This window comes from Prionailurus viverrinus, chromosome A1 (genome assembly GCF_022837055.1).
Source record: "Prionailurus viverrinus isolate Anna chromosome A1, UM_Priviv_1.0, whole genome shotgun sequence".
Lineage (NCBI taxonomy): Eukaryota > Metazoa > Chordata > Mammalia > Carnivora > Felidae > Prionailurus > Prionailurus viverrinus.
In genome coordinates, this window is record NC_062561.1 from 224360655 (window position 1) to 224432743 (window position 72089).

The window sequence follows — 72089 nt, forward strand, 5'->3', positions numbered from 1 at the left end:
CACCGCAGGCTTCTTTGGGCAAGCCTTGGGGCTGTGGATTCATTAAAATATTCTGTCATTCTGCTTTCTCTTCTATTCCCAGTGTCGGCCATTCCTTGGTGATGATTCAGTTTTTGTGGAGACATTCTCCCTCCACCAGCTCCACCCATGCCTCTGGACTTCATTCCTCTCAAAATACTGGCCATCGAAAGGCCATTCAGATCATAAACCGTGGCCTATTTGAGGAGGGAAATCTAGGAACTTTGATTTCTCCCCGGGTTTAACAAGGACTTGATAATTTGACAAGTATGCTTTAATGGTACAGCTTAAATTGTGGCCAGTTTCCTTTTACATCAATAATTGATTATTTTCTTCTCTGTTTGTCAATGTTCTTATAGGTTTCTTTAGATAATTTTGAGGAAGAATAATAAGGAAAAAATACAGTGCCGTCTTGAAAGTGGATATCTGTAAAATGATATAGAGCCTCTTCTTGAACTCTTATGTTTTCGGATGACCTTTTTTAACTTAAATTTTATGGTCATTTGGAGTACTCCCTCTGGTGATAGTTGCTTCCGCAACTACTCTTACTTCCTTTCTGTTTTCACCTTCTTTTATATTTCTAATGTCTATACTTAGTTTGCATTATTTTAAGTTTTGTGTCATGATTGTACTTTATCTTCATTTTATGGTCTTTTTTCTTCCCTTCATGTTGGGAGTTCATTAGAATCATTTATTTGTCTTTTTTTTTTAACGTTTATTTATTTTTGAGACAGAGAGAGACAGAGCATGAGCGGGGGGTGGGGGGTCAGAGAGAGAGAGGGAGACACAGAATCTGAAGCAGGCTCCAGGCTCCGAGCTGTCAGCACAGAGCCTGACGTGGGGCTCGAACCCACGAACGGCGAGATCATGACCTGAGCTGAAGTCAGACGCTTAACCGACTGAGCCACCCAAGCGCCCCTATTTGTCTTTCAAGAAACAATTCTGTTTGGGTGAAATAATAGTATCACTAGTTTCCCATCAGTTGTAATATGAGACAGTGAATATACAAATGGATAATCGCTAGACCAGGTTTGACAGTAGAACCCTGACCCTCCAACCCCTGTAGATGCCAACCTGGAAAACCAAACCACAGACGACAGCACTTGCCCCAGAACAGTCAGGACCTGGTCAATGACTGCCAGACTCCCAGGTTTTTTCTCCTGCTTCTAACTCAGGGCCAACCAGAGAGGGTCAGATATGTTCCAAACTGATCATACAAGATATCCCCCTTCTAGTTTGCCCCCTTCAGCATCCTGTTTCAACACCTCCCATTCAGAGCACTCCGGACGCCTTCCCTTTTATTCCCTTCCCATTTATTTCATTGGAAAGCTCTTAAACTCCCCTGCCTGCCTTTGAGTCTCTGCCCAAAGTAGATGGTGGTAGCTGGCCATTGCAAACTCTGAAGAAATAGCCTCTGTTGTGTTGTCATTTAGGCGACATTTATTTTTCCAATAGAATACAAAATGGAAAACAGAACAAAATACAACCCGTACATTTCATATACTTTCTTGACATTGAAGAATTACCATGAAAACATGACACAGAAGTCCTGTTTTTAACTCTTTATTGTCTACTGACGTGGATTTCAACTCTCTTTGGTGAAATACTCTCTTATCTTCTTGCAAGCTGTCATTGCATATCCTTTTCAAAGTTTAGTCCTCTAGATAAATGAGGCTCACCAGTGGGTACAAGACTCATCGAGGCAGTTATGAACTATGAGAATACTCTTGAAAGTATTATTCATGATATTCTAAGAACAAAATGAAGAATTGAGATATTAAATGTTTTTTAAATGCAATTTAATATTCCTTTTTGCATCCCGATATTATTAATTCATGTTATTATTTATATGGCTACAGTTACTTGAAACATATTAATAGAACATAAATTTTTCGGATTCTGCCACTTATTTACACAGAACCTTGCCAAGAACAAACTTCCCATCAAATTTGAAGACAAAATACTATTTATTTTGTTCTTGCAAAATAAACCTAAAATTCAACTTTATAAATGATATTTCATCTGCATAACACTTAAGATATCAGCATGCAATAAACAATATTTTTTTCATGTACATCCATGAGTTTTATGGATGTAACCTTTTAACCTTTCCACAATTTTTCTAGCAGAGACTCAAGAAATATAAAATACCTTAGTGGCAAAACATGTTACTCTAGATTACAATAGTTAGGCAACTAAAATCAATGCTAATTTTGTATGCTAAAGTTGTTGATATTCAGTCACTTTTCAATGATCTTTCCTAATGGAAGTCAAGGTGACATCGAAAACCAAAGTACCCTATAATTAACCACTTACAATGGACTTTTGGAATGTATATTAGTGTGTAATATATATAACTCACTTTTATTGCAGCTTTATTTAGGCAAAAATTAAAGCTACTATTTAATATGACTTATAATATAAGACTATAAGACTATACTTATAAAACTATTTAATATGACTTATAAGACTGTATGACTTATAAGACTACACTTATAAGACCTCCAAAGGGAGGTGCTGTATCACTCATAGAATATACAAATGATTATCAAAATATTAGGTACATATGCTCAGGTTTTTCTTTTTGCTTTAAAGTTTATTTATTTTGAGGGAGAGAGAAAGATAGAGAGAGAGAGTGCAAGCAGGGCAGAGAAACAATCCCAAACAGGCACTGCACTGTCAACAGAGACCTGGACATGGGGCTGGAACTCACAAACCATGAGATCATGACCTGAGCCGAAATCAGTAGTCGGTCATTCCACCTACTGAGCCACCCAGATGTCCCCATTCTCAAGTTTTTCTAAGAGAAGAAGCAAATCCAACCTGGAATAAGACAAAAATAGGATATGACTACTCTATTAATAAAATGAAATGAAATGAAATGAAATGAAATGAAAAATATATGATGAGCTCGGCAGAAATTACATTAGAAAAAATAGGGAGATTGGTGGGTATTATGAAAACTGAAGTCCAATATTTACGTAAAGACCCAGATTTTATTACAGAGAAGAGTCCCCTTGCCTGAAATTTTCCTGTGCAAAAGTTAGGAATTGCTAAACTAATCACATCATTATATCATTTTCCTGGATTCCTGGCAGAAATATCAATTGGCAGCTCAAGAAATCAATATGAACAATAGTGAAAATTTTCGATAATACTGTTTACTAAAATACTGTTTACTAAAATACTGTTTACTAAATTTTCTACTAAAATTAGATAATACTGTTTACTAATCTGTGGTTAGTCAACCACAGATTGTACCTAAACATCACAGGAAAAAAAAATCATAGAGGTTTTAGAATGTTAATTGTTTGTAGAATCCTAATTTGCAGAAAATTTTGAAAAACTCCAACTGTTATGTAGACCCTCAGTTTACATTATAATTCCATGTATATTTAAATGGCTGTGCCATGTAAACAAAGTACATGTTACTTTGAAGTCCTTTGATAATTTTGTAAGAGGATTTACTTGTTTTCCATTAAAATACCTCAAAATGTAAGACTACTTCATCACTTAGTGCAGTTAGAGCATTTCGTGCTCCCACAATTATTCCCAGTGGAGAGGAGAGCATGAGAACCGCTGAAATGTATTGAGTGTTCGGTAGACACAAGGGATTAAACTGTGTCTCTGTCATGTTTCCATTTTTTTACTTACATGAATTCTGTGTGGTTAGAAATGTGAAGTGACTATGGGAATGAAAAACTGCATAGTAGAGAATAAAGTAATTTGGCCAAAGCCAAGCAAGTACTGAATTGCAAATGCGGAAATTAACCTCAAACTATGTTGTTAAACAATCAGTAAGTAAGCTGCAGCCTCCAGAAACGTACTTACCTTCTTCTTGAACTAATATTCAGATTTCTATATGGCTAGTCCACCATAGCTTTACTCTCTCTACTTAGAGTTTAAGGTATTTGCATGATCACATCATGATTTTCCCTGCATCTTCATTATTTGATTATTTACCTAAAGTGTTTCCAGCTCTTTCCACTAAAGCTGAATGGTGAAGCTAAAACAAGTGTGTGCTTTGAGTCAGGAGAACTAAACCATAGAATTCTCTGGGTCTCTCACTCTGGAGAGTGATATAGTCTTGCTGGCTATAACTTATGGAAAAGGGGAATAGTTTAAATTTATTACTGTTGAGGCCCATGAACATGCCATGGTTTCTAGAAATGGCATACCGTGATGATTGCCATTGACTTATATGTCTTTTGATCATTAAAAAAAAAAAAAAAAAAAAATGGCCCAGAAGGGTGTATGCATAGGAGGAGTCCAACTATGATCTATCAAAGTTTTGATCTTTAACAGGAATCCATTTTGATCTTTAAAAGTTTTAGGGGCGCCTGGGTGGCTCAGTCGGTTAAGCGTCGGACTTCAGCTCAGGTCACGATCTCGCGGTCCGTGGGTTCGAGCCCTGCGTCGGGCTCTGGGCTGATGGCTCAGAGCCTGGATCCTGCTTCCGATTCTGTGTCTCCCTCTCTCTCTGCCCCTCCCCTGTTCATGCTCTGTCTCTCTCTGTCTCAAAAATAAATAAAAAACGTTAAAAAAAATTAAAAAAAAGTTTTAGTCCTTAACAGGAATCGATTATTATCACTATTTTAAACTCTCTTAGATAGGCTGGAGCATATAGAAAAAAATCTTTTCAGTTTGTATATGAAAATAATATTCCTGTATTTTGTCTAGACATTTTAGTAAAGTTGAATCTATTTGTCCAGAAGATAACATGAATGTTACAGTACAAACAAGACCCATCTAAGCATGAAAGAAAATCTAAATAAAAGTTAACATTTTCAATTTCCACCACAAACTGTGGTTTATTTTGTCTTTCATGCTTTTTTGTTACTTACATAATTTCACATTGATTCAAAAAAAAAATTGTCATGAAATTTCAACCCAGAGTTCTAGAACTTCAGTTAACTTTGAGAAAAAAAATGTGATTCATTTTTTTCTAATTTAAGGCATATGTACTAGTAAAAATATAAGAATGACAACCAAGAAGCACCTAGTTGGCTCAGTCAGTTAAGCATCTGACTTCAGCTTAGGTCATGATCTTGTGGTTCATTGGTTTGAGCCCCGCATTGGGCTCTGTGCCTACAGCTCAGGGCCTGGAGACTGCTTCAGATTCTGTGTCTACCTCTCTGTCTGCCCCTCCCCCACTCGTACTCAGTCTCTCAAAAAAAAATATTTTTTTTAAGTGGCAATCAGAAGGATCTCGAAAGATATATATGTTTGATCTTAAACTAGGATACAATTAGTATTACAGATGTATTCCAAACTATTTGTGAATTACAATTAACTAACAGGTCACAGAATCTCAGTTATCCAAACTTCTGAACTCTTACAAAGGAGTATTTTTTCAGGGAAAACATTCTGATTGATTACATTATCCACCTAAAAGATTTAAGTAGAAATCACTTCGTTATTAGGATTTGGAAGTTTTGCCAGTTCACTTGTCAAAATATGCAACACCCACTACTAGCTGCATGATCGTGGCCAATTTACTAAAATCTGCCATCACATCATCTTTAAAAATAAATATAACCTCTTTTAGAATCATTTGCTTTCCTTCCAAACGGGGCACGCAATCCTATTAGCTAAAAGGGGGAGGGAACTTATTAACCACATCTAGATGGGACATATTGAGCCAGTATTCAGGAACTTGAATTCACTGTTGAAGAGGTAATGTTGAAATGTAAATGCCTAAAGCACAATTTGCCATTAAAATTAACACATAAAAATTTAAACCACATTTTCTCTGTTAGCTTATTTTGGCACCTACTTGCCATTTAATAAACATTTTCTATGAGAAAGCATGTTTTCCGGCATCTTCTTCTTTTTGCAGCATCCTATATTTCAATGCCTGTGACTTTTATGTAGAAATTAAGAGGGGCTCCTGGGTGGCGCAGTCGGTTAAGCGTCCGACTTCAGCCAGGTCACGATCTCGCGGTCCACGAGTTCGAGCCCCGCGTCGGGCTCTGTCTGGGCTGATGGCTCAGAGCCTGGAGCCTGTTTCCGATTCTGTGTCTCCCTCTCTCTCTGCCCCTCCCCCGTTCATGCTCTGTCTCTCTCTGTCCCAAAAATAAATAAACGTTGAAAAAAAAATTAAAAAAAAATAAATTAAGAACAGCTCCTTTTATTATTTCCTCTTCAAGTAATACTTTTAATTTGTTAACAAAGCGTATCATCATACATGTGTATATAGAATCGTATACATATATTTTCGTACAAACACACACTTAGGGGTTGCCTATATCTTGCGTGCCAAAAGAGCAACAAAAATCTTATTACTTAAGTTCTAAATATAGTAGACATGTGGTTTGTTTTGAGTACTTTTGTAAAGACATCATTTACAAAGATGAAAAGCCATCCAAAAGCTCTCTTCTGGTTTTTAGAATCATCACTTGCTCTAAATATTGAAAGCTCCGTTTATGAAGTAAGATTCAAGGGATTCAAACTCCCTGCATGTCACAGCACGCTGAACACGGTGAAAGACTGGCTCACCTAGTCTGTCAGAAGAAATGTCTTAGAAGGATACACGAAAATGCTTCCAGATCTCCTTCTTGAACCAAAGCATTTTTAACATGAATGTACTGTTATGTATGTGTATGTATAGACCAAGTTGAAATGCTATTAGAGACTGCAACATTGTGATACCTAAGTATTTAAAAATATGGACAAACGTTATCTTCAATGACTATCAAACATTTAGAATTCCATTATTATATTTTATAGCTTTGGGATAGATGTTTTGAAATTACACTAGCGTGTTGAAATTTGAAAAGGATCAAAATATCCTGTTTCACTGAAACAAGATGCATGACATTTTCAGAAGTGCAAGGTATGAAAAAGAAATGGCATCCGTGGAAATGACAGGTAGGACAGCCAATCAGCCCACGAGAGATATGCCATTGTTGAAGGCAACTCCAAATGCACTGAACAGCTTGAGTAGGCTTTTATAGTATCTCATGCTCAGGTTTGACATTAGAATCTTGAATGGGGTTAGAAGACATCTTAAGAAAACTAAACATGTTTTTAATCTTCATGCTATTAAAAGCTAAAATATTGTGGTGTTGTCTGGAACACTGTCATGTGATTTCAAGTGTTCTGTAATATTTAATAAAATAGTACATATGTGAATAAACAATTTTATGTTCTTAAATACCTAACACAAAATTGAGGAAGTTAAATAATGAAAACATTGAGAAATTTCCCTTAGGATATATATTCCCATACTTTGAAGCAACATTAGCTTTTGGAAATACTGTAGCTATATAGGGATACTATGGTGTAGTAAACTTACAAATTCTGAAATCTGTTGTTTTATGAGCCTGTCGTTAGTTGTCCTTAAAATTTAATAACAGGGGCACCTGAGTGGCTCAGTTGGTTAAGCATCTGACTTCACCTCAGGTCATGATCTCGCGGTTCATGAGTTCAAGCCCCATGTAGGGCTCTGTGGTGACAGCTCAGAGCCTGGAGCCTGCTTTGAATTCTCTGTCTCCCTCTCTGTCTCTGCTCCTCCCATACTTGTGTTCTCGTTCTCTCTCTCTCTCTCTCTCTCTCTCAGAAATAAATAAGTAAACATTTTTAAAAACTTTAACAAAAAGTTAAAATTACTTGAAGTGGAAATAATAAAATTAACTGTTTTTTAATTTCTAATTGAAAGTCACATTTATGTAAATCTAAGAGATTAGGGAAAGAGGGAGTTGCCTGAAGACATACCTTCTCATAGAAAATATTTATTAGGGTCGCCTGAGTGGCTCAGTCGGTTGAGCGTCCCACTTCGGCTCAGGTCATGATCTCACGGTCCGTGGGTTCGAGCCCCGCGTCGGGCTCTGTGCTGACAGGTCAGAGCCTGGAGCCTGTTTCGGATTCTCTGTCTCCCTCTTTCTCTGACCCTCCCCTGTTCATGCTCTCTCTCTCTCTCTCTCTGTCTCAAAAATAAATAAAATGTTAAAAAAAAATTTTTTAAAAAAAAGAAAATATTTATTAAATGGCAGCCATGTATATATGTACTACACATATAGATTATATATATTGATATTATATACAATCTATATATGTAGATTAAAAACATAACAATAAAATGTATATATACATAATTTATATATCTGTATATTATACAGATAGATATTAAAAACAAGTACATTTCTTATTACTTATAAAACAATAAATAATAAAATGCTATTGATCTAGTCCTATGAAACCAATACTTTTCCTTGAGAAATAAAGAATCCTGAATCCTATTGGTAAACGGTTAGAAATATTTATATGAATCAGAATTCAGTGTAGGAAGGAGAAAACTCTGGGTTTTAAGATCGAATACACAAGAAATGAGGTACATCAACACCCTTGAAGGATTAGAGGGGACAACTCAAGCCCACGACAGGACATTTTGTCTCAAGGCCCTGCTTCCATGGTGATGATTCCGAGGTCTAGAAAATTGCAGTCATTGAAGCCAGTGGCAACTCTCTCCTAGCTGTCTGCCACTCACAAACTGTTGCCCATTCGGACAAGGTTCTTGTCCTACAAACTCTCCTGTCTCTTGTTCCTCTATGTCCCGGCCATCATTGCAAATTTCATATCAATCCATCTCATCGACAAAACCATATCTTGTCTAGAATCTGAGTAACAGGATCCTGCTTCCAGCTTCTGAGATTCTGAAGTTAACAGAGAAGGTATGAAAAATGTTGCCAAAATCTGGTAGACAACATCTAGTAAAATTCATCTCTTCACTCCTAAACATTAATTCACACCACTTTTACGTATATTTAAATGTGAAAACAGCAGAAGGAAAAACCACATGCTCCCGTCTAATGCCGTGAAGACTCCTTCATGTTCCTGAAACATGCTAGCTCTTTGTCAAAAAAAAGGAGATCCAAAACCCATCAGTTTTGTTCCTTTTCTTTTTTTTTTTTTGAGAGAATGTATACACATGTGTGTATGGGTGGTGGGGGGCAGAGGGTCAGAGGAAGAAAGAGAATCTTAAGCAGGCTCCATACTCAGCTCGGAGCCAGACCCTGGGATCATAACCCTGAGCTAAAATCAAGAGTCAGAACCCCAAACAACTGAGCCACCCAGGTGCCCCGGTAGGTTCTGTTTCTTTCTCTTGGTAATATCCATTCTCAATCTAATTTGATCACATTTCTATTTCCATATCCAGAATCCTGCACATTAAATCATAAAGATGAACATCATCAATGAAATGTTTAGAAAATTGAGTCATATGAGATAGAGTAAAATTTCTATAATACAAATATAAGTGTACAGACAGAATATATTATTTAATATGAAATGTTTATGTAATAAATGTAGCCTATGCTATTCAGTTATCTTTAACTTAGCCATGTTTACAAGACTAGACTTATTCCTTCACCTTTCCATATCATATTGGTATAGCAACATGCTTTCATGTTCATAATCAGTATCAATCAGTCAGTGAAAAAGACAAACCCCTTTCAGATTCGTTCGAAAGAAGATTCCCAAATCACCCATGGGAGCCCATGATATCATTTCTTTTGTTTAAGCTCTCTAATATGTGTTTCCAATAAAGCATAAGATACAGTAAGTTAAAGGGACACCAGAGTGGCTCAGTCGGTTAAGGGTCTGACTTTGGCTCAGGTCATGATCTCACAGTTGGTGGGTTTGAGCCCCGCATCGGGCTCTGTGCTGACCGCTCAGAGCCTGGAGCCTGCTTCAGATTCTGTGTCTCCCTCTCTCTCTGCCCCTCCCCTGCTCATGCTCTGTCTCTCTCTGTCTCTCAATAATAAATAAACATTAAAAACATTTAAAAAGATACGGTAGTTTAAATATTATAATTCTACACATTCAACGTATGCTCTGAAATTACTTCTTTTCCTATATTAACAATGACATCTCTTTCCTACAAGATATTCCATTTTTGTTTCCACTATTTATCTTCAAATTAATCTTTGAAAACATAAAGAGGTGTGTTGAAAGAGGAAGCAAAGCCAAATTTTCCAGCTCAAAAATCAGGATAAATGAAGTATGATATCACATTAGTTCTGTACATAGATATTGATGAAAGAAATGAGAGAAGAGATATATGAAGAAAAAATATGAGAAGTTGAATTGATTTGAAGTAGAAGGCAATGAATTGGCTACACGTTATTTTGTTTATAATGACATATTTGCATATAGATGCATATATTTGTAATGCACATGAAGTATACACACATACACCAATTAACATATGCAGCTTTTCATAATCCTATAAAAGAATTTGGATGTTCACATATCATATTTTTATAAACATGGTAAGTTACATTATTTATGTCATGTTACTTTGTATTACATTATTTCAAATAATTCATTGTGCTTGTATTTACTGCTACAGTAAATTTAAGATGCATTATTTAAACAGTTAACTTAAACATATAATATGGGTAGATGCCTGTTTATTGGCATTTAGCATACTAATCAACACTTAAAATACAAATTATAATCTATAATGTTTGAATACCCACTCCACAAATTGTCAGTATTAATCATTAGAGTAATAAATTTCAGGTCATATATGAGTGGTGTTTGTGATTATATATGTAAGTTTGAAAGAAAATTTAGTTGTTTCTTTTGAGCATGATTACCATAGAATAAGAAATACAAGCATTAGGTACTAACAAAAAATTGAAGACTAAAATATGATTAAACCTTTTAATTTATATTATCTCAAATTGAGCAAAAAGAAATTAGACTAACATGAAACATTCACATCTTTCAAAAATATTAGCCGTGTGTACCCAAAGTCATAATGTGCATTTATGATGTAATACATTTGATGAGATAATTTACAGAATGTTAAGAGGAAGAAATAAGCAAGGACATTAGCAAGAACAGCTTTTTCAATGATATAATTATTCTCTCAAAATTCTCGAGAACAGATTTCAAAACTACATATGCTGAGCATGTACTAGGAATGTGCTTGTGTGTGAGTTAGAAGGATGTAAAGAAAATAAAACCATGGACATTCCAGTGAAAAAAAATTTGCAGTACTCATATTTTTGAATTTGCTATACTTTAAAAGATTTTCTGGTAATAAGCAATGATGCTTGTACTTTAATTTTTAAAAATTCCTTTAAAATCTAAAAGTACTAATATCCCATTATAATAATTTGGAAGCCGTGATGCCAGACAGCTGTTGGAATTTCCTAATAACTTATGTGGAGTTAATTGGCTCTGAGATATGACAAAGACTGGATATAGTTTTTCAAAACCCATAATTATTTTCTATATGTTGGGAATGCTAAAATTATAAATTGGGTTGTATGGCACAAATATGTGATATATAGATTTTATCAATTAGCTAGGTTGTTCTTAGCCATAATTTGATTTGGTGATTTTCACACTGAAATTGTGAACTTTTGCATTTTATTCCAGAAGTAGCTATGATTTATTAGTGAAAAGTGGAAAATTAGAAAGACGTTTGGGACATAATTGGGGCAATTATATATACCTTGCTATTGGGTCTCTCAGTGAGGTACGTAACTGAAATTCCTTTTTTTAGCGGAAGATGAAGTAAATCCTCAAATAGATAAAAATCAAGAGCCAATATATTTTTAATTAAATACAAATAATCAATATCACTGACTTGGTTTTTCATTTAAATGTATTTGAATATGAAAATATGCAATTTTTTAATGTTTAACATCAGCACTCTTTGACACCCAATGTCTTTGATTCGCTATCAATGTCTTTGATTCGACACCCGATGTCTATGCGGCGCCATATTGGACTTTATTCTTGGTTCCACGCAATGTCAAACCTATATTCCTGTCCATATTGGGGTTTAAGCCACACGCGTTGTCATATTCAGGAAAGATAACTGGCCTTTTGTCTTTTTTGTTGGAAATGAGTTAATTCTTTGGATAACCAGCAACCATTACACACACATCATCTTGAATGGACACTCCACAGAATGAAAAGTTTTCACCAACTCAAGCCACCAGTCAACCTTAAAACACCGGTATAGTAATAGTGACAGAATGAAAAGAGACATGTCAGGAGAGAGAAAATAACAGAGAGAAAAATTAACAGCTAGAGTCACAAAGTGCCTGAGGCTTGAAATAAAGGAGAGAATGAGACAGACCAGATACTGCTAATAAGGGAGTGAAAGGACTCATTTCCTTCCAGCCACCCTGCTTAGCTTCCAGTAGATTGTTGCCATGTGACAGAATCACACCTTAGCAACAGTCTCCTATTTGGCATCTGTCCATCATGTGATCGTTTCAAAGATGTAAATTTCCCCATTGTTTCCTAATAAGGGAAATAGCTAAGGAAAAAGAGTAAACAGGTTTTCCTTACCATTCTCATTGAATATCATTCCCTACGCATTCTAACTAATCTCCTTCTATAAAATAATCCACTAGACATCATAAAGGAAAAACTATTATAACATCCCTAAGATCCTGTAATCCAAAAAAATTAAAAAATCAGCCAAAGAAACCCAAGGAGTGTTCAGTAAGCGAATATATCTGAAAACCTCTATCAGTAGAATAGTATGAATTTCAAAAACAAATTCTGTAATAAATAGAAAATTTGAACAAAATGATAATCCTGTAATATAATTTAAAATTTCTGAAGAATCTCCCTGCGAACAGTTCTCTGGTAATAGGATTAAGTTAAAGTTATTTTAATTTAAAAAATTGTAATCAATAGAAGATTTTAAACAGAGAAGAGTTAAAGAACTTTATAATTTATGCTCCATTATTGTTTTAACATCATGTGAAACTTGAAAAAGGGACTAAGAAGTATTCTTGCAGAAATCCTAATTAAAATAATAGAAAGTCAAGTGTTTTTTAAAAACATAATATAAAAAGGCATTTAATAGGTATAATAATGGGGATTATTTCAGTGGAAATGAACAAACCCAAGTCAACTGGCTAAAGCAAAACTGGATAATAATTGAGAAATTGAGCTCTAAACTTAGTTCCATTTCTGAAAGCAAAGTGTTCAAAAATGCCTTTAAAATCTGCCTTTTGCCAGCTTTTTGTTCTGTTTGCTTTATGTTGGTTTTCTATTCAGGCTTTTTTTTTCCCCCCCATGTGGTGACAATGATGGCTGACATCAGTCTGAGAATTATTTTCTGTTAAGTGAATCACTCCAGTGAACATAGTACATCTCAACAAATTCTATAGGATAGGGAATAACTGGCCTGACCTAGTAATATGATGTAATCTCAGCCAATCACTGTAGCCAGCAGAATGCAGAACTTTTTAAGGCTAGTCATGGATAACAACATCCTTATTTCTAGAAACAGGACTTGAGGTTTGGAGTATATTTAAATTTCATGGATTTAAAGTAAGTCAAGAATTATTTCCCAAGGCAAATTTAGAATTCTGTTACCAGAAGGTAGATGAGATAAATAGTTGGTACTTTTCATGGTATTCTTCTAAGGGGTTCTCTTGAGAAACATGTAATTTAGTTTTGCAGACAACTGGAATCATTGTGACAACTTTCATGACTCAGGGCACATCTAAATTCTTAATGGTCAATCTTCAGCAGTTCCAATGGTAATATCAGATCCTAATACTTCTATTAAAGATCTTTCTCCTTGAAATACCCATTTCCATAATATTTATTCCTGACTGAACAAATGATGACCTGACTAATGTAATAGGAAAAAATAAGAGATACCATGTGTTTATATATATATATATATATATATATTTTTTTTATACACAATATTATTATGTACATTTATATCTATATACATTGTTATCCACCCAGACTATCCAACTGAAAAACTTTTAGAAGTTGTGACTACTACAAATAAACGACACACATACCTTTCAAAATCAACCAGCTGAAATCCTAATACCAAAACAAAGCTACCAGAATATAAATGTCCATGAATACACCTTATGCAAAGTTGATCATGTTACTTCTGGACTTAAAGCCTATGAATGACTCATCATTCTTGTCATTAACACTGAAATCCTTAATTTGACCTACGATGGATGGAATAATGTATTTTCTATCTTTTTCCCCAAAGTCAGCTAGTTCTTTGTCCAGTATTTTCACTCCCTCCCAGATAGCAACTCTCTGGGTCTAGAAGGATGTCGATCCTGTTCATGACTCTATCCAGCCAAGGTCTGGAACATCACAAGAATTCAGTAAATGTTTGTCAAATTATTGATGAAACAAGCATGGATCCTTACACAATGAAAAACTAAAATCTTGTACAGAAACATGTGTTTCTTTTGTATACAAAATTAAATATTGTAAAAAAATGCAATACTACTGAATTATTTTACACATTGAATTCAAATATAATCAGAATTTTAATAGATGTTTTGATCTGGCAACAAGATGGATTAATATTCAAGGTCTTCCTGACTAATAGACAAATTTAAGAGGTGTCCGCTAGAAGAGGGGAAAACTAAAAATATATATATTATATGCATGAATATATATTCATAAAACTGGAAAAATGTGATAACTTATCCTGCCTGTTATTCAAATGTATGAGGGACTTATGCTACTTAAACCAATGAGGTTCTGCTGTAAGAATCATCAAGAGTACAAGAAATGAGAAACAAATTCAAGAAATACACTTTTGTACAAATGATTGAATTTTAATCCGAGGTTATTTGGTTGCAAAGAAAATAATCTACAATGTCAACGTAAGTGAAAAAGTGGAGTTTGTTGGAATGACAAAATTATACGTCTCAGCAAACACTGCCTACCCTCCTCTCAATAAATATACTGGAAATCTACCAGGGGCCATAGCAGCTACCTTCCCTGATTTACTTTTTCTCCTTGAGATCTATCTCCACTTATTTTAGGCATTTATTTTATTATTTAATTTCTCTCCCTGTAGGTCAAAGTTTTCATGTGGAAGGTGGTTTCTCAAGCTCTGGGTTTTTTACCTGGTTTTCTCTATGGTAGCCAACACTAAATATGTTGGCTACAGTCTCTAAGATCCAGTTCCAATGTTTTAACAGTGAGAACTGATTGACATATGCCCAGTACTGGGCCCCATGTGCACTTCCCTCTTATCAATCAAAGACAACTACATCTGTGAGAATTAAGTAATCAAGAGAGAGTGCCAATTTACAAAAAGTGATTGGAATTCTTAGTGGACTAAAATCTACAATAAAGAGCAAAAATTATTAATGACTGGCACTGAAAGAATTACTTAAATCCACTTAGAAAGAAAGTATGAGCTTCTGGTCTAATACTTCAAGGGTGAATAAATGTCAGTTGGATTAAAGAAGTAAAGCTAAAAGAAGGCTAGAAAAAATATGATTATTTCAATCTTTCTTAGAATTAACAAGATCTTTCTAAACACTAAAATAAGACAACAAGGAGATATGGCTACCTAAAAATTGTGTTCTCTATTTCACAAAACAACATAACTGATAATGAAAGCACAGTGATGCTTTCATAAACTTTTAGGGAAAAAAAAGATGCACAAATTATGTGGCACACACAAAGACAGTGTTCATACTATTAGACTGCACTGCCAAATCAATAAGGCGAAGTTTGAGGCAGATGAGGGGAAAACATGAATAGCACATTAAAAAAGCACAAAAGAACATGGATGACATGTATTTTTTTAATCTTATTTATTTTGAAAGAGAGGGAGCGTGAGGGAGGGAGGGGCAGAGAGAGAGGAAGAGAGAGAATCCCAAGCAGGTTCTACACTATATGTGTAGAACCTGGCATGGAACTTTATCGCACCAACTGTGAGATCGTGATCTGAGACGAAGCCAAGAGTCAGATGCTTAACTGGCTGAGCCAGCCCTGGCACCCCAATAGATGACATATATTATAAACAATGTCTCTTCTTACTGTTAATCTGAAACAACTAGGTTTATCAGATACTGAGATGTTATTATCAATATTATCAAGCATAAACAAAAAACTCCAATAAAAATATAATAATAATTTATGGTTTTGAACAATTATAACAACTAAGAAATGTGCTGTTGTTGAAACTTGTAATTGATATACTTTAAGAGACATAGGAATTTATTTAGAAATCCATAGAAACTACACAATGTTAATAGTATAATTTCATTCTAAAAATATGATAAATGCAAGTGAAGTGAACAAAGTTATGAGTACAAGGAAAAATAATTATCGCAACATTATTTACAATATTAAAACAGGGAAAAATGCCAAAATAGGGGATTAGTGAAGCTGTCACACATCCATACGATGGAATGAGATTATATATATATATAACATCTAATCAGTTTAAAAAGCCAAGAGTACCTAAATAAGTATAAAGGTTCTAACATGAAATAATATTTTAAGTATTATAATATTATAAATTATATAGAGTAAGACTTAAATTTGGGAAGATACATTGAAATGTCAACAGTTTGACCTATTGAGCATCAGTGACTTTTATTTTCTGTTATTTTCTTTATTTCTTTGTTTTTCAATAAATACCTTCAATACAGTTTTATTAAAAAGCATCACAAAAATTTAAGAGTATAAAGATCCTATGGCATTCGATAGTCATATGTTTGAATTTCATTTTTCCAACTCATCATAAAGAGAACCTTGACAGAGTCACTTGATGCTTTAATGCTTTTATTTTACTGTAAAATTATAATATTTATGCCTACTCCTATCTTTTGGGTGAATTATTCTGTGGATTCGATGAAATAATATGCTGATGACAATGCTTATAATACAGCAAGTGTTTAACACTTGATATCACTAGTGTAATATATACATTACTTAAAAATAAACTTCAAAAGATGGTGCAGACAAATTTGTGTATCAAAAAACATCCCACATTATGTAATTGGTGCAAAATAATGCTGACCATTGATATGTTTTAAAAACAATGAAGGTGAGATTTGAGTGAAGACTTGAAGGAGGTGAGGGATAAATTTTGGAAATATCTTGGGTAACAGAAGCCAAGGTAGAGAACAGAATATTATTAACCTGTGATAGGAGTTCAGAGTTAACAAGTCTGAGAGAAAGAAACTTAGATCGAGAGGTCATGAAGCTACCGATTCCTTTTGACAATTGTAGGTAAAAACCGCTTTTACTCTGAATGAAATGGGAAAACAGGGTTGAATAGAAGAGTAACCTAGTCAATGTGTAAATTAAAAGTATTCACATGATTTTTGATGAGGACCCTTGAAGTGTGGCCTTGATGGGAACGGGGAGACCAGGTAAGCAGCTATTGCCATAATTCAAGTTAGGTTTGATAGTGGTTTGGACCACTGTGGGATAATGGCCATGAAAAGAAGTGAGGAGGGATTGGATCAAACAGAGTAGTATTTGTGAAGCTGAGTTTACAGGAAGAGAGAATGATCAACAGTGTCAAAGATACACACATCTGAGAACATCTTTGCCTTTCTCAGTAGAGAACACTGATGGCTTCACCAAATATAGTTTCAGTGGAGTAGAGGAAGAGAATGCACACTAGGAATGCATTGTAGAGAGATGGGGAAAAGCAGAGTTGCAAAGATATAAAGTACTCTTAGAATAATTTTAGCTGTAATCGTAAAATTATAAGCTGGAAGAAAGCGGTGGGCCAAAAGAGATCATTTTTTTTTAGGATTGAATAAATAACAGCATGATAAAAATGATGCAGTAGGGACAAGAAATTGATGGCACTGGAGATAGAGTACAGAATTGCTAGAGTGATGGTTTTGAGCAGTAAGAGACAGGTCCCCTACTTAGAATTGTGTTATGCATAGTGCATAGACGTACTGAATCTGGGGACAAATGGGAGTGGTAGTCTAGCTCAAGCTTACCAGCATTTGAATCCTAGCAAAGGGCTGAGTCCTTCAGAAGTAAAGCTTTTTTTTTTTTTTTTTTTTTTTTTTGCCAAGAATATTTTATAGAGATCAAGACCCTGGCAAGAGGGCTTTGGCAACAATACGCAAGTGGAGGAATTGCCCTTTGACCTACTAGCAGGAGTGAAGGCAGAGTATGCAGTATAGTTTTATACATGTTAACAGGCACATTGATGTAAGGACAGATGATTGGACTTCATTTCTTGGAGAATTCACAGGCAAGGTTGTCAGCTAAATGTGAGTATGAAGGGAGAGATGGGTATTTGAAGACCCTGGGAAAGGTACAGAAGACTCATTTAAGAGAGGGGGAGAGAAAGGAAAAGAAGAATAAAGTTCCTTAATGTTGAGAGAATATGGACAGAAAGTGTAAAATGATCAGGCATCATGGTCATGGGTTTTTCTCCAGTTATGTCAATGCTCAGATTCAGGACTGGATTAGTAAAGAGTTACTTAACTAGGGTTAGGGAAGAAGCAAGTTGTATGACAAAATAAAGAAAGATGACGTAGTTGAGGGTATATACAAGGGAGTCATTAAAACAACTGACCGTGGGATTTCAGCTTGGTTCTGATGTAAGAGGAAAATAGAAGGTTGATGAGGGAAGGTGAAAATATTGTAGGATCAATAAATATACATCCCCGTGGCATGATGGCTTATCAGAGTGGGTTCGCCGGAGGCAGTGAGTACAAGCAAGAAGTCAGGAAGTCGAACTGACAGAGTGTGATGCATGAAATTGAGATCACGGAGGAGGTGTTATTACAGGTAATGACGAGGTCTGGGTCACGACTGGAACTGAGTGGCTTGGGAGTATGCAAGACAAGTTTACAGGACTTTGAGGAACTGAGAAGCCAAAGTCTGGATAGGATTTCTGTCCATTCTGAGAATTGAGCTCATCAAAAATTCTGATGGGCAGACTGATATTGACGTGGGAGCTAAGGCCATCAAAAATTGGGGGAGACCGGGGTCTCAGTAGATGATACATTGATGAGAGATCCAGAAGGATCATATAACATGGGATCAAATTGTCTCTGTAATGTGGAGAATAGACTAGAAAAAGCAATGGGGGACAAGTAACATACAAGCCCCACCTTACTCGCAGGGTTGTAAGAGAATTACCAAAGAACAAAAATTCTCTACCACTTGGGAACCCCATGGGGGCAGTTCAGCAGTGTCCTCAAGAGAGACCCAAGCATCCATTAGAGCAAATTTGTAAAGAACGCTTTCAGTGGGAAGGTGGAAGAGAGAGGGAGTTTTACTTCGTAAAGGCATAGCTCACTTGAGCAACCTCTAGGGAATTGAGAAAAGATGAAGTGTACATGAGAGTTCTAATATCTCCTTCAATTAAGTGTTTTATTTCTGAAATAACCCTTTTAGTTTTAATGTTTTAAAAAATGTATTGTCTTTTAAATGTCAATACACACAAAACTGAATAGAATAAGTGAGCTTTCTCAGAAAACCTGAGCAGAGTAACAATGCCTGTGATCTATGATAATGTGGACTAGTCACAATGTACAATTCAACCTTGGTATCCTGCAAGGCCCCTTGAATCTTTCTCATCACCCTTTTATCGTCTTTTCCTTTTCATTTGGTGGGAAAAAAATCATTATTGTCCGCTTCCTGCTGCCGTTCTGTTGCCACTGGTACTGATACACACTGTGTTGTAAAGAGGTTGGAAAACGGTAGTGCTGGGCTGGCTTTTGCAAAGAAATAGGCATTGGGGAATGATAATGTCTTCTTTGGATTGATTTCTAACACTAGAAAGTTCTTGGTCTAGTATTTCCGTACAAGTTTTAATGCTTCTTGATTAGCATATTTTACATTTACTTCTTTGATTTTATCACCTTGACATGTATCTTTTTACCAGTTTTAGTGTATTTTGCTATGAGCCCCATGTAACACAGCCATTCAACAACATCTTTGGTATACAGGGATAGTAAATTCAATGGTCTCTGGATTCTGTCACTCATCTACCTCTGACACAGTCAATCAGTTTAAAGAACCGTTATCTCATGAAATCGTAATGTGACAAAGGTTTGTAATTATATTCATGAAGGTTAAAATATTTTACAGGAAAGAAAATTGACCAGTTGTTACTGGGGAACAGAGCAAGAGCTCTTTAGAGAAAATAGGGAGACAATGAAAATATGTAGATGTTTATTATATGGAAATGACTCTAAAAGAGTAGAAGATAGTTAAACATCGAAAGGGGGTGCCAACAGATGCCAGGTTATTGGCATCTTTTTTTTTCTTTGTTTGTATATATTTGTTTCTAAAATTGAAATATATTTCACCTATGGCATTGTATAAATTTAAGGCATATAATGTCAATTTGATTAATTTAGATATTGTAATATGACTGCCTTTGTAGTGATAATTATCACCTCTACCATGTTACATAATTATCCTTTCTTTTTAGTAGTTGGAATAGTTGAATTGTAGCCTCTTCACAAGTTTAATTATTGTAATACACTTGTCTATATTCTATACTCCACTGTGCATTAGATCACTAAGGCTTTTATTGTTCATTGCAAGTTTGTACCTTTAGGGTCTGTTCTGTCCCTCAACTTCCATCCCCTGGTTTACTCTCTGTTTTTATTAATTTGGCTTTTTTAGATTCCACATATCATACAGTACTTGTCTTTCTTTTTCTGAATTATCTCACTTAGAGTGATGTACCCAAGGCCCATCTGTATTGTCAAATGGCAGGATGTTTTTCTGTCTCATGGCGAAATAATATTCCATTAGATGGATAGATAGATAGGTAGATAGATAGATAGATAGATAGATAGATAGATAGATCTTCTTTATGCATTTATCTACTGATGGACACTTAGGTTGTTTCCTTATCTTGGCCATTGTGAACAATGCTACAATAAACATAGGATCATAGGATCTCTCTTTGATATCCTATTTTCATTTCCTTTGGGTATGTATATGGAAGTGGAATTGCTGAATTCTATGGTAGATCTATTTTTAACCTTTTGAGAAAACTCCAAATAGTTTTCCATAGTAATTGAACCAATTGACCCTCCACCAACTATGTACAGTGTTTCCTTTTTTATCCACATCCTCACCGGTACCCAATACCTCTTCTCTTCCTGATCAGAACCATTCTAACAGGTGTGAGGTGCTTTTTCATTTTGGTTTTGACTTGAATTTTTTTAATGATTAGTAATATTGATCATCTTTTCACATACTTATTGGCCATTTGGATGTCTTCTTCGGGAAAATGTCTATTTGGTTCATCTGCCCATGTTTTAATGGAATTATTATTATTTTTTGTTATTGAGTTGTCTGAGAGATTTAGATAGATATTTGGGTATTAATCCCTTATCCCATATATGGTTTATGAAACTTTTCTCCCATTCTGTAGCTTGTGTTTTTATTTGAATTGTTTCCTTTGCTGTGCAGAAGTTTTTGAGTTTAATGTATTTGCATCTTTTCATGTCAACGAGAGCAATGTTCTTTGATCTTATTTGTGTTAAATAATAATTAAAATTAAAATGTGAAAATTAAAATTAAAATAGTAATCTAAAGTTAAAATGGGAATATTAACAGCCAAAGGATAGGACATTAAATAAGGAAGAGTAATACTAGAACATTTAGACATCCCCCTCACTTCATGGCAAACTTCTTAAAAAAAATTTTTTTTAACATTTATTTATTTTTGAGACAGGGAGAGACAAAGCATGAACTGGGGAGGGTCAGAGAGAAGGAGACACAGAATCTGAAACAGGGTCCAGGCTCTGAGCTGTCAGCACAGAGCCAGACGCAGGGCTCGAACTCACGGACCGCGAGATCATGACCTGAGCTGAAGTCAGCCGCTTAACCAACTGAGCCACCCAGGTGCCCCTCATGGCAAACTTCTATTGTTCTCTGTTTTAGTAAATCATACTAACTATAGATAATTACTCAAGCCAGAAATTTTTCCTCCTTGTTTCTCTTCCCTTGTCATTTCCATCAATTCTAGCACCTTATTATATAATCATTGATTTATTTATTTATGCATTCATTAAGTAAGTAAGTAAGCAAGTATGCTAGCCAATGTTCTTGGTATAGTGGTGAAAAAGACCTTACAAGCAACTAAATGCCAGTTTTATCTCCTAGACGTTTCTACAGCCTTTCCACCTCTTTCTATTCTGATGCCACAGCCAAGCCACTGAGCTTTCTCAGTCGAGCAACTGTCATAATCCCTTGGTAGCTTGTTGGCCTACAACTCTTGCCACTTTCCTTTTTATAGCCAGATCCTAAATGTTTAATTTCTAAACCCTTAGTTTAGCTTCCAGAACTTCTAAAATCTAGGTCAGCTATTACATTTCCCTCCTTTGAGAAGAGGAGTCTTCTCAAACTTGTATGGAAAAAGTACAGTTTTTATCATACATAGACCTAATTTTTATGATTGCCATTTTATTTTTTAAGTAGAGGTAGCCATTTTTGCTATTTTTTAATGTCTATTTTTTTTTAATTTTTGAGAAAGAGACAGAGTACAGGTGGGGGAGTGCAGAGAGAGAGGGACACACAGTATCTGAAGCAGGCTCCAGGCTCTGAGCTGTAGGCACAGAGCCCAACACAGGGCTCAAACTCACGGACAGTGAGATCATGACTTGAGCTGAAGTCAGACACTCAACTGCCTGACCCACTCCGGTGCCCCCATTTATGCTATTATTTATAAGTTTATTTATTTATTTTGAGAGAGACAGAGACAGCATGAGTGGGGATGGGGTAGAAGGAGAGGGAGAGAGAGAATCCCAAGCAGGCTCTGTGCTTTCAGCCCAGAACCCAACATGGGGCTCAAACTCATGAAAACGTAAGATCATGACCTGAGCTGAAAAGCAAGAGTTGGATCCTTAACAAACCGAACACCCAGGTGCCCCCTATTTTTGCTATTTTTGACCTTTAAGAATCATAGTAGATTATAAATACTGATATGTTGAATGAAAGTTGGCTCTGGAATCGGAGATAGAAAAGGTTGGTTACCAGTACTACATTGTGCACAGTAGCCAGATTGACTTACGTAGCCACGGAATCAAATAATCTTTAGTTCAAATAATTTCATTTGTATGTATTTTGATGAACAACACCCATGTTTTTTAAGACTTTTGAGTCATAGGACATTGCCAGGCTATCTTTAATTCTGCCATCATCCATTTCATACTCTCCTCTTTTTCTTGCACAAAGACAAAATTACCTTTATTCACCAACTACAATTTCAGAATATTTATTAAGATATTTACTGATCATTTTATGAGAGCTAGGAAAGTAGAACACATTCCTCTGCCCAATTTACTGTTAAGATGTTAGATTTGCTAAAATAACAAGCCTGTTTTGTTATCTGTCTATGAGGACAGGCATGATGAAAGAGCCAAGCAAAGATGTGCCTTTCCCTAAAAGACTAAAAGTCCATATCCCTCATAAGGAAAATAATCCTATTGAGATTAGAGTCACTTATGATGCATTGGTCCTTGTAGTGAAAAGACAACTTGTAACAACCAGATTGCCTGTGCATAGCTAGGACTAGGAAAAGGTAAAATGTGGCTATTACTCATATTCTCCACTGAGAGCTTAATGCAAAAATAATTTCAGTGACTGGAAGAACAATGAAATTTTGAAATGTACTGTAATTATTAATCCTTATTCTGTATTTATTTAAACTAGGTAAAATTTATGTGTTGGCTCTAAACAGTATCTGAAATGTAAACTTATGATAGCTGATACATAATTTATATAGCAACAGAGAACTCAAATTCAAATAGCATAGAAAGTCTGCAAGATTTTATTGATTTTCTGATAAAGAACGTCCCAATCTCATATAACAAAATCATGCACTGAACACTGTATTCTTGTGTTATAAGTCATAGCCTGATAAATCAGTTTACTTTCAGTAATTACCTGGAAATGATCTCCCTAGCCCTGACGTTCATTAGTCAGTGGAAATGAAAATGGCAGAGAAACCAATAGCGTCTAATTTGGAAAGTATTTAAATGCTTATAGATTTCTAAGCATGACTAGAAATTGGGAAACCTGCTTCCCCTTCCAGACGATCAATACAGACACATATTAGAAACCAGAAAGTCGGACTTCTCAAGGGCAATGATTTAATACCCCTGCAAATGTGAATGAACCACTGCTTTCCTATGTCTTTATTAGCAGATGTGGAACCTCAATTACAGATTTAAAATTAGAAGTGCATAATAAGATCATAAATCTACTGATCTGCATAGTTTGTCACCTTAATTAACAATTGATATTTTAAATTACTCTTTCATGCTTTAATTCCTCGAGTACATTGTATTCTACGTTTTATTGTATTGTAGAGAGTAGTGAAGACTGCATTTGAAATTACGTTAATGCAAAGTTCGAATTAAAATATGATTGGAGACATTAAAAATCTTAACATAGTTTCTCAGAAAAATAATTACAACTAGAATACCAATGTATGTTTACTCAGACTGCATAAACAGAACAATATCCATAATTTGGCATGTTGGCCAGAAGGACAAATTGACATTTTATTAAAATAAGTTTAAAGAAAGAGGCTTTCACAACATCTCATTCAACTATAAGAGTTTATAAAACTATTTCTAAAAATCATACTCAATAAATATTATCTATTTATTGCTTTATACATATTTAAGACAGGTATAAACATAAAAATTTAAAACTATAACTTGGAAAATATCATTTGCTTTTTAAAATTTCAGTTTAACAACAGAGGTCTGTGATGATACAATATTCTGGAATAAAATATTTTTGTGTTATTATCCATATTTGCAGCTTTCTACAAAGAAAAGAAAAAGGAACAAAAGACTTACTTTTTGGTAGTGGTGGTATGCAAATGCCATTCTTGATGTTGATGACCCTGTTATAGGATCAGCAGCTGTTACGACTTCCTACTGAATTCTTACTGCAATCGTGTCCCATCTCCAGAATGTACTAATCGCCCGTTCTTTGTTTTATCTTCAGGCTTCCCTGCGCTGATTCTCCCCTTTATACCCCAAAGCATCCTCAACTCATTCCTGTAAAATGCGGTACCACATACACGTTGCCTGGGCTAGCTCACACCATCATAGCATTCACACACTTTGGAAAACGTAGTCACGCTCAGTGCCTCTCCTCCTTCTGGTCTATTCTCTCATCGCCATGTGCACATCCAGGACTGCCCTGTTCTGTACCCCTCCCCTGGCACTGCTCTCAAAAGTTCACCAATATCCAACTAACTGGCAAATTTAGTGTCTTCTCACCCCTTCTTATCTTACTCATACTCTCTGTAGTATTTGACACCTGGCTTTTTGTGTCTCTGAGTTTTACCAACTTTAACTCTGTCTCTCTTTTGTCTTCATTCTCCTTACAGGGTTTACTTGTTTATCCTACAATTCAAGATCATGATTTTCCAAGGTTTTCTTTTCAGCACTCTTCCTCTCTCTGTCTTCTAACTCTCCATTGTCATTCTCAGTCACTCATCCCATTTCATAATCACACCGATGTTGACATTCTTCAGGTATGTCTCCTCTTGCCTGGGAAAGAACAACCTCATTGCTGTCTATCGGAATTTGGTATGTGGATGTGTCACACCTTCCACTGCAAGATATCCTTATTGTCATCATCCTCATACATGCCTGCTCTTTGAATGACTGAGTTTACATTATGTCTTTTTCATCTGTTTTGCTTTTCCATTCTATTTGTATTTATATTTATTTGTGGTTCCGTGCATTTACCTTTACATTTATTTATAATTAGCTCCTTTACATCCTTGACGATCACTCTAAAAACATAAAGCAAGAAGACAGAGAAGGATAGTTTGGTACAAATCCTCAAGGTACAGAGCCTCACTATTTCAAAGGAACGTGATCATCTAGTTCTATTGTGTTGTGCTCACTTGCACTAACATATACTGTACCCAATCACATTCATATCCTTATTTGCACACAACGGCCACACGTTTGCAAATACATTTAACGTGTACTCCTAAGATGGACTCACTATGGCCAACTCATTTATACTCACGTGCAAATGTGGCTCTGTTCCTTTTGCCTTTGGTTTGTCAGTATCTTCTTGGTCTACTCCTGAGTGTTTTTCCTTATAAACTTGAGGTTCTTCTCTTCCAGGGTCATTAGGATGCCTCTATGTAAATTAAGGCAAAACATAACTTGAACTGTATTAAACAGGTCAGAGAAGTTACTGATTTTCATGCATCCAAAATCCTCAGGAAAAGGACATGGTCTATTTCACTCGTTTTTGTTCTGCTCCACTTGTTAGTGTGCCCTTTGAATGGATCTCATTATGTAACTGGATAATAGTGACCGTCTCAGGGCTCTACATTTAGTCAAACTAACCTGAAGAGAGAGAACTTCTATCATAGAAAAACCAATCAAATCTGATGTCTGATGTGATCAAATAGATAACATTCCTCACTATTACTGTTCTAGCTAACTTTCAAAGTTCAAATCTTATATCTTTGGTTATGTCTTCTGGGTCTTGTCAGTTTGACTCTTTCTTTATACTCTCATTATTTTACTAATCCCAGTCGGATATCCAGAAAGTCTAAGTTCATATAGAATCGTGTAACAAAAGCAAAGATAAATAACATTAAATGAATATTGCCAACAACAGAGAAAACAGTGTCCAAGATGTGAATGAACCTTCTTCAATCTTTAAATTCCTGGCTATCTTTAATATGTTTTGTAATGGAAAAATCAAAGTTTGTAATTGAAAAATCTCAAGTAATTAAATTAAACTTTTGTTTTATTTTGCTATACAGTGTTTTCTATAGTATAACATCGTGCCCTGGAAAATAGCCATTTCTTTGTGTTCACTAAAGTGCAAGACCAGATCAGGATGAATTCAATCATGGGCAAATTTTCTGGAAAAAATCCAATACTGTAGAAAATATTTAAACATGTTAAACCAGGGCATTTTTAACTGTGTTATATTTAAAACACTGTACTCACCCCAGTAGTTTTGCTTTGGAGGTTGTGACTCTATGGTAAGATGATCTTAGAAATGCAAAATAGAACATCTTTAGGTTTCAAAATAGAGTTTTGGGTGGAAACCATGAAGTAGTAGTCTTAGAAACAATTGATATGGGGGCGCTTGGGTGGCTCAGTCAGTTAAGCATCGAACTTCAGCTCAGGTCATGATCTAATGGTCCATGAGTTTGAGCCCCATGTTGGACTCTGTGCTGACAGCTCAGAGCCTAGAGCCTGCTTCGGATTCTGCATCTCCCTCTCTCTCTCTGCCCCTACGTCTCTCTCTCTCTCTCTCTCTCTCTCTCTCTCTTAAAAATAAACATTACCAAAAATGAAAACACAATTGATATTGAATCAGAATATGTAGTTCAAATCTTGACTTTTATTTGGACAAATTGTTTCCCTACTTCTCTCTCTCAGTTTCCACATCTGTGCAACATGGGATTATAATAGTATATACTGCATAGGGTTATTTTAATGATTAACTAATGCAACAAAACCCTTACTCTGTTCACACATAGTGAACATTCACAAAAACTATGATGATGATGATGACGGTGATTGTATCTACTCTGGAGAAATACTCTAAAAGCCATAATTAATTGTTTTGCAAATGCTTAATTTTACTGAGAAAAGACTTTTCTTTGAATTGCAAAAGTCAGGATTTAAATCTTGAAAATGAAATTTGGAAGACTGAGCCAAAAAAAAAAAATAACGTAGAAAGGAATAATTATACACTGTGGTTAATAGTTCTTCCTCTTGGCTGAAAAGAAACAAGATTTTATCCAGTAAGCAGGAAGGAGAGGTTTGTGAAGCATGAGGAAAATGTAAGGGTAAGAGAAGAAGCATGAAAATAAGTTTTTACCTTATTCCTTTTCAAAGACAAACCATAAGAGCGATAGCTATAAACAGGTCTGGGGAATCCCAGAGCATACTTGTACTTTCCTCCTGGGGCATAGCCTCAGAAGATTAGAGCTTCCCGGAGGTCCTCGCCATCCAATATACTACTGAACTTTCATGGCAATTTGATTTGGGGATATCTGTAGCTGAAGAAGGTATCTAGGATAGATATGGAGAAGTTTGAAGATATAAGCAAATCTTAGCTTGATCACAAGAAGTAAGGGATTTCCAGATAACCAAGATAATGTACAGAAGGCTGACTGGGCCATAAACTTGGCAATAAGAATATAGCATTCGTGAATCTCACAACAGGATTCTGTAGCGAGACATGTCACTCGTTATGAGTAGATACATGACAAGGACATGGCTGTCAGACACCCCAAACTGAGCCTGCCAGCAAGATTCAGCAGGTACCAGGGAGAGCAGTTGGTGGTCATGCTGATCTCCTAGAGTCCTTTAGGAATACTGAAATTCCCAAGGCATGCATTTCATCCCAGAGAAAATGGGAATGCAGACTCCTAAAATTTTGTTTTACATTGGCTATGATTGACAGCTTAAAGAGATACATTTTACACTCACTCTCAGTGGCAGTAAGAATTTGTGTATTCAGTTAAGTTCTTTAACATAAACAAAAAGAAAGTGAAACACCAAAATTTGGTAAACCTGTTTGGGATTTAATGTGTGATTGTATTAGTTTTATATTACATTGTTTTAAAAAAATCTACCACCATATGCAATACATGTGCACTAACATTTTCTCATATTCACTGCAGATTCTATGAGGTAAGAAATAAAGTTATACATACAGTGCATTAGAATTTTGCATAGGGTTATTTTGATGATTAATTAATCCAAACAAAACTCTTGCACAGTGACACATAGTAAGCATTCACAAAAATGGTGATGATGATGATGATGGTGGTGGTGATTATATTCATTCTTGGGAAATACTCTAAAAGCCAGGGTTAATTGGTTTGTAAATGTTCAATTGCATTGAGAGAAACAAACAAAAACAAAGACTTTCTTTGGAATTGCAAAAGCTTGGATTCAAATCTTGAGAATGAAATTTAAAGGACTAAGTGAGCATAAAGGTATGCATGGAATGAATAATTATGTATTATACTTAATAGCCTACCACAATCCTATCTCTCTTTTCCGTGCCTAATAAGACTTTCAGTCGCCGATGTTTAACGTATCAAACATAGAGCATCTTTGTATTTTAGAAAGAAATCTGATTACAAAGTTAGCAACATGCCTCATTATGTCTTAGTTTTAGTTTTATGTCTTGGTCCACATGCAGTCAAGGTCAGTACTCTGGCAATGAACACAGTGGCTCATTTTAAAGGACTAGGGACCTGGACAATGGAAGAATATTGAGGTTGTTTCATCCTCACTCCTGAGACATTAAGTGAAGGAGAGAATACAATCAAAAGATACTTAACTAAAAGTCTCAAAATATTTAACTACTCAAAAGGACCCGACAATCACTGATGTTGATAATTCTCAGAGCTCAGTTCAATAATCTGTCTTGGAACTAGTTTCTACTAGTTCCTACATGTTTCCCATCAATCACCACTGAATGGCATATGGCTTGTGTCTATTTCAGGGCTATCATGTCAACCTCCTCCATGACCAAACTGTCGACACCAAGAGTAAATGAGAATGTCCATCCTCTCTATAGATGCATGCTCAGAACTCATCCATACATGTATGATCAATGCATAAAGGCAGAAAGCTTAAGACAGGGCATCAGTTCAGTCCCTGTATTAAATAAAGGAAAAGATGAGGCCATGTCATGGTGGAGGAATGGATAACTCTGTCCACTGAGAAAGGTAGTCAGATTTTGTGTTCTTCCTTCCCCAAGTAACAAAAATTAAACCAAAGTTGTAGCTACTGAAAAGCCTGTAGTGCAGAATGACTGCTCAAAAGAGGGGAAATCCCTGGCTTGAGCAAATTTATCCCATGGATCAGCTAGATTCCTTATTATTTTTTTTTTTCAGAAGCATTTGTCAATCACCTTCCAGTAATTGTGGCTGGCCTTGAAAAACATGTACTAATGTCGCAAGGTCCCTGTTATCAAGTGCTTTGTTTATTTGTTTGAGTATCATTGCAGGTGTATGCTCAAATGTACACACTTATTTTTAGGAAATTGAATTTTCTGAAATAAATCAATGGTAAGGAATTAAGTAGAGTCCTCCAAATGTTATGCCCCCCCCACACACACACACATGAACACACATTTATGTGATTATAGACATCATTCTCAAAGTAAAAAAAAAAAATCACCACAGTTTACCTTTTTTTTTGTAAATATCATACATAATAGAGAACATTACTTATATTAATATTTTGGGGAGAAGTACAGTATAATGTTTTTTAATAATCCTGAAAGCAAGCTATGAGTATTTATTTTTTTTCTTCTCCAAAATATCACAAAGAATTTTTTTGTACAAATCAAGATTAAATATTTCCAAAAATATATTATCCTTGAATTAGAAGCTTAGTTGGATGTAAAATAATAGTCATGCCACTCATTCAGATTTCAAATATTCATTCAGCCTCTGAAATGAATTTATAACCTTTTATAAAATAATAATAGAAACCACAATTTATTAAGCACTTACTATGCATAATTATTTCATTTCTTTAAAAAAACTTACAAACAATTATAAGATATGTTAGCATATACAACATTAATAGTTTTCCTTATAACTTCCATCTCAAGATACTTATTTTCCATGTCTAACAATTTTAAAATAATTTGCACAGTTAACCAGGATGGGAATATGAGTATTTATTTTCTTTCTTTCATTCCTTGTTCTATCCCATCAGAAGCCATATATTCCTTTTACAATGGTTCATTTATGTGTTCCCTTCCCGTTTCCCATCTCCACCATCCACTATGATAAGCAAGGTCTACATTGCCTAAAACATCCTAAAAATTCCGTCCCATTCTTTTGTTCCCTCTTGTATTTAAACTGCCTCTAAATGTATGATCTCAAGGCATTTCTTAGATTACACTGGTGACCTACTGGCTTGCTACCCACTCTTAGACTTGCATACCCCTTGATTAATAGGGCAAGCACAGCCTTTGAAAGCAGTGCACTCTCTAACCCCAGTGGTTTTAACCAGTCCACATTCAGTCCATACTCCATTTGAAACAGAGTGGCACAGTAGTTAAAAACATAGCTGTGTATCTACACTGGCTGACTTCAGGTACAACCTTGTTATTGCCTAGCCCTGGGTGACTTGTTTAGTTTCTGTGTGTTTATTTCCTCATCTGTGAAAGGGGATACTATCAGTACTGACCTCTTCGTGTTTGGGGAGTATTTAATGTGTGGAAACCTGTAAAGGTCTGAGAATTGTGCACGGCGCATGGAAAAAGACTCCATAAATACCATCTATCATTTTATATGACTTGAAATCGTCTCCTTTGCAAGTCAAATTTGTTAAATATCAGCGATTTTAAGTGGCTTAAGTTGAAATGTTTCTACCTTCTTTTTAACATGGTGCGTGGCCTTCCTTCTACCCTGCATGTCAAAACTTTAATAAAATAAGAACATGTAGCATTATTTCAATGGCATGACTTTTTGATCTGTTTTGTTTTAAGATCCAACTTTAGAACCAGATGTCATTGTTTCACTTTCTAAATCTGAAATTTCCTTGTACTTGAATGTGGGCTAGTTCTCAGTCTCTTATAACAGTAATATTATTCTAAATGCTTTAAACATTACAAATGTATTTCAGTTTGTGTAACATTAGAACATGTACACATAATTCTGTACAGCTCTTCTAAATGTCAAGACATATCAATTTTGCAAATGTCAACCTGACATTCGTGAAAACTCAGTTCTCTCATGAAGGATCCTCCTCTAATTCATAATAAAATTTACGACGTTTCCCTTTATTGCCTTCTCTACCAGAGAATATTTTAGCAGCTGCATTCTTCATTAGACATTCAATTTTGTATTGCAGGAACACTGTCTGCAAATATATGTATTATAATGGTAAAATAATATGATATTTATGCCATTTTGTATATGATTAAAACATCTCCTTAAATATTGATATGTTCCCAGTCTCTTAAATAATTCCAGAAATGATAGATCTATGATTATTAAGCCTCCAATATACCATTTTTCCTCTTGGAAGAATGATTGAATTTCATGTTTTTCTACTAATTGTATTTCTCCGAGACTTTGTATTTGTGCTCACATAAACTATAATAAGCCTATAACAAAATAGTTCGGTCAAGCTGTAAGAGCACACTCCATTTTTATTGACATATATTTGTCAGAGTCTGCCATGGAGTGTTTATTCTGGGAAGTTATACTTTGGTACTTAAATTTAAGACACTCTTTGTTGGTTGCTTGCTTGTTGACTTTTTGGCCCATGATGTCTTCTGTGATTGGAAATAGTGCCCTAAACAGCAGTCACATAAAGTCCTCACTATTCCCTAAATTGGGCTCCTCTGAGGGTGACTATCTCTATGGTGACTTACAGTATCCTGACATGAATTTTCTGTACATTTCATAACTATATTGTCTATCAGGCCATTGCTTCGATTCCTCCAAAATTTTCTGACAAGTCTGTCCAAACATACAAATACCAGATTCTGGTATCAGAAAGGGGAAACTTTAATTATATTCACATGGATGAAGTCGTGAAGTAAAAGAAAACAATAGAGTTTGAATGGCTGCTTTTCTGTGGTGACTTCTAGTTTGTACATTTTCCATTTGCCTTTTTAGGTCCACCATCTACCACACGTCTCTGCTCTCTGCCATCAGAGCCGGTTCCATATTGATGACATCAGTAAGACCCCTGGCACTTTTGTTTGAATTGGGGTTTGGTCAAATGATAGTTCTAAAAGATCAGAAGGAGGGAGAGAATGAGGCTGACATATCTGTTACCTGAGCTCTCTCTCTCTCATGCAGGTCACAGCATCTAACTGTCCCATCACAGGCAGCCACTGTTCTTAGAACAAATCTCTTTTCTGGACTCCAGTAACCATTTCCCTTCCTTCTGTGGAGTAAGAAGGTGAAAATTCACCTATTGTTAGTTTCAGGGTATTATGCTACCCCTTCCCACACATTTGTAAATCGTTTTTTTATTAAAATTTTCTCATGTTCTCCTAATTTAAGTATGCTATCTGATTTTTCCTGCCAGGACTCTTACTAATGCACCTTTAATGAATGAGCTGGTTACTTCTCATATATAACCTATGGCCAATATTTTAATAGTTCAGTAGAAGTATCATCTATACTAATTATAATATGAGGACTATTGTTGAATTTTTATAATTGGAGATTCATTTGTTCTTGAGATTGTATTTCAAGCCTTAATAAATGCTGAGTCTTATTACTTACTGGACAAACATTGTGAATATTGTGAATTTGCAAGCCTGTGCTATGACATTTTGGACTAGAATAGAAATGCTCATTTGCAAATATCACAATACTGCTGGGTTGCTTGAAAGATCTAAAGACTTCTAAAATCCTTCCGTATTTTGAATGGTATATCAAATTGCAATTTCATACCTCTTTAAACTTACTATTTTGGAGGATCTTTGAGAGCTAAAAGCCTGGAAATAGGCCAAAATCATGTTGCCCTTATTTGAAGAAAAATGTAGTAGAATCATAGACATATTTATGTTTTGCTTGGCAATAATTGTGCATACATATCTTCCAAAAATAATTAAATTTATCTGGCTATTGAGAAGGGACCTAATGGTCTTTGCTGACATTTAATGAGAGAAACTTGTATTACAATTGCAGATTGATAGGTCTCTGGTATTGATGTGGGATCGTCCTGTACAATGGTCAAGAAGGAATTCTGAAGACGTTTTACAGTGCAGAAAGGTGCTTCTATTATAGCATGGGTACAGGATCTGTGGGCAGAAAGAGCTGAATTGTGATTGTGAGCAGTGACTGATTATGTAAGGTTTTCTATCCTATGAAGGTGAAGGTGTGAAGGTGAAGGTACACACACACACACACACACACACACATACCACACACACACACACATATATATATATGGAATAGGAATTATATATGAGGAATGTTTTATATATATATATATATGTTATATGTGTGTGTGTGTATATATATAGTGTGTATATACATATATATAGTGTGTATACACACACATATATGTATGGAATAAGGATTATATATGAGGAATGTTTTATATATATATATGTTATATGTGTGTGTGTGTATATATATAGTGTGTATATACATATACATGTATATAATGTGTATACACACACACATATATGGAATAGGAATTTTATATGAGGAATGTTATATATATATATGTTATATGTGTGTGTATATATATATAGTGTGTATATACATATACATATATATAATGTGTACACACACACACACACACACACACACATATCCTACCTTAAGAGGTAAGGCGGTTGCAGGATGTCAGTTCTTGTTTTGCCTTCAACTTGTCTTTTGCTCTCCATCATTAGGACACAATGGTATACTGTTTCCAGACCTAAAAAAAAATCAGGACTGTGTGCTCTTTATCTTGCATCTGAAGGTCTTGTGCAGTACATGAAGCACAGTAGGGCTCAGTGCGTAATCAGTAACTGAAAATATTAATCTAAGTGATTGTGATGCTCACTGGCATAGCCTAGCAATTTTGATGACGGCATGTGACTTTATAAAAACTTAACCAGTGTAATGTATTAATTATATAAGATATTTAATATTTAAAAATGCATTAGAGAAAGCCATCCCTTTAAATTAAATGTTCCAAGGGTATACCTTTATGAATTAAAGTTCATTGAAAATATTAAAGTGTAACTCTAAACTTGGCCATTCATATCATAGCAGTAGACGAATGACTCGAGTTTTGGAAGGATTACAGCTAATATAATTTGGTGGTGGCGTGTGGTATTGTTGCATTGGAGGATGCCAGATAAAATAAAGGGGGCCCTGTTACTCTTGAATTTCAGATAACAACTTTTTTTAAGGATATGTATGTCCCAAATATTGTTTCAGTTACACTTGTACTAAAAATTAGAAATCAATAATGTAAGGAAATTTGGGAAATTCACAAATTAGTACTTAAATAACCAACGGTCATGGATAAAAGCACAAGAGGAACTAGTAAATATTTCAAAATCAATGAAGAAAAGGCACAACTTAGGAGACAAGCTAGAACAGTTCCTAGGGGAAAATTTACAGAGGTAAATGCCTATAGTAAGTAGAAAAATCTCAAATAAACATCCCAGTATGTCACCTTAAGAAGCCATAAAATGAAGACACGTTGAAATGCATCATCCAGACACTATTCTGAACCTACATAATCTGCGTTTCGAAAAGGTCCCCAGAAGATTCATGTGGATGAATCAGAGACTGAGAAGCACTGACAGATTTTGACAAATCAGTCATTCTTCTATAATGTAGGTGGCCAGGCCAATTTTAAAAGGTAATTTCGAAATATTCACATAATCCATAAATTTTCATCCAAATTGATCCAGATATTATACTTCTAAGTATGCATCATCTAGTCATATTGTTCACATATTAAAGAATATATTCCATAGCAGCATTGTGAAATTTTAAAAAGCCCTAAAAACAAAATAAATACCCTAATCTAAGACAATGGTTGAACAAATCATGGTACAAACAGTAGAGAATTGTGTATTATCTTTTGAAAATATATGTCATTTATATAGAAAAAAAAGATAAGAAGAATTGACAAAGACTTGGAGAAAAGGGAACATTTGTGCACTGTTGGTAGGGATGTAAATTAGCGCAGCTAATGTGAAAAATGTTATAGAGGTTCCTCAAAAAAATAAAAATAGAACTATGATATGATCTAGCAATGTGTTCTGGGTTATATCCAAAGAATCAAAATCAGGATGTCAAAAGGCTATTTCCGTTCCCATGATTATGGAAGCATTATCATAGTCAAGAGAGGGGGTAAACTAAAATGTTCATGGATGAATGAGTGGATAAAGAACATCAGCTACTTATATGCAATGGAATACTATTCAGCCTTAAAAAGAATGAAATTCTACTATTTTTGACAATATAGATGAATTTGGAGGACATTATGTCAAGACACAGATTAACAAATACTACATGATCTCACTTAATCAAAGAATCTAAAGTAGTCAAATTCATAGAGGCAGAAAATATAATAGTAGTTATCAGGGCCTGTAGAGAGTTGAAAACAGGAAAGTGTTGATTAAAGGGTACAAAGTCTCAGTAGAACAAGATGAATAAGTCTTAGACATCCATTTTACAGCGTAGTTCCTCTAGTTAACAGAGCTGTATTGTACACTTAAAATTTTGCTAAGAGGGTAGATCTTATGTTAAGTGTTCTTAACACCACATAATTCATAAAGAAATAATAAAAGAAGTTAGGAGGAAATTTTGGAGGTGGTATATATGTTTATGGTATTGATTTTAGTGATGGTTTTGATGCAGGCAGACTGGGTTCAAGAATCCAGAGTGGGGTTTCGCAGGAACAGCCAAGGAAGGTCCTTGGCTTTGTGCCAGATAGAAATCAATTGTGAGCCAGGAGGAATAGCGCTATTAGTGAATAGGGTTAAGTGATAGAGTATAGCAGACAGAGTGTTTGGGCAACTTGCAAAGGAAAAGACCATGAGTCTCATTGTTGCTTCGGGTTAGGGGTTTATATCGGAAAGGAGTCCAGCGTGCATGTTCCTTCAGGAATCTGGGGTAGGGTCCAATCAAAGACAAGTGTCAGGCGAACAGCCGATGTTATTCCATAAACAATCGAAAGTAGGGAATATTGATGCCAACATCTGACAAGGTTTGTTTGTAGCTAATGTCCTGGAACACGTTTGGGATCCAGCTTTTCATAGATGTTATCAGATGTTGGGGACCTAGGAGAAACTCAAAGAATGATTAACTTTCTTGCTTCCCCCTTGGAGTGGGAACGTAGCTGCTTCCATTTATTCAGCTTCAAAATATAGAATATGAGTATGTGGGACCCAGCAGAAAGACAGCAGAGATGGAACCTTTGTCAAAGTGGGAGTCCCTTCCATTGCCCTGTCTCAGTTTTGTGAGTGTGTACTTATTCTAAACTCCTGGTTGTATACATTAAATATGTCACAGCTTTTTTTATGTCAGTCACAGTTTGTTAAATCAGTTAAAAAAAACAGAAAAACGAAAATGTGGAAACATCTCAAATGCACTTTTTTTAATGGAAAGAGGCAATTTACAATAGAGTATAGATGAGTGGTACTCAACTCTCACTCCCATTAGAATTACCTAAAAAGCTTTTAAAATTCCAATATGCTAGTCACTCCCAAGATCAATTCAACCGGAATTTATGAGAATGGAATCCAGTCATCAACATCTATTCTGATGACTGTAACATACAGACAAGGCTGGGAACCATTGAGACAGATATAGGTGCCTGGATTTGGTTTCACATGTGTTGATTTTCTCTAGAAGAATAGGGATTCCTAAAGTGTATTCAGCAAAAGAAATGCTATCCCCCACTCTTCAACCCACACTCAGATGAAATGCTTTGGGTTTTTTTTGCTTGTTTTTTTTTTTTTTTTTACTCTGGGAATGTACTATATATATAGTATGGATTTGTGACACATGTCTATTTTTCTACTTTTTTTGTAATGAAGTGGGTGTGTAGCTCAGGGCAAAATAAGATTAAGTCCTTTATAGAAGTTCTAAGCACATTAAATAGAAAGTGCATCTTAGTAAATATTTTTATGCATATAATGTAGGAAGTTAAGCAAAATGTTGTTGGCAATTCCATATGACTTACTAGGCAGTTTTTATGCTTTTTTTGAAGTTATTGTATATTTTCCAGCTACCTTGCAGCAGGTGTATAATATTTATATACAAAGAAAACTCACTTCATTTAAAGAGATTTCTTCTTAGAAAACAGCATTGTTAAGAACATATTTTAAAAATTGTTTTCTTGCTCATCCAGGACAAGAACTATCAGGCCTAGCAAGGTCATGTTGAATGGTAAATTCCTGGTAATGTGGATATGAAGCAGTGTAACTGAAGGTCATTTCAGGTCTTTCTAGTGCTATAAGTGGGAACACTTGGCTTTTAGGTTTTATACCACAAAATATAAGCTATTATCTAAAGCCATTAAGTGATGAGTCTAAGTGGTCCTGTTTGTATTAAGGATAAGAATTTGGGGGGGGCGCCTGGGTGTCTCAGTCGGTCAAGTGTCCGACTTTGGCTCAGGTCATGATCTCACACCTGGTGGGTTCAAGCCCCTCATCAGGCTCTGTGCTGACAGCTCAGAGCCTGGAGCCTGCTTTGGATTCTCTATCTCCCTCTCTCTCTCTCTCTCTGCCTCTTCCCCACTCACACTCTGTCTCTCCATCTCTTAAAAATAAATAAACATTAAAAAAAATTTTTTAAAGGATAAGAATTTGGATTTGTATGAATACCCTTGATTTGTCTTTATGCATAAAGCAGCTTGATTGACTTATATGACTCAATTCATACCATCAGTTCAAAACAAATCAGGTTACATGTTGACATAGAGCCAAAGAACTGCATTAAATAAATAATTATAATTTTGAGATTGTGTTTATCCACTATTCTTCACTTAACAAAATTCATTAAAATTTAAGTATGGCTAAAATTCACTTCTCCTGGAGCACCTGGGTAGCTTAGTCAGTTGAGTGTCTGACTTTGGATCAGTTCATGATCTCACAGTTCACAGGTTTGAGCCCCACATAAGGCTCTGTGTTGTCAGCTCAGAGCCTGGAGCCTGTTTCAGAATCTGTGTCTCCCTCTCTCTGCCCGTGCCCTATCCATTCTCTCTCGTTCTCTCTCTCTCTCTGTTTCTCAAATGTGATCTTTTTTTTTAATGTTTATTTATTTATGAGACAGAACATAGTGGGGGAGGGGCAGAGAGCGAGGGAGACACAGAATCGGAAGCAGGCTCCCGGCCCTGAGCTGTCACCACAGAGCCTGATGCGGGGCTCGAACTCACAAATCGTGAGATTTTGACCTGAGCCAAAGTTGGTCGCTTTGAGCCGACTGAGCCACCCAGGCGCCCCTCTCTTTCTCAAATATAAATAAACATTAAAAAAAAAAAAGGATTCACTCTGTCTTTGTAACCAAATATAAGGAAGTTGCTGGCTTTAGAAATATAATCCCAAAAATAATTTAGCAAAGCCAAAGTTACCAGTCACATAATCACCAAAGAATAAATTGCTTAGCCTTTAAAGGGTAAGTCATATAGCTGAACACTTTTCTTACCTATATAATCACAGACATAATCTGTGTAGGGAGTGAAGCAGAGGAGAAAGGGAAGAATCTGTTTAGAATAGAGAATTAATGTATAACTATGTATTGTGATGGTTGAAGAAAGAAAATTATTGCTATATGGAAAGACATTTACAATGATAATATTTAAAAGTTTAATGTTTATATTTGTAAGATGTGAAAAAAATGACATATATATGAAATCTATTAGAAACAAAAATAGAATTTGTCTTATAAAACCGACAGAATCATTTCAATGGATCTAAATCCGGGCGCTTGGGTGGCTCAATCGGCTAAGCATCTGACTTCAGCTCAGGTCATGATCTCACGGTTTGTGGGTTTGAGCCCCACGTTGGGCTCGGAGCCAACAGCTCGGAGCCTGTTTGGGATTCCTTTTCTCCCTCTCTCTCTCCCCCTCCCCAGCTCTCTATCTTTTTCTTTGTCTCTCTCTCTCAAAATTAAGTATATAACAAAGTTCCACTATGCCTTCTGAATTCCCGATTCATCTTAAGGCATGTCTACCCAGTCTCCCGTGAGGATACTGTGCACCCTCCTCTATCTCTATCCCTCTCTTCTCATTCCGTCACACATTGTCTTGCTGATTGTTCTCTAAATGTGGCTCAAATGTCTCTCCGTGTTGTCCTGTGGAAGATTTCCCTGGTTTACACCCTTATTCATCATCTCTTCCTTCTATGGCAAAAGTTTCTTGTCTCCCTGCCTTTGTTTTGCTCCCTTGACTCTATCATCACACAGATGTCAAAGTGATTGTTGTAAAATGTAAATCTGACCGTGCCTCTTCCTGGTTACTAACATTCAGTGATTTTTCACCTAAGTCCAAACTCTCTAATAGGGTGTAGGTTGTCATATGTAACTCCCTGCTGCTACTCTAAGTGCTTACTCCACTGGCTTTCCCTCATTTACTCAGTTACGATAATCAAGATTCATTGGGCCTACTAAGTGCCAGCCACTTTTCTTGATGTTGCAAGTAGAGAATTATGGAGTTTTTTTTTCCGCTTTCAGTTTTATTCAAGTCCTACACTTTTACTAATGTGAGGAGCTGTAGTCTACAAAGGGCCATCAGTGTCCCTGTTTGTTCTTTCTGGTTATAATGTAACAACAATCCCTTGCTCTGATCGCTGTTTACCTGGGACAGTTACCCCGCTATGTTTGCTGCAAGCAAACATGAGGGATGATGTTAACTTCTTCCCCTGAACAAAATGTAATCTTGCTTCTGCTTGCTATGAAAACGGTAAACAGTAACACAGTCCAGTGGAAATACAGTTGCCATGGAGTGAATGATTGTGTCCCACCAAAATTTATACAAGCATACCTCGGTGATGTTGTGGGTTCAGTTCCAGACCACCGTGATGAAAAGAATATTGCAATAAAGAGTCAAAGGAATTTTTAATTTTTCAGTGCATATAGAAGTTATGTAGTATACTACATATTGATGCGATAGCATCAATCTGGAAAATAAAAGCACGTACCTTAGTTTCAAAGTGCTAACCATCATCTGAGCTTTTAGCAAGTTGTCATCTTTTTGCTGGTGGAGAGTCTTTCCTCAGTGTTGATGGCCGTTGACTGATCAGGGCGGTGCTTGCTGAAGGTTAGGGTGACGGTGGCTGTTTCGTAAAGTAAGACAACAATGACTTTTGCCTCATTGATTGACTTTCACCTGAACACTTAGAGACCATTGTAGGGATATTCGTGAGGTTAATTTTAGTATCATTGTGTTTCAGGGACTAGGGAAGCCAGAGGAGAAGGAGAGAGATGGAGGAAGAGCCACGGGGTAGAACGGTCACAACACACAAAACATTTATTAAGTCCATCGTCATATAGAGTGTGGTTTGTAGCACCCCAAACCATCACAATCGTAACATCACAGATCACTGACCGTAGGTCGCGATCACAGATATAATAATGGAAAAGTATAAACTATTTGGAGAATTACGAGAATACGGCACGGAGACACAAAGTGAGCAAATGCTGCTGGAAAGATGGCTCTGCTAGAGTGGCTTGACACATGGTGGCCCCATATGTTCTATCTGAAAAATGCAGTACTTGCAAAGCACAGTCAACTGAGGCACAATACAACAAGGTATTCCCATATGTTGAAGTTCTAATGCAGGGTGATGGGATTTGGAGGTGGAGCTTTTGGGAGGTAGTTAGGTTATATAAGGTCCTGAGAGTGGAGCCCCCGTGATGGCATTAGTGCCTTTATAAGAAGAGGAGGGGACACCAAGGGATCTGGGCATAGTTTGAGGTGGTGGCTGTCTACAAGCCAGGAAGAGAGCCTTCACCAAGAAACAAGTCTGTTGGCACCTTGATCTTGAACTTCTGAGCCTGCAGAACCGTAAGAGGAGAAAAAAAAAAATCCTGCTTAAGCTACAAGTCTAATATCATTTCTTTTTTTTTTTTTTTTTTTTTTAATAGCAGCTGAAACTGACTAAGGTAAGAGTCCTCTGTCCTAGACCCTGCATTACTCCAATGGGGAAACAGGACATAGGAACATGAAGCACAGCTATTGTTTCTTCCATGTTTAATTAAGTATATATTCTCTGATCTAGGAGTCTACATCTTCTATCAGCATCTGTGAAACCAGCAAACTGGCTTCTTAACACCAAGTGGGGGAAAAGTCCCAGCCCCTGCAAATTCTTTGGGAGTTGTCTCTATTCTTATGTCCTTCCTACAATTGCAAAGAACAATATACAACTTGATCTTCTCTCTGAAATTTATTAGACCACCTAAGTCATTTTTGATGTCTGCTTCTAAACTACTTTATTTAAAACAATCTTTAAGAATATAACTATTACCTATAAGATACTAAATGACTTTTGCTGTCCTTAGTTTATATAAATTTATTTATTTTTCCTTCTAAAAAATAAACAAAGCATATAGAACCCAGTTGCACCTCTGTAGGAAAGACAAAAAGAAATAAACAAATACATAAATACATAAATACATAAATACATAAATACATAAATACATAAATAAATAAATAAAATGTAAACTACTAATTTAAAACAGAGTTAACCCTATTTATAAGGAAAAAAAAATAAAAGAGGGGCACCTGTGTGGCTTAGTCATTTGAGCTTCCAAGTCTTGCTTTTGGCTCAGGTCATGGTCTCATGGTTTCATGAGTTCAAGCCCCCCATTGGGCTCTGTGCTGGAAGCACAGAGCCAGAGCCTACTTGGGGTTCTCTCTCTGTCTCTCTCTGTCTCTCTCTGTCTCTCTGTCTCTCTCTCTCTCTCTGCCTCTTCTCCACTCACACTGTCTCTCTCAAAATAAATAAGTAAATTAAAAAAAGAAGAAGATGAAGAAGAAGAAGAAGAAGAAGAAGAAGAAGAAGAAGAAGAAAGTAAAATAAATTAGTTTTTTGTTGGCTACCATCTTTCTGAAGACAAATCAAAACTACAAGTTCTAATATGAAGATAAATTGCCCTTGGCCTAAGCACATATAAGAGCTACAGTTTCAGAATACAGTAGACAGATTCATTTGATCCAGATCCAGCCAAATGCCTGGAAAAGTTTATTGTTTTATTATTTATCATATTTATTCCACTTTTCAAAGCATGACGTTCTCTATAATAGTACTTTGAATTATTTGCATATTTAAGAAGTATTTTTTTCTCCCTTTGGTAGCAACTGTCATAGGATACCTCCATGTATCAAGCTTCTTTCTAAGCATTTTACAAACATTTCTCATTAAACCTTTACAGTTGCTATGGTAGTAGAATCAGCTGTTACCTCTAATTTTTAAATGAGGAAATGGAAATTTGAAGAGATTATTAATTTGTCCAAGGAGACAGAACCTGGTAATGACAGAGCTGGGACTTGAACACAGGCAAGAAGACCAGGATCAGAACTAGTAACCACTCAACATCTCTTTCCTTCTTACACTGAAAAGAAACAAACAAACAATAACCAAACAAGAAACAAAACCAGAAACAAGCAAAAAAGGGATTCTCTCACTGAAAAACTTATTACAAGTAAGACAAATGCTACTTTTTTTTCTTCTGTACTAAACAGACTATACTTTATTCTGTGTGTTATAAAATTTTGATGTTCTTTGACCCATTATATTATAATGAAGATGTTTAACTCATAATTAATTGAAAATAAAACATTACTTTTAAAATTGAATTCATGTATTTTTTTTAAGATTATTTATTTATTTTCAGGGTGGGGATGCAAGCAGGGGAGGGACAAAGAGAGGGAGAGAAAAAGAATTCCAAGCAGGTTCCATGCTGTCAGCACAGAGCCTGACATGGGGCTCAAACTCAAGAACTATGAGACCATGACCTGAGCTGAAATCAAGGGCTGGTTGCTTAATGGACTGAGCCACTCAGTCACCCCTGAATTTGTATATTTTTTATTCTTTTCTTTTTTTTACTTTTCTTTTCTTAATATTTATGTTTTTGTTTGTTTTTTGTTTTGTTTTGTTTTTTTGTTTTTGTTTTTGTTTTTGTTTTTTTTGAGAGACAGAGAAGGAGAGACAGAGAGGGAGGGGCAGAGAGAGAAAGAGACACAGAATCCAAAGCAGGCTCCAGGCTCTGAGCTGTCAGCACAGAACCTGATGCAGGGCTTGAACTCACAAGTTGTGAGATCATGACCTGAGCCAAAGTCGGATGCCTAACCGACTAAGACACCCAGGAACCCCTATTCATTTATTTTTTAACATATATTTTAAAATACAGTACACCTTAATTTTGTTTTTTTTCCAGATTTATTGAGATGTAATTGACATATGACATTGTTTAAGTTGTACAACGTGATGATTTGGTACGTGTATATATAGTGCAATAGCTAAGAAAATAAAGTTAGTTAATATATCAATCACATAATATATCAAACGTTTTTTGTGTGGTGAGAAATTTTAAAATCTATTCTTCTAGCAACTTTCAAGTATATACCACATTACTATTAATTACAATCACCATGTCATACATTAAATCTCCAGAATTCATGCGTCTTCTAAATCAGAGCTTCTTGGTAATATCTGAAAAGACCCATAATCCTTATTCACTCAACAAATACTATTGATCACCTACTATGTGCCATGCACCATGCTATGTACTGAAACTAGGACATTGATCTAAACATGCCCAAGCCCTGCTCTCATGTAATTTACACAGTAAAGAGAAATATAAATGTTATTAAGTAATTTCAGTAAAAAAAATAATGAGTTTTGTCACATAAATTTCTTGAGCACTAGGGGAGGGCACAGCAATTGACAAGTGTCTGACCTGTGTTTTCTGTGTCAGTGCATAATGATGGAATGATGGAAATGGCAGGTGATGATCCGTTGCAGATGGAGGGTGATTCAGAATGTGTGTGTGTGTGTGTGTGTGTGTGTGTGCATGCACATTCATGAAACTGTTAATTTTCTTTTGGTATGAATTATTTTGTTGGTTTTAGTGTTGCATTGGTGGCAAATGTTATGTACATGTCTTTTTCTTTTGTAATTGATTAATGTATGGAGTTGCATTTTGTGGGAAAATGTGGCTAGTACTTGTAATAAAATATAATCCCCTATGAAATCATATAACGTAAGGCCTTTGTTAGAATAATATACTTTGAAATATATATTCAGGTTGCAGCAAGTTAAAAAACATCTAATGTGTACCATTGGGTTGATTTTCAAAATTGAATGAGGAAACATAGGAACAAAAATATAGCAAGTAAAGCAAATACTTCTGGCATTGTTTCAGAAGTTTGTGTTATATTATCAACACTTTACCATAGGTAATTGAATGCCTATCTTAACATTTTTATTCCTTGTATATAAATTTGAAATATATTTAATGGGCTTTGCTTATTTTTTCTGTAGTCTTTGTGCGAGTATTTTGAGTTACCTATAAAGATACGAATCTTATTATTTTTATTCTAATGAAATCTCTAAGAGTTAGCCATACATCATAAGTGTCCCTGAATGCTGGTATGTATAAGCATATACATACATGTACATACATTTGTTTCTACCTTTGGAAAGATATTTTGAATATCAAGTATTAATGACACAATAAAGAGGTATTGTATTTAAAAACAAGACCTAGACCAATTATAACACTACCAGTCCACATTGAGAAAGGTGTTATTATATTGAACCCAGTTTTAATTTTAAATATTTTTTATTTTTCCTAAATTTCTGAATAGTCTATTTCAGTCCTTGGTATATCTGTCTAGTCATATTTTTATAAATTCATGAACAAGATATTAAACACGGAGTTAATATTAACTTCCTTATTATTCAGAATTCACAAAATACCCTTAAAACTCCAGAATCTTTACTAACTTTTCCAAGAAAAAAAAATACTACCTAATATTCAACAATCTGCTTCCCAGCAAAAAAAATGCAGATACTCTAGAGAGTGACAGTATGTTATGTATAATAGAAATTAATTTTTTATTGTGGGAGGAGATAGAAGCTGGGCACAAGTCTAGTAGGGCATGAATAGTAAAAATTAGCAACCGGATTGGTATATCAAGCTAATAAGAGAAGACATGTTTGATCAAGATTTTAATATATGTGTAAAATAATTCATGGTATCATAAATTTACTCCAAACTACATGAGCATATGAAGTAGTGACCTGAAAATCATTTATGATTTCTCTCTCAAAAGGTTAGGAATTCTTCTCCCTCCAGGTAATAGGAAACTCTAGGTGGCCTTTCCCACATGCTTATTATAAATCTTTTCAAGAGAACTGCTACAGTTCCAAATATCATATTTAAGTTTGAGTCAGTAAATAGGGACTAGAAGGAAGAGCTTTGCCATTTTTACCTGCCTCATTTTTATTATTGTAATTGCTGTTTTGATTAATAAGAAAAGCAAAAATCTCTCCTTGTAGCTGTCTCCCTCCCTTCCCCTGCTAATATCTGTTTCTACTCTCTAGAAATGAATCACATGCCATTTCTAGCTATAAAGAGGCCTATGAAAATAAGAAATGTATTTGTCTTCCCAGCATCAGTGAAGGAGACCATGAGAAAATGTTCGGTATTTACAGTGTCTGAAAACTCTCAGGCAAGGTCCCAAGAGGACTACTTCTTTTTTTTTAAATGATACGAGATGCATATTCTGTAGGTAAAGCTGGATTTCATTCTTAAAGTGACACTGATTTCCTTGGCTAATAAATTTTCATAAAATTAGAGAAAATTAGTGTTTCAAATTTAGCCTAAATCAAAGAAAGTCACTTTGTCATGCCTGAAGAAGGTTAGAGATCATTTCAAGGACAGTAAAATTATATGTACAAATTTAGGTTTGGTACATTTTCCTTGGAATATACTTGAGTTAGGGTTTTTTTTAGCTTATTTTTAAGCAGGATATTTCAAAGATAAAGGTTAATTTAGATTTAAAAATTATCAAGACATTTATCTTTCAAAACAACTCATGTGTGAATGAATAGAAAGAAAACATTTTCGAATGGTATGATACATTTTGCTCTTCAAATAAATGATTAATAAAACAAACTCCTGTTTCTTCTGAGAAATGAACTTGATAAAACCAAAATAGAACAAATGGAATGACAGTGCTGAAGGTGTTAATGAGGAAGAGTGGTGTTGATAACTCTGTGGAATAAAGAAAAAGTGAAAGAGGACATTGATGAGCAATGAACACCAGGCCCTATTCCTCTGGGCCAGTGAGCCGATGCCAGCAAAGACCATAAATAAATTTAAAAAATTAGATAAGAACTATATTCAATGCCTTAAGCTTTAGTGCATCCACCTATAAGCTCTCCCTACACAAACAGCATCCATTGGATCTTCTACCATTTCTATGCTGTTACTCCAAATAACATTATTTTTTCTGGAAAGCGCAATGGGATCACTATGTTGTACACTTCTCCTTACTCTGAAGTTTTGTGATCAGCAGATATCGGAATATGAAAAACAAAGTATTAAGATGGCCTTTACACATACTGTAACACTTTTCTTTTTCTTCAAGTCTTGGGTTGTCAAGCTCTGGGCGTCTATGAATTTGACTTAGTTTTTAACTCATAAAATTGAATTTTGATTTTGAGTGAAATAAATTCTTTTAGGGATATAGAAGAAGATGTCTTGTTCTTTACCTGTCAATAGAGCTAAAGGTTGAAACCTTGAGCTCATCATTCGTTTTCTTCATACTCTCCAGTATGGTAAGAAGATATAAATGGTTCACAGTAAGAAGACCATGGTTCACAGTCAACCACGGGTATCAATATTTTTTTAACTATTTATTTTTGAGAGACAGAGAGAGACAGAGCATGATCAGGGGAGGGGAAGAACAAGAGGGAGACAGAGAATCAGAAGCAGGCTCCATGCTCTGAGCTGTCAGCACAGAGCCAAATGTGGGGCTCGAACTCATGAACTGCGAGATCGTGACCTGAGCTGAAGTTGGACACTTAACCGACTGAGCCACCTAGGCGCTCCAACCATAGGTATCGATTTAATCATGATGCACAGCATGCCAAGCTATGAATTCTTATTTCCTATGTGGAGGAGCTCAGCATATTGTTCGAGGACAAGGATACAACTAAATGAACCCATGAATCGCATTTATGAGGTTTTGTCTCCTGGAATTATTTTTGCTACCAATATGGTATCAGACTAGAGGGTCTAGTTAGGAACAGAGAAATCATATGAAATATGACACCAGGAAGAATTTAAGACACATTAGATAAAGAAGTGGTAGAAAATGGCAAAATCAAGATAAAGCACAAAGGTAGCTCAGAGTTACACCTTAAAGACTTGGGACACAAAGGGTAGTGTTTGGAGATTTCAGAATCTGAAACGTGGAGAAGGTTCCAGGAGGACTGAAACTGAGATCTTTCAGAAGAGGGTTTCATGCTAATAGCATGAAGAGGGTTTCATGCTAATAGCAGAAGAGGGTTTCAGCTAAAGCATAGGAATTTAGAGATCTTGCAGAAGAGGGTTTCATGCTAATAGCAGAAGAGGGTTTCAGCTAATAGCATAGGAATTTAGAGAAGGGACTTTGAGGAGCTAAGCTCCAAACTCTGGAAAGGGGGCATTGTTTGGCAATTCTGTGGAGATCACAGGCTGGACACCACACAGTTTGGGTCTAGACATGAGAATAGACCATCTCTTAGTAAGTACTAATACCTCTTAAGGGACCTTGTGATATTTGTTTCTGAAGGACCCAAATTACTGGAGACTGGGGGGCCATTGCTAGAGCAAAGCTGGAGTGAGCTTCCTGGGCAGAGCAGCAAATTTTTCCTTGCTTTTCCTGCCTGCTTGTTTCAATCTACATACCCACATTGGTGGGACTTAATAGGACACCTTATGAAAAAAAAAAAGGCAAATATGGTTTTCAGAATTCCAACTACGTCATTATAAAATGGGTTATAGATGGTTCTATTTATTTATTTATTTATTTATTTATTTATTTATTTATTTGGGAGGGAAGGGAGCAGAGGGAGAGGGAGACAGGGCATGGAGCCTGACACAGACTTGATTCCACAATCCTGGGATCATGACCTGAGTTCAATTCAGAAGTCTAACATTCAACCTACTGAGCCACCCAGGCACCCCAGATGGGTTACTTTAAATGTGAGTAAGATAGCTTAAAAGAAACTTAATGTAGCTTTTAAATAATATTTGTACCCAAAATGGAAAGGCATTGGTCATATAAGTTCAAGGAAAGCCATAAGGAATGAGAAGGTTGGGTTGCAGCAGAGAGAATGACCATTAAAATATTTATATGTAAGACAGAGGCAAAAAAGAAAAAAGACATTCATACAAAAAGAAGGAAAGAAAGGAGGGAGGAGGAAGAAATTAAAGAGGAAGGAAAAATATTAATAAAAAGAAAATGGAAAGAAAAAAATCAAAGAAAGGAAGGATAACAAAGTTCAGTCTAGAAGGAATATCCAAATTTTATTCCATCAACTTATTTTCAACTAGGAGATTAAGTCATCTCCATAAAACAAGATATACAACTTCAAAAACTGGTCACCTACAAGCAGGATATTTCTTATAAACAGTTTCCTTCTGTTTTCCTAAAGTGATGTACATAAGCAAGACTATATCCCACACAAATGTTAATTTGCCTCCTGTTAATTTTTTTTTCAACATTTATTTATTTTTTTTGGGACAGAGAGAGACAGAGCATGAACGGGGGAGGGGCAGAGAGAGAGGGGGAGACACAGAATCAGAAACAGGCTCCAGGCTCTGAGCCATCAGCCCAGAGCCTGACACGGGGCTCAAACTCACGGACCGCGAGATCGTGACCTGGCTGAAGTCGGACGCTTAACCGACTGCGCCACCCAGGCGCCCCATTGCCTCCTTTTAATTTATTGCAAACCACATTTAAACCATCACAAGGTATTTGTGACCTTGTTCAAGGAAGGGCAAATAATGGCCATCACACAGTTCATTCAGAAATGTTGATGCTTCTTTGATGTGCCTTTTTGAATTTGGGAAAAGTTAAATATGATTTAATGTGTGAAATTATCATAAGCATCAATAGGAAGTAAAGTGCTCTGGCTTAGTCCATTTTCCACAGAGTGGGACACTGCCATTGAATTGGCATAATCGGAGGAAAATAGGGATTTTTTTATTTAAAAATTTTTTTTAACGTTTTATTTATTTTTGAGACAGGGAGAGACAGAGCATGAACAGGGGAGGGTCAGAGAGAGGGAGACACAGAATCTGAAACAGGCTCCAGGCTCTGAGCTGTCAGCACAGAGCCCGATGTGGGGCTCGAACTCACGGACCGCGAGATCGTGACCTGAGCCGAAGTTGGCTGCTTAACCGACTGAGCCACCCAGGTGCCCCAGGGATTTTTTTAATAAACAGTTTTCTGAAATGTTGCACGTGAGTGTGTAACGTCTTTAAAGTACAAAGCCAACATGGTTCAATTCTCAACCACAGACAGAAACTCTCCTTGGCCCAAGTGTTGTTAGGCTTCTCTGAGACTTATTTTCTATTAAACTTCATTCTTGCTCCCCCTCTTTTCCGTTGAACTCCTGACCTTGTTTACTTTGGGCAAAGAATCTTGTTAAACCAATTTATTGATAATCCTCCCATCTCTAATATGTATTCAAACTCCTCTTTCCCATCCTTCCTATCTAACCAAGTTGCTGTTAGTAATTTTTCATCCACTCTCTTCCACTGCCCCTTGGCTCTAATTCCCCACCGATTCTTGTTATATTTGTATTTGAGATCAATCTTCCTCCCTGTTTCAATGGTCTTTACTCCTACTGACAGAGTCTTGACTAAAGTCTTCCTTGCCATTTTTAACAAATTAAAGAATATTTTTTTTTCTTTTGTACATCGTATCATTCTGAAGACCAACTATTACTGAGTGTGATGCTTACATTCTGATGTCAATTTTTATCTGTCACATACACTGTTGCTCTGGAGAGCTAGTTCCAGTCTTAAGAAACTGGGTCTGTGTGTTTCTTGTTCTTCCTTTTAGTTTAGTTTTTTTTTTTTTTTTAAATCTGCAGTGTTTGAGATTTCAGAAAATCAAAGTTGTTAGCATTGTGTGTAAAGTAATGAGATAAACTCTAAACGATGTTCTAATGTTTAGTCTTTGTAACAGCTATTTCTGTAACTCCAAAGTCATGTTCTCCATTACTTTTAATTTGAGACTATTTAAAAGGCCAGAGTGGCAGAAAACACTGTGAGTGAAGAAAATGTTACTATATTGAAAGCAGTATATAAAAGCACCAGGATTATACAAATATGATTTGCCTGGAAGAAAAAGCTTTAGATGCTCAACGAAGCTTAACACTTGTGACTCTATGTGTAAATGACCATGAGGTACAAATTAATAGTACATTTCTTACAACCAACTCTTGATGTTTCCTGATCTATTTGTCAACAAATGCATGGAATCGTTTGGGTTGTACCTGTCAGACTGGCTGCATTTCGGCTGTGAGATTCTTTCCTTCATCTTACTGAAGAGCCATGGCCCAAAAGAAAGTTTCAGACTCTCTGATCCAGGTGAACTAATCATAGACTTCAACTGTTGTCCGTGAGGAAAAATGTCCCAGTGGATTCTGTCTCTTCCTCACTGCCAACCGCCGATGATCTTGGAATCTCACAGTGTGTCTCAGGATAAGGTGGTCAGGTAGATGTAAGAGGGAATCCTGTTAGAAGGTACGAATGTGTGCACAGAAATAGGTTGGCATTTCATCTCAGCTCCACTGTTTCCTGAATACTCTGATCAAAGAATGAACTTGCGTCCCTCAATTCACTGACTCAGAAACATTTATAAATGCCTGGTAAGTGCTGGCCACTATGCAGGAGTGAATAAGGTACTTCAGTCTACTAAAAAAGAGCTCAACTTACTTATGAGTTTCCCATTATTAGTAAATGAAGGGTAGGTAAATGGGTTTATTCAATAATATCCTATTTTATTCTTGAAGAATTAAAGTTCTCAAATGTATATTTCCATTTTTGATTTTCCATGTTTTCCATTTGAAAATAGGAACTTAATAAAAATAAAAATATAAGACACTGCTTCGTGTATCCTTAATTAGACTAATACTCATATGGATTAAGTTCAATGCTAAATACACATTTATTCTGCTTCAGTCATTCATCTGTATTCACACCTGTCAGCACAGTACATAAAATGTGTTTATTGTTACTTGCAAATTTCTTCAAGAGAGAGAAACAAGAATTGATAGTGTCCAGCTTTGCTGAGAACCACTGAAGACCACACGATCAACAATATCATTCCTTGATTTAAAAAAAATAATAATTATATAGAGAAATGAATACACAATTAACTAAAATATAAGAGAACTATACAAACACTACAAAAGCATAGGGTGATATGGAGGGGGTAATATTTAAGAACTAAAAAGAGACACATAATTATGGATGAATTATCCTAAATTTCTGCTATTAATGGCCCCTAAAAAAATAGCCTAATGCATGAATATACAACTATCGACAACAATCGTCTTGTCAAGGAAAACAATGGCTATTTTGTCATCATTCTCAATTAAATGCCCTTGGGGCCATTTAAAAAGATATGCTGAAGTGGCCCTGAGACATGCTATAGTGTAGTCAGGTAAAGGCTTCATACAATCTGTGACCATGGGATATGTCATGGCTAATCATCATTGGTAGTTTAAATTGTCACTGTGCACTGTTACATGTAATTTGGGGATACCAAAAATATACTTCTATCATTTGTGATGATGGTTCCTCTTAATTTTTTTTATGTTTATTCATTTTTTGAAAGACAGAGACAGAGCACAAGCAGGGTTGGGGCGGAGAGAGAAAGGGACACAGAATCTGAAGCAGGCTCCAGGCTCTGAGCTGTCAGCACAGAGCCCGATGTGGGCCTCGAACTCCTGAGCCGTGAGATCATGACCTGAGCCGAAGTCGAATGGTCAACTGACTGAGCCACCCAGCCGCCCCTCCTCTTAATTTTTTTTAATGTTTATTTATTTTTATGAGAAAGAGAGAGACAGAGCAGGGGCAGGGGAAGGGAAGAGAGGGAGACACAGAATCTGAAGCAGGCTTCAGGCTCCTAGCTGTCAGTACAGAGCCTGACGCAGGGCTTGAACTCACAAACCATGAGACCATGACCTGAGCTGAAGCTGGTAGCTTAACTGACCAAACCACGGAGGTGCCCAGTGTTTCCTCTTAAAGCAAGGTCCCACAATATTTTCAACCGGCTCCTTTCCCCTTAGTTTCTTAGACAATCGGGTTTGCAAAAGATATATTTTTGTATTAGCACCCATTTGACCACAAGTTGTGAAAGATTTCCTCGGTTACTTTTTGGCAGTGACTGCGTATTTGATCCATTGAATCTGAATATTTGTCTACATCCATCAGCCAGTTCATCAATTGCTGGCGCTTTTATTTGATATAATTATTATTTCTCCTGTGACTTGCATTATCAGAGGTACGGCAAGCGTTTCCTGTGAGACTTCTTTCCAGCAACAGTCAATAACAGCAAGACCAATTAAATCTTAGTAGGCAGCAAGTGCTTTTTGCTTAGTTTTGTTTGGTTGGTTTTTCTCCTATTCAATATTTTATGAGCGATGGCACTTTCAGAGGAGGCACCTTTATTTTTATGACATAACTTGCCTTTCTGCATAATTGAGCCTCCTAGGACCATCTGCCATCAGATTATGCCATATAATGTGGATTTGGATGCAAAATTAACTCATGCTCACAAATAATTCTGCAGTTGACATGCAGATTTCCAGCATCTTCCATCTGAGAGAATATAATTTCCACGACTCTTGTGTTATATGAGGTATTAGAGGGCAAGGTCTTATTAGTATATATTCTTACGGTTTCTATTATTATAAGTCAAGACGTATATCTTATCTGACTCTGTGTTTAAAAGTTTTAATTCTGTAGCACAAAAATGACCGATGCTAACAGTCAAGCAATGTAGGCAAGGCTCTTCTCCTTGTATCCGTGGTGTTGATTTCCAGGATGCCAATATCAGTGCTTTGCAGCCATGAACCAACCATGTTACCAGGGCAACCGCGTTCATTCTTTCACTCAGTAAGTACCATGGGGCCCTTTAACAAGTAACTGTTCTAGGTGTTGGCAACATAGCAATTAACAAGATAGATAAAATTTCTGCATTCGTGGAACTTGTATTCCGCTGTGCTAAGATTTTGTACTGACTGTTTCTTTTCCTCTGAATGTGGGAACTTCACTTATTGCACCCGAGATGTTTCTTTTAGCCATCACTTTTGTTCATGTCAGGTACATAGTAAACACCAAATAAAGATGACTTCATTGAATAGTATTGATAAATTTAGCTTGACATACTAGATCCTTGAAGTTCTGGGTTTGCTATTGTTCTACGTAATTCTTTAATCTTCAGTTTCTCATTTTAATTTGTGATTTCCTGAAACCACAATAGTGAGGAGGAAAAAAAATCATCCTTGATATTTTGCAAATGAAGAAGGTGAAGAGAATTCGGTATTCTTAGAGAATTATCTGGAGTCTATTGCACACAGGTTATGAGTTTGTGATCACACTTTTGGCTCTAACAGTTTATCCCTTTTTCACATGAAAAGTATGGTGTGTTCTTTTAAAGCAAGATGAAATCGTTTACTTTAATTGCTTGCTCTGCGTAATTTCAATGCGTTGTTTGGAATTAAACACAAACACACACACGATGTCCACACATCCCATCTCTGTACCATTTTGCACAACACATAAAAACACATAGCACCCAGATGCAGTGCTAGAGACACTGCACTTTAAATACCAATCCTGGTGCTACTTAAGGCAGGGCAAATATAAAATTAGTTTATTATGGTTTTGTCTTCATTTATCTACTGTTTCCCACAGAAATAATTGTACCTTCTTTTAAAATTACCAAAAGTGTCGGGGCGCCTGGGTGGCGCAGTCGGTTAGGCGTCCGACTTCAGCCAGGTCACGATCTCGCGGTCCGGGAGTTCAAGCCCCGCGTCGGGCTCTGGGCTGATGGCTCAGAGTCTGGAGCCTGTTTCCGATTCTGTGTCTCCCTCTCTCTCTGTCCCTCGCCCGTTCATGCTCTGTCGCTCTCTGTCCCAAAGATAAATAAACGTTGAAAAAAAATTAAAAAAAAAAATTACCAAAAGTGTCCTGTATGTTTTTTTTTTTTTTTTGCATTTTTTAAATGTTTGTTTATTCTTGAGAGAGAGAGAGAGAGAGAGAGAGAGAGAGCATGAGCGGGAGAGAGGCAGAGGGAGAGGGAGACACAGAATCTAAAGCAGGCTCCAGGCTCTGGGCTGTCAGCACAGAGCTGATTCTGGGCTCCAACTCACAAACTGTGAGGTCATGACCTGAGCCTAAGTCAGATGCTCAACTGACTGAGCCACCCAGGCACCCCATCCTTTGGTTTTATAAATTGAGAGAATGGTACATCTTGATCTGTATATGTTTATTTGATCTGTAAATTCATTATTTTTATTAATAGATCAGAGAAGAAACTTTGTTTAAAAAAGGTCTGCTTATGCTAAGCAAAATAAGTCAGAGAAAAGAAAAATACCATATGATTTTACTCACATGTGGCATTTAAGAAACAAAAAAGATGAACATATGGGAAGGAAGAAAAAGAGAGAGAGAAAGAGAGACAGAGAGACAGAGGCAGACCATAAGAGATTCTCAACTATAGAGAACAAACTGAGGGCTGCTGGAGGGGAGTTGGGCGGGGGATGGGCTAGATGGGTGATGGGTATTAAGCAGGGCACCTGTTGGGATGAACACGAGGTGTTATATGTAAGTGATGAACCACTAAATTCTACTCCTGAAACCAATGTTATACTATAGAGAAATGAATACACATTGTAAGTAACTAGAGTTTAAATAAAAACTTGAAACAAACAAACAAAATGTCTAGTTTTCTGAGGTCCCTATTTTTGTCCCTTAGGGGATCCCCAGTGTTCTGACCCAGTAGCGTGGCATTTGTGATATTTTGTGATAGACTCTGCCTAAATTTCCAATATTCCTCTCTCTCCATTCCATGCATAGTGATACTCCAAAATCTCTCAGATTTGCAAATTCTTTCAGAGCAAATTCTTTCTGTGTTCTTATATACCTGTACTCCCTGCCTAGATTACATTCCTGTGGCCTCAATTTCATTTTAGCTGCTATCTACTATCTTCTGCATGGTTTGCCCATGTCCTGCGACTTGGGAATTATTTAATCTGCACGTATAAGGATGCCTGTCTGCGCTGATGTCTCCTCAATGAAGTTTCACTAACCAAGTCCTCCTGAAATCAGTAGATAGGAAATATCTAATTTATAGAAAATAATCTGCCTGCTTCTCACAAATTTTGAAGGCCAGTAAAATGGAAAATATAGGGTATTATTAGAAAGCAATAGTTCTCAATCACAGGTTTAGAGAGATTGAGCTTTGCTCTGTATTGACTCCCCCCCACCCCTAAAATTCATTCCTCAGCTCTGCTAATCCAGAGACAGATCATGTAGAAAGTCTGCCTGATTATATTCTCATTATATTCACTTTTTCTTTTTCCTTCTTATATCTTCTCAAAAGGAGGAAATACTGTGTATATTTGAGGCCAAACCTTAGAAAAGTATCCTGTTCCTTAGAGGTAAATGTTCTAACTCAGTCCCATAAGGGATGACCCCAAATGCATTAATCACTTAATATATAGCACTTACCTTTCACTACGGTTATAGTTACTATCTTGCCTATTATACCTTGTACATGCTCCAATGGACTCTTTGTTATATTACATTATAACAATTTACCCCCTGCCCTGTCTTTCCCTAAATTTAAACCTCTCAGTGTTAGATTATGTCACATCAATCTTACTATCCCATAAGATTGAATGTTGTGTTTTAACTCTGTACTGTATTATCTAAAGACATTTGTTCAATTATTATCTATAGTTCATTTAATGAATGGATAACTGAATTCCAGAATTTAAATGTGGATAATTTATATTACATGTTTATAAATGTATTATTTTTACTAATTGCATATGATTAATGAGAAATCTTAAATAGAGAAACAAAAGGTTATATGTATTTATAGTGATATAATAGTTATACTTAATATATATAACAGCTTTGAAAATGTTGATAGAACCTTCTCTTTTCCCTATCAGTAGACAATACCTTATTTTTGGAAGTATTTCATTAGGCATATATTACTTTGCAAGTATAAATTTACAAGTTATTTTATTTATTTATGTATTTCTTTATTATTTCTTTACATCTTTCTTTCTTTCTTTCTTTCTTTCTTTCTTTCTTTCTTTCTTTCTTTTCTTTCTTCTTTCTTTCCTTCCTTCCTTCCTTCCTTCCTTCCTTCCTTCCTTCCTTCTCTTTTTCTTTCTTTCTTTCTTGAGAAAGAGAGAGTGAAAGTGTGAGTGGTAGAGGAAGAGAGAATCTTAAGGAGACTCTATGCCAGCGTGGAGCCTGATGTAGGGCTGGATCTCAGGACTCTGAGATCATGACCTGATGTGAAATCAAGAGTTGGACATTTGGGTGCCTGGGTGGCTCAGTCGGTTAAGCTTCTGACTTCGGCTCAGGTCATGATTGCATGGTTCCTGAGTTTGAGCCCCATGTTGGGCTCTGTGCTGACAGCTCAGAGCTTGTAGCCTGCTTCAGATTTTATGTCTCATTCTCTCTCTGCCCCTCCCCCACTTGTGCTCTTTCTCCCTCTCTCTCTCTCATTCTCTGTCTCTCAAAAATAAATAAAAGTAAAAAAATAAAAATAAAAATTAAAAAAAAGAGTCAGACCCTTAACTGAGTGAGCCACCCAGATGCCCCCAAGTTATTTTAAATTATATGTAAGGCTGGAGATATTGTTTTGAATATTGAACACATTGCAAATATTCAGAGTAAACAGGTAAGAAATGTAGATGGATTAGGTTAGGAATCACTTATGAAAAGAGTATACGTTTTCACTCATATGATGCTTCAGCAATACAATTGTGCCATGCAGAGCTAAACAAAGCATAAAATGGAGTTCAATCGATTACAGTATTTTCAGATCTTGGTTGCAATTGATTAAAGTTATGAAATCAATTTAATGATGTTGTGTTTAATATACTTTTAATCCACTAAAAAAAGATAAGAGGTAAACTGAAAATGGCAGGGCATTGCACATTACATTGTGAGATTTTTTTATGAGTGGTTGTGTGTGTCTTATCTATGCAAAATTTACTGTTTCTTTCTGATCAAGCAAGTCTGAAGACTCTTGATTCAGAGTGTTTCCAAAATTCCATTTAAAACAGGAATCTACAATTTGTGAAGACCACATTGTTATTGAATAGTTTGTGCCTTAGCACCCTCTTTCCTACAGCATGCCTTTGCTTTCCTATGTATCGTCAAGGTGAGATTTGCTAATGTATAGCTGTTGCCTTCCCCACAAATAGTGCAGGTATTCAGTTTGTTGTGATAATCCTGATAGAGTATATTGATCCAGCAATATCTCTCTTAAATCGTGTTTGTGACCAAGTATGTATAGATTGCTAAATTAGAAGACAACTACTATAGAGATTGAGACTTTTGGTTCATTTTGTGGAAAAACCACTTAAAAATATACACAGCCAATTTTTTTTATTTTTTTTTTTAATTTTTATTCATTTTTGAGAGACAGAGAGCAAGTAGGGATGGGGCAGAGAGAGAGAGGGAGACACATAATCCAAAGCAGGCTCCAGGCTCTGAGCAGTCAGCACAGAGCCTGACGTGGGGTTCGAACTCACAAACTGTGAGATCATGACCTGAGCCAAAGTCAGACACCCAACTGACTGAGCCACCCAGACTCCCCACAGCCAAAAGTTTTGATGATTAGTCACCATTGGTTGAACACAGTCAATATTCAAAATACGGAATATTTTAAAAAGTGAAATGGGATTAAAATGCATTTCACTATTTTCATTTTACAAATGATGTTGTATATCTTGTTTTTCAAAACTTCCACACATCTAGCTCTAAACACAGTGGAGGTTCAGAAAATCTGATTAAAGAAATGCAGGTTTCTCTAGAAAAATAGCAGCAGGAACAGAAATAGTGTGGGATAAAAAACAGAAGGATCAGTCTAGAGAACTAGAAGATATGTGTAACAGCCTTGTTCTCATCTCAGTGTCTTTAACCGGAATTCCAGACAGTTATTAAAAGGACGGTATTTGAGCTGTTCCCCTCTCATCTATTGTGCATATCTTGTATTGACCCCCTAACTTCAACTCTATGACTCTCTTCTAGTTCCTTGGTTTCCTGAACCCCTCCTTGTGGGTTTACAACACATTTACCTAAGTATGAACTTATTCATTATCATCTTGCCCAGGTCCAAAAGAAGGTTTAAGGGGAAGCCTTGTTGACTTCATGAGTGAATCATGCAATTTATTCCAGTTTGACAACTAAAAAAACTAGTCCTACTTTAGAAGAATGTTGGTAGCAATCTCCGAAGTTTCTCATGGACGTGTAGGCACCTGACAGATCATTTCCTGTCTGTGTCCGATACTCATCTCTTCTATTTTCAAAGAGTGCCTCATGTTCCACAAATAGAAGCACCCAGGGATACTTTTTCAGCCCACAAAAATCTGACATTTAACAAAATGTATTCCTCAATCCATGTGAAAATGAAAGTTCTTAATTCATGCATAAGCATCATATACTAAACTGTGAACTTACCCTGTTTGACTTAATATGTCAATACCACGAGAAAAGAATTAGCAGCGATTTTAAATATATCACTGTAAATACATGTTCATATTTATTTTATAATGTCAAGAAATGTCTTTTAAGTCTACTTATATTTCAAGTGATATTTATATTTGCCTCTCATCCTAGCAACTTTTACATTTTTTTAAAATATTATAATACCTTTAAACAAATTGACACAGTAACAGAATGAGAACATTTAATTGTGTGAATTTATTTATTATGTACACAGGAATTTTTCAACTATATGTCAGTTTTGTCTTCAAGTAATTGATATGTTTTTCTGTAACATGATCATTTGCTCTACTCTTTTTTATGGAGCGTGAATAAAGCTCATCTTTATTCAAAATAACAAATTAGTAAAGTTATTTTTACGTACATAAAAAACATCCACACTACCTCTGAATTGCATTGCTTTCAGCAAAACATTCACTTATTTTAAGCTGATTCACTTACAGAACATTGGATTCAAATGACTACAGTTTAAAGTCAGTTTAATCTCTATGAAATTGACAATATCAGTTTCCATTGTAACCAAGGGACCACTCATAACAAATACAAAGAAGAAACTCTATTATTCCATCTACTCTGAAGTAGAGTCACACTACCCATACACAGAAACATTAATTACTCTAATCATGAATTATTTATTCGGAAACTTTCCCTCTTAGAACATGAAATAATTTCTCTGTAGTACAAAAGGAATTTTATTATTAACATTACTAAATTATGTGACACATTTTTTAAGAAGAAATATTACTTCTATTAAGTCACATAGAGTAATAAAAACTAATTCTTTCAGGCTGTAAGCTATGGGAATTACAAAAAGATATCTATGTAGTCTTATATTAGATAAAAACATCTTCGTTGGCCATAGGTCACCTTTAGCTTGGCTATTTAATCTTGGGTCTTTTATTTTTCTTAAGTGTTTTACTACTAGGGTGTCTAGATGTAGCACGCATCTAAACCTGTAACCCTTTCTGTTTATCTACCAATTTGTTAGCAATGGACTAAAGATAGATTATGTATCATCTGAAAATACTTAATTATCTTTGTTCATTTTTGATCTATTTTGTATTTAGGCTTGTTTTCTGTTGAAATCATCATCATTGTATTATAATTCAGTAAAATTATTTTTAATTCAAAATTAGATATGCCTTGTGAATAATAATTTATGATGAATAACTGTAGGAGTACAACCACCTAACTTAGAGACATATTTTTTGAGAGTTTGGTCCCCTACTCCTTTGATCCTCAGATCCTTAGAAATGAACAAGGAAAAATCTGGTGACACTTTAAGGCCATAAGAAAATTACAAGAACGAAAATCCAAGTAAGTTTGCATCCAAAAAAAAGTATATAAATATGCATCTATGCACGCTGTGTGTGTGTGTGTGTGTGTGTGTGTGTGTTTCTTCCACACATATCTACATATATATTTTTAATTGAATACCTGTATTAAATATCAATTTCTCTTACTGGCCACCTGTTTCACAGTCAGTGAGAATGCAGTGAAGGATCTACAGTGTGTTGTGTCACTTTTACCAACCAGCTATGTTTACAGATAATGGACACATTTATTTGCATTGGAACAGAGATGGGAAGTTAAATAAAGTCAGACTAAGAAGGGGCGCCTGGGTGGCGCAGTCGGTTAAGCGTCCGACTTCAGCCAGGTCACGATCTCGTGGTCCGGGAGTTCGAGCCCTGCGTCAGGCTCTGGGCTGATGGCTCAGAGCCTGGAGCCTGCTTTCGATTCTGTGTCTCCCTCTCTCTCTGCCCCTCCCCCGTTCATGCTCTGTCTCTCTCTGTCCCAAAAATAAATAAATGTTGAAAAAAAAATTAAAAAAAAAAGTCAGACTAAGAGGAGGTAAGCTGTTGGGTATACACAAGGGCATAGAGTGGGGAGTTTGGTTTCAGTTTCAATTTAAGAATTCATGAATCAAATAATACCTCACTTTACAGTCAGAGGAGATGGGAAGGCGAGCTGGATTCCCACAACAAGGAATAATCAATGGAAGCAATTAACAAGTGTTTCTGGCAATTTGAAATGTTGCTTCATTTTCTGGAAGAGGAATGAAATGGATCATTAGTTTTCTTCCTCTGGCCTGAAGTTATATCTATTTATTAAATAGTATACGGTAATTTATCAAAGATAGAGAGGAACGATTTAAGCACCGTGAATGTATATAATCAAATATTTATAAGATTAAAATCTCAGATTTTTTATAGATCTATATATTAATATAAAATCTTGGATAACATAGAGGTATTTAGGGCTAACCCTAACAAAAAGTCGGTATTAACAGGGGTAATAATAATAATGATGATAAAATTATCTCACAAAAATTATCACTTTGGGGATTCCCAAATAAATATACTATTTGATCTGACATGTGACTGATATTTTACTACTTATAAAACTTGTACATGTTTGTGACACTTGGATACTTTGGAAACTATCCTCACTTTTTCTTCTCTGCACTTCCACTCTTGATATTTAATTTGACTTATTAGGGAGTGGGATGGCTGACTGCATCTACCTTCTTCTAGTAACTGCATGAGGGGACTCTGTGGAGAGTGGTTACACCCTAGTGTTGTCTCACAATTCTCTGAGCTAGAATATCCAAGTGGCTGGCCTATTCAAGGGAGTGGTTTGAACTTGTCATTCTTTGTAACAATATCAGATATAGCATATGTCTTAGCCATACTTGAGCTTTCTGGTTCTTGCAGGGTGACTATCAGTTTACAGTCCTGAGGTTGAAGGTATAGGTGATGGTAATGCACCATCATTAAGCTATATCTGCCAGAATGTCCTTAATTTTGGAAGTATTCATTTATTAACTCCTTTATTCAGGCAGCATATATTTACTAGCTGCTTTATGTATCACATACACACTCTTCTGTGCTCCGGGATACAAAGGAAAACAAAATAGAGTTAATCCTTGATCTCCCAGAGCAGTTAAGTGAAATGGGCACTGATGTCTCAACAAATGATCACCTTTGCCTCTTTGAATGTCCATATAATAGGCAGAAGTGATGTTTGTATTTGAATTGTTGATGTACTCCTAGTTACATACAACAGACTTCATTCTGCCTGGTTTCAACAAACAACAACAACAACAAATGACTCCTTGTGAGTGCCTTAGTTTGCTTGAAGAATTCCCAGGAGGGCCAGAAAACTAGTGCATGGCTATTAGTAGGAGCAATGTAATGGCTCCCACTGGACGGCCTCCAATGTGATTCAGTTGCTTCCAGCCACACCCCAGCAGTTTTCAGTAGAGAAGGGACCCACAGATGTTCTGTAGAGACTTATTCCTGCTTCCCCTACCTGCTTGTGCCTGCTCTGGCACACTGACACTCTCCCTTGTGTATTTATTTCATGAAAATTCTCCTTATTCATATGGCTCTTCTCTGAATAAAAGTATCAACCCAATGGGTATGATTAGGAGGAATTAAGTAATTTGTTTATTCCAAGTAACAAGAGAAGATTTAAGTTATTGACTATAAAACCTGTTTCCATTTGTATTGACACTTCTGGCACTCCACTGATTGGCTTATGACATTAAATCAGCAATTATTTACTCAATCTCTTCTAAGTTCCAGGTAATCTATGAAGCGCTGGCTTTATCACCAAGCAGACCTTCTACATCACAAGATACTCATAAGTTATATCATAAAAAATTTTATTCAATTTGCTCTTGGAGTCCATTTGGTCATCATTTCACTTCCTAATTATTAAGGGCCCTAGAAGGAATCCACTTTCAAGATGTTCTCCACTTTTTTTTCAAAACTGCATTCTTCACAGATGCTGAAACGCCCATATTGCAAACACACTTGAATTGCCTTGATCTGAATTTTCCTTTGAAGACCCCGTAATCTAATGTTTGTTTTCAATAATTCAATGAGACTGTCCTCTCCACAGGTTTCAATCACTGATTTAACTTTATTTACTTACCTTTTTTGTGTGTGTCATGCACTATTCTAGGTTCTAGGAATATGGCAACTCAAAAAGCAAATATCCCTGCTCTCAAAGAGCTTACACTCTCACAAAATTATTGTACAATCCAATGGTTTTAACTAAGCATCTGTGATTTACCACTTTTACCACTTTTTTCATATCAGACTTTCTAAGTTTTCTTTGTTGTGCTTGGATATTACAATGATATCTTGGGACTTCTTAATTGGTCTTTCCAACATGCAAAATCCTTAATATCCTATTCTCACCATATTCCCTCTTCCTCCACATTTCTCCCTTGTATGTTTCACCTTCTCATACAGACTTCCCAATAATATTTTAGAGGATAAATCGTAAATCTATATTTAGTCCCACCCCTTTTGACATTTATAAATAGTGGTTAGGTATGTTTAATTGCATATCCATGTGGAACTTAACAGGTCAAACTTGAATTTATCAGCTCTGTCCCTCAAATATCTTTCTTATACTTTAAAGTTAGAAATATGTTAGAATTCTTTTCCATTCCATCACCATCCACTTTTCATCCCCTCAGACCTTCTAACTTATCATTAAATCCTATTGATTTTTTCACAGTGTCTTACATTTTCTACTCCTTTCTAAATCTACAAGGTGTGTGTTCCAGAAGGGAAAAACATAGGACAAAACTCTACATGGATAATGATATTGAATTGAGCTAGGTTGTTTTTTTATTTTTATTTTGGCTATTTTGCTTTGTTTTAATAAATAAGAATTCAGTAGTTGGGTATATTGTGTGGGTAGACTAGAATGAAATAACATAGAGACTTAGATATATGTAATGGCTTGAACACTATGGAAATTTTTTTCTCACTTGTGCTATAATTGTCATGGGTTATTCCAGTTCAATATCTGACACTTCTCTCTGGGTAATTCAAAAGCCCAGGCCCATCCCTCAGGTCCGTGGTACCTGATTCTGACTGACAGAAAAGGAGAAAGCATTCCATCAAAATGTCTTGAGTAAGAAATGGCCGATATCAATTATATTTCCAATTCTTGATTAGAATCTGTGTGTCTACACTGATTTCAAGAAAATCTGGGACATATCATCTTAAGGAAAAAAAAAATTACTATTGTGAAGAACAGCTAGCTACCTGTCCCACAACAGAAATGGAGAAAGGAATTTCAAGGTAGAGAAAATTATGTGTGAATGGAAACAGAAGGAAGCATAGGAAGGAAACAAGAACACAGTCAGTGCTGTTAAAGTATTGGTAGCTTCTGATTGAGAGAGTTTCAGGGACTGAGAAGGTACCATGTGGGATAATTGAACTATTGTGAGAGACGATGGAATTAGTGAACTGGGGGTTTAATTATTTTGCTGAAAAGTGTGAACTTAGACTCTGATAGCGATACATTAAAGATATGTAAGTGAGAAAGAGCGTCAATCATTTGTGTTACACAAATAAAGTTCTGTAGCATTTATAGGATAACTTGCTTTGGAAGTAAGACTCTTGTTCAAGACAATGATTCTTCTGCAAGATCGGAAACTTCCTAAAGGCAAATCTTGATTGATTTCATCTTTTGGAATCAATATGGAATTCAGCATAGTGATTTCTATGAGCTGAATGTGTCCCCCCAAAGTTGATATGTTCAAGCCCTAATCCACAGCACCTCAGAATGTGAATGTATTTGGAGATGAGGCCATTAAAGAAGTAATTAGGTTAAAATAGAGTCCTTAGAGTGGGCCTTAATCCAATAGGACTAGTGTCCTTGTAAGAAGAGTAGATAAAGGTCAACAACACAGACAGAGGAGACACCGCATGAAGACAAAGGGAGACAGTGTCCATCTGCATGTCAAGGAAAGATGCCTCAAAATGAAATTTTCAGACACCTTGGCAACTGGGTTCCCACCTCCAAGTGTGAGAAAATACATTTCTGTTATTTAAGCCACCCAGTCTGGGGTAATTGTGATAGCAACCTGTAAACCAATGCAGTGACACTTCAGTAAAAATTTATTGCAAGTGTTCAATTTAACCTCAGTCCAGTCTGTACTAACTACTCTTTTCTCTGCTCCTACCCATGGCCATCATCAACAATCCTAACTTTCCTGTCGGATTACCAAATTCTGTCTCTGTCCCAATGTCAAATGGTATTAGACTCTGAATGAGATTGAACACTGGGGAAGAATAATTAGTAGTTTAGGAAAATTGAGTGTTAGTAATTAAGGGACTAATACCTTAACTAATTACTTCTATGAGGCTCCATCTGTTTCTTTTTTCAATATGGCTCAGTAAACACACCAGCAATTGTGAATGCGCAATGAAATCAGGATGTTCCAAAACAGTGTGGTGTCACAGAGATTTTTGAGCTAGCGCCTCAAGTTTAGAGGTAGCCTGTCATGTGATGGTTACAGGTGTGTGAACAATTTAGTTAGCCTTTGGGAGTATACATTTGTTTTTCAAAAAATAGGACAGATATTAATTTACAAGGATATTACTAGAATTAAATAAAACAAGTCATTGGAATTTTCTAACAGTGCCTGGTGTATGTGATGTTTTTCTGTAGATACCCTTTCCATACTAAATTGTACTAAACTGGTTTTTAAATATTATTCAATAAGAATTGCTAGAAGTAGTTTTCCCTGTAATATGGAAGGGAAAAAGTGCCTATCAAATATAGACATCATTGAATGATATATCTTTCTTTCACACAGGTTTTCTTCATTACTATAAACATGTCAAGAGAAATAGAAATGGAAATTTGTTGTCATTTAATTTGTCAGCATTTACCATATTTATAGAGACTTAAATTTTTTTAAATTAAAAAAAAATTAATGTTTATTTCTTGAGAGAGAGAGACAGAGTGTGAGCAAGAGAAGGGCAGAGAGAGAGGGAGACACAGAATCCAAAGCAGGATCCAGGCTCTGAGCTGTCAGCACAGAGCCTGATGCGGGGCTCAAACTCACAAGCCGTGAGATCATGAACTGAGCAAAAGTCAGACACTTAAGTGACTGAGCCACCCAGGCACCTCGAGACTTAACTTTTTTTTTCTTCAATATATGAAATTTATTGTCAAATTGGATTCCATACAACACCCAGTGCTCATCCCAAAAGGGGCCCTCCTCAATACCCATCACCCACCCTCCCCCCCCTCCCACCCCACATCAACCCTCAGTTTGTTCTCAGTTTTTAACAGTCTCTTATGCTTTGGCTCTCTCCCACTCTAACCTCTTTTTTTTTTTCTTCCCCTCCCCCATGGGTTTCTGTTAAGTTTCTCAGGATCCACATAAGAGTGAAACCATATGGTATCTGTCTTTCTCTGTATGGCTTATTTCACTTAGCATCACACTCTCCAGTTCCATCCACGTTGCTACAAAGGGCCGTATTTCATTCTTTCTCATTGCCACGTAGAACTCCATTGTGTATATAAACCACAATTTCTTTATCCATTCATCAGTTGATGGACATTTAGGCTCTTTCCATAATCTGGCTATTGTTGAGAGTGCTGCTATAAACATTGGGGTACAAGTGCCCCTATACATCTGTACTCCTGTATCCCTTGGATAAATTCCTAGCAGTGCTATTGCTGGGTCATAGGGTAGGTCTATTTTTAATTTTCTGAGGAACCTCCACACTGTTTTCCAGAGGGGCTGCACCAATTTGCATTCGCACCAACAGTGCAAGAGGGTTCCTGTTTCTCCACATCCTCTCTAGGATCTATAGTCTCCTGATTTGTTCATTTTGGCCACTCTGACTGGCATGAGGTGATATCTGAGTGTGGTTTTGATTTGTATTTCCCTGATGAGGAGCGACGTTGAGCATTTTTCATGTGCCTGTTGGCCATCCGGATGTCTTCTTTAGAGAAGTCTCTATTCATGTTTTCTGCCCATTTCTTCACTGCGTTATTTGTTTTTCATGTGTGGAGTTTGGTGAGCTCTTTATAGATTTTGGATACTAGCCCTTTGTCCGATATGTCATTTGCAAATATCTTTTCCCATTCTGTTGGTTGCCTTTTAGTTTTGTTGGTTGTTTCCTTTGCTGTGCAGAAGCTTTTTATCTTCATAAGGTCCCAGTAATTCACTTTTGCTTTTAATTCCCTTGCCTTTGGGGATGTGTCAAGTAAGACATTGCTGCGGCTGAGGTCAGAGAGGTCTTTTCCTGCTTTCTCCTCTAGGGTTTTGATGGTTTCCTGTCTCACATTCAGGTCCTTTATCCATTTTGAGTTTATTTTTGTGAATGGTGTGAGAAATGTTCTAGTTTTAACCTTCTGCATGTTGCTGTCCAGTTCTCCCAGCACCATTTGTTAAAGAGGCTGTCTTTTTTCCATTGGATGTTCTTTCCTGCTTTGTCAAAGATGAGCTGGCCATACGTTTGTGGGTCTAGTTCTGGGGTTTCTATTCTATTCCATTGGTCTATGTGTCTGTTTTTGTGCCAATACCATGCTGTCTTGATTATTACAGCTTTGTAGTAGAAGCTAAAGTCTGGGATTGTGATGCCTCCTGCTTTGGTCTTCTTCTTCAAAATTCCTTTGGCTATTCGGGGCCTTTTGTGGTTCCATATGAATTTTAGGATTGCTTGTTCTAGTTTCGAGAAGAATGCTGGTGCAATTTTGATTAGGATTGCATTGAATGTGTAGATAGCTTTGGGTAGTATTGACATTTTGACAATATTTATTCTTCCAATCCATGAGCAGGGAATGTCTTTCCATTTCTTTAAATCTTCTTCAATTACCTTCATAAGCTTTCTATAGTTTTCAGCATACAGATCTTTTACATCTTTGGTTAGATTTATATTAGGTATTTTATGCTTCCTGGTGCAATTGTGAATGGGATCAGTTTCTTTATTTGTCTTTCTGTTGCTTCATTATTAGTGTATAAGAATGCAACTGATTTCTGAACATTGATTTTGTATCCTGTAACTTTGCTAAATTCATGTATCAGTTCTAGCAGACGTCTGGTGGAGTCTATCGGATTTTCCATGTATAATATCATGTCATCTACAAAAAGTGAAAGCTTAACTTCATCTTTGCCAATTTTGATGCCTTTGATTTCCTTTTGTTGTCTGATTGCTGATGCTAGAACTTCCAACACTATGTTAAACAACAGTGGTGAGAGTGGGCATCTCTGTCGTGTTCCTGATCTCAGGGAAAAAGCTCTCAGTTTTTTCCCATTGAGGATGATGTCAGCTGTGGGCTTTTCATAAATGGCTTTTATGATGTTTAAGTATGTTCCTTCTATTCTGACTTTCTCAAGGGTTTTTATTAAGAAAGTTGCTGAATTTTATCAAAGGCCTTTTCTGCATCGATTGACAGGATCATATGCTTCTTATCTGTTCTTTTATTAATGTGATGTATCACATTGATTGATTTGCGAATGTTGAACCAGCCCTGCCTCCCAGGAATGAATCCCACTTGATCATGGTGAATAATTCTTTTTATATGCTGTTGAATTCGATTTGCTAGTATCGTATTGAGAATTTTTGCATCCATATTCATCAGGGATATTGGCCTGTAGTTCTCTTTTTTTACTGGGTCTCTGTCTGGTTTAGGAATCCAAGTAATACTGGCTTCATAGAATGAGTCTGGAAGTTTTCCTTCCCTTTCTATTTCTTGGAATAGCTTGAGAAGGATAGGTATTATCTCTGCTTTAAACGTCTGGTAGAACTCCCCTGGGAAGCCATCTGGTCCTGGACTCTCATTTGTTGGGATATTTTTGATAACTGATTCAATTTCCTGCTGCTTATGGGTCTGTTCAAGCTTTCTATTTCCTCCTGATTGAGTTTTGGAAGCGTGTGGGTGTTTAGGAATTTGTCCATTTCTTCCAGGTTGTCCAGTTTGTTGGCATATAATTTTTCATAGTATTCCCTGATAATTGCATTTCCCTTGTATTTCTGAGGGATTGGTTGTAATAATTCCATTTTCATTCAAGATTTTATCTCTTTGGGTGATATCCCTTTTCTTTTTGAGAAGCCCGGCTAGAGGTTTATCAATTTTGTTCATTTTTTCAAAAAACCAACTCTTGGTTTCGTTGATCTGCTCTACAGTTGTTTTAGATTCTATATTGTTTATTTCTGCTCTGATCTTTATTATTTCTCTTCTTCTGGTGGGTTTAGGCTGCCTTTGCTGTTCCACTTCTATTTCCTTTAGGTGTGCTGTTAGATTTTGTATTTGGGATTTTGCTTGTTTCCTGAGATAGGCCTGGATTGCAATGTATTTTCCTCTCAGGACTGCCTTCACTGCATCCCAAGGCGTTTGGATTGTTGTATTTTCATTTTCATTTGTTTCCATATATTTTTTTAATTTCTTCTCTAATTGCCTGGTTGACCCACTCATTCTTTAGTAGGGTGTTCTTTAACTTTCATGCTTTTGGAGGTTTTCCAGACTTTTTCCTGTGGTTGATTTCAAGCTTCATAGCATTGTGGTCTGAAAGTATGCCTGGTATGATTTCAATTCTTGTATACTTATGAAAGGCTGTTTTGTGACCCAGTATATGATCCATCTTGGAGAATGTTCCATGTGCACTCGAGAAGAAAGTATATTCTGTTGCTTTGGGATGCAGAGTTCTAAATATATCTGTCAAGTCCATCTGATCCAATGTATCATTCAGGGCCCTTGTTTCTTTATTGACCATGTGTCTAGATGATCTATCCATTTCTATAAGTGGAGTGTTAAAGTCCCCTGCAATTACCACATTCTTATCAATAAGGTTGCTTATGTTTATGAGTAATTGTTTTATATATTTGGGGGCTCCGGTATTCGGCGCATAGACATTTATAATTGTTAGCTCTTCCTGATGGATAGACCCTGTGATTATTATATAAGCCCTTCTTCATCTCTTGTTTCAGCCTTTAATTTAAATCTAGTTTGTCTGATATAAGTATGGCTACTCCAGCTTTCTTTTGGCTTCCAGTAGGACGATAAATAGTTCTCCATCCCCTCACTCTCAATCTGAAGGTGTCCTCAGGTCTAAAATGAGTCTCTTGTAGACAGCAAATAGATGGGTCATGTTTTTTTTAATCCATTCTGATACCCTGTGTCTTTTGGTTGGCACATTTAGTCCATTTACATTCAGTGTTATTATAGAAATATATGGGTTTAGAGTCATTGTGATGTCTGTAGGTTTCATGCTTGTAGCGATGTCTCTGGTACTTTGTCTCACAGGATCCCCCTTAGGATCTCTTGTAGGGCTGGTGTAGTGGTGACGAATTCCTTCAGTTTTTGTTTGTTTGGGAAGACCTTTATCTCTCCTTCTATTCTAAATGACAGACTTGCTGGATAGAGGATTCTTGGCTGCATATTTTTTCTGTTCATCACATGGAAGATCTCCTGCCAATCCTCTGGCCTGCCAAGTTTCAGAAGACAGATCTGTCATGAGTCTTATAGGTCTCCCTTTATGTATTAGGGCACGTTTATCAGTCGCTGCTTTCAGAATTTTCTCTTTATCCTTGTAATTTGCCAGTTTCACTAGATTATGTCGTGCAGAAGATCGATTCAAGTTACGTCTGAAAGGAGTTCTCTGTGCCTCTTGGATTTCAATGCCTTTTTCCTTCCCCAGTTCAGGGAAGTTCTCAGCTATTGTTTCTTCAAGTACCCCTTCAGCACCTTTCCCTCTCTCTTCCTCCTCTGGAATACCATTATTCGTATATTATTTCTTTTTAGTGCATCACTTAGTTCTCTAATTTTCCCCTCATACTCCTGGATTTTTTTATCTTTTTCTCAGCTTCGTCTTTTTCCATAATTTTATCTTCTAGTTCACCTATTCTCTCCTCTGCCTCTTCAATCCGAGTCGTGGTCGTTTCCATTTTATTTTGTATCTCGTTTATAGCGTTTTTCAGCTCCTCGTGACTGTTCCTTAGTCCCTTGATCTCTGTAGCAAGAGATTCTCTGCTGTCCTCTATACTGTTTTCAAGCCCAGTGATTAATTTTATGACTATTATTCTAAATTCACTTTCTGTTATATTATTTAAATCCTTTTTGATCAGTTCATTAGCTGTTGTTATTTCCTGGAGATTCTTCTGAGGGGAAATCTTCCGTTTGGTCATTTTGGATAGTCCCTGGCGTGGTGAGGACCTGCAGGGCACTTCCCCTGTGCTGTGGTGTATTCCTGGAGTTGGTGGGCGGGGCCACAGTCAGACCTGATGTCTGCCCCCAGCCCACCGCTGGGGCCACGGTCAGACTGGTGTGTGCCTTCTCTTCCCCTCTCCTAGGGGCGGGATTCACTGTGGGGTGGCGTGGCCCGTCTGGGCTACTTGCACACTTCCAGGCTTGTGGTGCTGGGGATCTGGGGTATTAGCTGGGGTGGGTAGGCAAGGTGCACGGGGGCAGGAGGGGCAGGCTTAGCTCGCTTCTCCTTAGGTGATCCACTTCAGGAGGGGCCCTGTGGCAGCGGGAGGGAGTCAGACGCGCCGGAGGGATGGCTCTGCAGAAGCACAGCGTTGGGTGTTTGCGAGGTGCAAGCAAGTTCCCTGGCAGGAACTGGTTCCCTTTGGGATTTTGGCTGGGGTATGGGCGGGGGAGATGGCGCTGGCGAGCGCCTTTATTCCCCGCCAAGCTGAGCTCTGTCATCTGGGGCTCAGCAACTCTCCCTACCTTTGTCCTCCAGCCTTCCTGCTTTCCGAGCAGAGCTGTTAACGTATGACCTCCCAGATGCTAAGTCCCGCTTGCCATTGGAACCCACTCCTTCAGGCCCCTCTGCTTTTGCAAGCCAGACTAGGGGGCTCTGCTTGGCATGCGGGCTGTCCATCCACCCCGGCTCCCTCCCGCCAGTCTATGCAGCAAGCACACTTCGCCGCCCTTCCTACCATCTTCTGTGGGCCTCTCTCTGTGCTTGGCTCCAGAGACTCCGTTCTGCTAATCCTCTGGTGGTTTTCCGGGCTATTTAGGCAGGTGTGGCTGGAATCTAAGTGATCAGCAGGACGCAGGGTGAGCCCATTGTCCTCCTACCCCGCCATCTTCCCAAGACTTAACTTTTTTAAATGAAAGGTTTCTGTTATTACAAAATAGAAATTAAAAAAATATATATGTATACATATATATGTATGCATATATATATGTGTGTATATATATACATATATATATGTGTGTGTGTGTGTGTGTGTGTGTGTGTGTATATATATATATATATATATATATATATATA